This window comes from Lepidochelys olivacea (genome assembly GCF_965140295.1).
Source record: "Lepidochelys olivacea isolate rLepOli2 genome assembly, chromosome: 14".
Taxonomy (NCBI): Eukaryota; Metazoa; Chordata; order Testudines; family Cheloniidae; genus Lepidochelys; species Lepidochelys olivacea.
The window spans coordinates 3604211-3675546 of NC_140424.1; positions in this window are offsets into that span (position 1 = coordinate 3604211).

The following is a 71336-nucleotide window of genomic DNA, read 5'->3' on the forward strand; positions in this document are numbered from 1 at the left end:
TGACAGGACGGGCTCAGCTGTCTGCCCCGTCACTTCCTGTCATCAGAGCTTTGGGCACTGACTGGTGGCCCAAAATGGCACCAAGGAAGTGGAGCAGTTTAACAATGTGAGGGCTGGGAGCTGTCCTGGAGGAGGCAGGATCTCTGAGGTGACTCTTCCTCCTATCCCCTTTACCTTACTCTTGCCTGGGTCTAGCTCTAGCCAGCTGCTCTTCATCTACAGCCCTGGATTCTCTGCAGGGAGCCCTGAATTCTCTGTGGGGACCACCACCAAGCTGCCCGCGGCTGCGATTTATCAGTGGGCCTGTCTGCTGGGGATTGAACGAAGAGCAGTTTGCTTCAGCTGCCAAGAAGCACCTTGCTGCTGACGGAGGTTGGATCTGAACTGTTGAAGAAAGGGTTGAACCCCCATCATCAGTCCCCCAAGGTCTCCTGTCCATCTGCGGGAGCCCTACCCTGGGGTTGGTTCTGATGAAGGAATGGTTTGTTTCTTTGTTTGTTTTAAAGTACCATCTCTTGGACCATAAACCCCACCAGGGGAAACCGACTTCTCCCTCTTGCCCCTCCCCAACAGATAAATAATGCATGCTGTTAACTGTAATGACTTTAAAGGGAAAGCTGGTGAGGTGGCTGGCGGAAGGTGGAGAAAACGAAAAGATTGAAGGCAGCCGAACAATAACTGCAGCCAAAAGCCCTAATGAATCACCGTGACACAGATACATGGAGTGACGCGGCTGCCTCATTAGAAACCGGACTGCAACAAGGCAAGTAAATAACTTAATTTGGGCTGTATTGGCCGTGCTGATATGGGACCAGTTTCCTGGGCGAGTGTTTATAAAATCTTAATTAGGTTTCACATTTGGAAGGGAGACTGATATAAGCCTTTGCCTTAATGGACTCCTGTCCCCTGGGCTGTTGAGGCCCTGTGCACAGGATGGCACAGGGGTGGGGGGGAGAGCTCTGTTTCAGTCACAGATGGATGGCTGATAGCTTTCGGGCTGTCATTTATTTTTTTTTAATCTAAACCTCAAATTGGACTCAAAGCAGCTATTTAAAACCTGCCAGGAGAAGCTGGCATTTCACTATCAAATTTCTGTTGAATGAATTTCTAACATCCTTGTACTGTGGCAGGTAAGTAGGGGCAGAGAAAAGGGAGCTAGGTGGGAGTGGTAGCCAGGAGGGTCCCCAGGGACAAGATGGTGTGTGGCAGTCAGAGAGGGCTCTCCCCACCCACCAAGCGTTGCCAGTGATGCTGCTGGGTGAAATTTAAGGCTGCTTTTCCCCCCCAGAGACTCCTAAGGGAGCCGAGCACCCGAATCCCAATGAATCTGGTACCTAACTGGGTGCCTTTGGGAATCCCAGCCTTACATGTGCTCCCAGAGGAAAACCCATGAAGAAGGAACAATGGTTGAGCGTATCAGTAACTGACAAGCAAAACACAGTACGGCCCACTCCATACGTTCAAATGTCAGGAGGGCGTCTCCCCTTCCCCTGGAAATCATGAGATTGGGTTTTAAAATAGTGAGATTTTAAAATAATAAAAATAAATTCTGCTTCTTTCCATTTGTCTTCTGGTGTCTGAGCCGTTAGGGGGCCGCTGGGTCACGCTTTCGAGGCAGGCCGTGCTCAGTAAGTCACATCCCCCCTACTGGGTCCTCCAGAGCCTCTGGTCTGCTGACCTTGAAGGCCTGTTGCATGGCCTACTCCTTGCCCCAGCGGAAGGGAGTGGGTGGGTTTCTCTCTCCACCGTTTGCAAGGATTTGGCACAACTGTCATCTATGTAGGGGAATCACCTGGGTTTGTTGCCCCCAGTTGGTGAATTGGGAGCTCAGGGGCAGCTTTCTTGGTGGCCTTTCTGGGCAAAGCCCCTTTATTCTATGGGATGTCCTGCTCCAGGGCTGAGGTGGCTCTGGTGGCGGTGGCTGCAAAGCCCTGCTGGGGGCACCAGCACGCGACCTGAGAGTTTGGAGGCAAAACTCCTCAGAATGGCGAGTCTCAGGCCGAAAGCTGGAGGTGAGGCCAATTTGCCCTCGCCGTGGCTGAGGAGGAACAGTTAGCCCAGCGCCAGCCCTCCCCTGCGAGGGTCCCAGCTCAAAGCACCCCTTAACTCTTCAGCTGCCTTGCAGCATTCTGCCCTGAGATCCTACAGAGACGAGCTTCGCACCTCAGACAGTTCATCCCTGGCCCGGCGCTGCAGTGACTCCCAAGAGGCGCTAAGGGCTGTGTGGGGGGTGTGGCTCTAGCAAGTTCCCTGAGGATGGGTTTGAAGGCAGAGTTGTTAAGAAGTCAGGAGCCAGCCCATGAGCAGAGACCCTGGGGGAAGAGTGAGTCATTGCATTGTCTCCATGTGCTTCTCCCATCTGTGTGGTGTCTTTTGTTTCAGACTTTGTTCATAAGCTCTTTGGGTCAGGGAGCATCTTTCCATTATGTGTGTGGACTGCTCCCCACACAAAGGGTCCCTGGTCTATGACGTGGGCCCCGATCCTAACCCTTCCCAGGGTAGGCTCTATAGACCAGTAGCTCCCAGCAGTCTCCAGGTGGGAGCCAGAAGGGGCTGGGATTCTCTTCTGTCTGAAAAAGGAAATCAGCAGCAGATCGACGCCACCCATTTCCGACTCCGCTCCATTAGCCTTGTGTCTCCCCAGCAAAGTGAGGGGCAAAGCCAGCAGGACACATGAGTGCTGAAAGTGGCCTTCGATGGCCATGGAGGAGCATTCCCCTGCACGCATCTCTGATTGGTAGACCCCATTCCCACCAAATCTGGGGCACCGTCATTTGAACGAGCTTGCCTCAGCCACCAGCAGGTGAAAGGATCGCTCCTGCAGCCTTTAAGACAAACAAGCTGCTGGGTGAGTGGATTTCGGAGACCAAACTTAAACAGCAGCTGGCCTGAAATAGCCAAGCGCACAGCTGCCACGAGCTGGTACCTCCATCTCCCCAAGGGGGTTGGGCAGCTTGCACGCAGCTTCTGCCTGAATGGCCGACAAGACAAAATACCTCGCTCAATAAAGTATTAACTGCACCCTGGGAGCATCCCTTCCTCCTTACACCTCCACCAGAGGCAGTTTGCTCCTGTTCTGAAAGGCTAGCGGGGGGGTAACTGCGTGTAGGCTGGTTCTCCTCACAGGTTTGCTTCCCAAATCGTCCGGGCAGCTGGGAGAGCTGACGAGTTTTATCCCACGAGCAATGCAATGGGGAACCCAGCAAAGCCCCTTGGTGCCTGGAGTAAAGCATGGGGCCTGTCTGCTCCCTAAAGCCTCAACTTCCAGCTCCCCCCAGCTTTGCACAAACTGTTTATGAGTCCCGCTTAAAACGGAGCGATGGCAAAGGGTAGCCCCACCTAGGTTTGTAATCCGAATACAAGCTTGCGCGTTGGATAACTGAGAACTCAGCCCTAGGCTGCTCAGTGGCTGTACAGCGGAAGGACACTAGGCTGAGCAAAAGCCATGTTCAGCTAGAGTTAAGGTTGAGTGTCCATATCAGTAATTTAGCTCATACCATTACAGTGATGTTGCAATGATCCCCAAACCCAGCATTATAAACCTTGGAGAGTCAGAATTAACTGTAAGTTTAAAAGAAATCCAAATATGCTATGGTCTAGGAATGCCAGACAACCTTAACTCTTAAGGTTAAATCCCTTCTCAAGTGACCGAAGCTAAACTGGTGGGGGGCGGAAGGCCACCCTTACACTGGAACAAGAGTGGCCACCTGCGGCTTATACTGGTACAGCTAGATCGGTTTAAATTCACACCTTAGGTTATGTTGGAAAAACTTTCCCATGAAGCTAAGGCCTTTGATTTTCAGAGTCCCTATCCGTCCTCTTCACAAGTCATGAAAACACAGTCAGAGGATGGGTTGATGGCATCACCTTAGGTGTTCACCAAGTGTCTCTACAAATGTTCCTCCTAAATTCTAGGAGGTCCTCAGACAGTGCCTATGAAACTTATAGGTGGCAAAGGTGGGATGAGAGAGTTATTTTGGGGGCAGGATGGACAAACGAGATCTGATACAATAATGGTCCTGACCCTTCAGGGAAGTCATTGTTTGGTTTGTCCATGCCTGTGAGGTTCTCTCTGCTCTGCTCCCTTTCCTCTTGGTTCTACTTTGCGTGGGGTTCATGCCCACTGTGCTGTGACCTCACACTCAAAACAGCCACGTGCACTAAGTGCTGGGGGGTGTTGGAGCTGAGCCATGAGCCCGCCCCAGGAGCCTGGAGTGGGAGAAGAGTTTTTTGCAGGTTGGCTCAGTTTTGCTGGAAAGGAACCTGGGGTCAGTTCTGGTCTGTAAAGAGACTCAAACCCTTGTGAAATTCTTTATGGCTCTGAGCTTTGCATGGGAACAGTTTGCATAGCTCCAGTTCTGGCTCGTTAGCATTCCAGCCTGTTAACAGAAGCCACTGGCATTTTTCACCCCACCCCAGGCACTGCCTTCCAGTCTCACATCATGGATCTTTGATGAATTTTAAACTTTATTTTAATATTACACGAGCTGTTCGTTTCCCTGTTGCTGAGCTGCAGCAAGAAAGACCATGTGTGTGATGCTGTAATCTCAGTAAGAAAGTCTGAGCTCTTATTAGTGTGATTAACGTATTGGTATTATTTTAAGGGATCCCAGTTTCCTGCCCTGAGTTCTCCCACCTGTGACCTCAGCGAATGGTCTGTTGTGGCAAATGTTTTGTTTACAGCATCATTCCAGTTTGCATCCCTTATGGGGGCTGGATTCCAAAGAGCTTGGTGGTAGCTTAAACCAAATGATTCCCCTCCCTTCCCATAACCCATCACAACAATAATGAGTCTGACATAATCCTACATTAGCACTCGCCCTCTGAGAACTCTGTGCCCCAGGACCAGGAATGAATAAAACCATACAACCTTTCTATGGTTGTAAAATCCCAGGGTATTGACCCCATATTAAGGAACCTGAGGCCCAGAGAAGCTAACTGACTTGCTGTGGTCAAATTAGTTGCAGAGGTGGGGACAGAACCCAGGTGTCCTGACTCCCATTCCTGGGCTGAGCCACTAGACTGGTCTCCTCTGACCTAAATTGATGATGATGACGTTTGATGTCATGGTCTTAGAATTCTGCCTTAAATGCAGCATCAGAGAGACGTGAAGGAAATCTGGATTGAGAAGAAGCAAACTCTTCTTCTGCTGCACATGGTTATAATAACTGCACAACAATCGAGAGAGGGGAAGAGAGCGGGTGGCCAGCAAAATAAATTCCTTTTTTTTTTTTTTGTATAACGTGTGTGTGATTCTTTCACGCTGCCACAGTGATAAGGTCCCACCTGGATGAGCTTCATGCTTCATACAATTGAAGCTAATGGAAGGTCAACAAGGAGCAGGCACGGACAATAAAATGCCCCAAGAGAGAGGAGAGCAGCCGCTGGTTACCGAGTGCAGAGCTAGCAAGCTGATGCACGGTGCTTAGCTGCATGCCCCGTACCATGCACCGGCTGAGAACGAGGGGAGTTCAGTTCCTTGCAATGGCTGAGAATGGGCAGCAGGCAGTGGCCAGACATCAATGGGAAGCCAGTTGCTACTACTTGGGTGAGCAAGTGTGAGTAAGGCTGTACAACCACCTCCTCGCTGGGGGAATTGGCAGGTACTTGCTGTCTTTGGCTACCGAGGCCCTCTGCAACGAAAGAGCAAACACATGGTTATTTCTGCTTCCTTTAAACAGAATCCAGGTCCCAGGGCAATCACTGCCTGACCCATTATGTGTAATGATCATGTAATATGTGGGATTAGTATGTAACCACAGCAGGATTTGGCCTGGGGTATTTCAGTGCTCCCATGTGAGCAGAGAGAGCCTGGCTACACTGCATTAAGTAATATTCATGTAGCATTTGTGCCCTGGAGCCAGAGAGAAGTAGGAATAAAACACCCATTAAATGAATTTGTGGCTTTGAAACAGCCCCCCCAGGTTCCTCTTCAGCTCCCGTCCACCAGCTGCTCAGCGTTTCAGGAGGCTGGCCCCGCGGAGTGGGGAAAAGCCAGCCAAAAGCACAGACGCTGCGCGGCGCCCAGAAGCTCGTCAACACTGGGCCCTGACCCCTCGGAAACTCTGAATGCGGCGAGAGCTGTAGAAGTGTCCCGTCCAGCCCTGATGTGGAAAAATGATTTAGACACTTGCATTAAAATGCAAATTTCTGCCTTGCTTGCTAGTTTATCATCTGACTTGTTATACAATTTGCCAGTTATAGAAGAAAAATTACCATAATGGACCCCCAGGGAATGGTTGTAAAAAGGATACCAAACATAACTTATCATTCCATTCCACTACAATTATCTACCACTTTTGTGCTTTATTCCCCCTCTGAAAATTTAAACCATCCATAGGAGCTGTGCACCGAGATGGGATGACTGTAGCATTAGCAACAATCCAGGCATTTGTGTACCCCCCTCAATGAAGTAAATTCCTCCATCGCCTCAGCCCTTTATTTTGCTTGTTACATCATCACCCAAAATAAAGCATCTTAATTGTTTGGAAAAATGGAGGTTAAGGGCACTGGAGACCCCTCTGAAAAGTGCATCAGAGAAACACCTGTAAAGCTGTCATTAGAGCCAGGTGGAACAGAAGGAATGGGGGGGGGGGTGTGGTGGGGGGTTTAAGGAGCTGCATTTCTTCAGCAACAACACAAGAGCTATTTAACGTGTTGTGTAAAGGGAATTAAAGAACTCTCTTTCTTATTCCAAGGAAGCAATTTAGCTTTGGCCTCCATGAAGGCTTGGAAACTAATTGTTTCCGCTTGGTTCTGAGTGTTTTGGGGTCTGCATGGCACCTTTGAAAGGGAAGCACTATTAACACAGACAAGATTCAGGTGTAATGCAAGCAGGAACTGCGCTAGCTGCCCTCCTCTCATGAGCCCTGCCCCTTGATCTTGCCTGGCAGGGCCTCCCTTCTTCCCAGCATGGGACCCTGCACAAATCTGACCTGCGCACCTCAATCCCAACCCGGACCAGCTCCCTCCCCCTGTTCTTCCAGACTTTCTCAAGAGAGTGCCAGCCAGAGCTAAATAAGGGCTGGTTTGTGTGATGTGGATCTGTCCACTGAGGTTTGGGCTAAAACCAACCACCGTGTCTTCACTTTGGACCGAAACTGGATCTGAGCAAAGGACACTGAGCATGGGATGCTGGTGCAAGGAATCCACCACATCGGCGTCTAAAGCTCCCAGAAAGCGTCTTCCTTCCATTGCTAAAATAAACCAAAATCCCTAATTACCTTGAGCAGAGTCTGACACACGCCATGATCACGTGACAATCGAGCAATATGCAGTGCCAATAAATGCTGCGGTTAATTTCTGGTTCCCTATATGGAATGGCCAGATTGCTCCAATCTTATATAACGTCCCGGCCAGGTCTTACAGATGTTTCCCTATAAGAGTCCAATCCTGTTTTCTGTCACAGAATTCAGTGCTTTCAGTGGGTCTATCCACTGGGTAGGGTATAGTCAACTGGAATATGAGAATTACAGTCTGGCCCTTAGACTCTTCTCGGAGAACGGTACATGACGGAGCGAATGGCCAGCATCCCATTCTTTAAGTTGCCGGGCTCTGCAAGCAAATCAGAAAGACTCCCAAGGAATTTTCAGCATCCCAAATGTGGGCATGTTCCCTTTCTGTTGCATATTAAAAAAAATCTGTCTTTTTTCAGGACACTTTAATGAAAACTTTGCAGAAAGACCATTTCCCAGTGAAATTATTGATAAGAAATGTCCCTGTGGTGCATACAGACTCTGGGGCCAAATTGATGGGGCATTTTTTGGTTGGTGTATTTTGAAAACATGCTATTTTTGGGGGGTGCAAAACAGAATGGAAGAAAATGTGGGCAAGACCTGAGAAGAGGAGCCGGAAAAATGCAAAATCCTAGGGTTTGCTATCAGTCCAGTGGTCTGTGTCTTAACACCCACCCAGCATGGTGTCTCGAAATCTCCATATGAAATCTGGAAGAGATGCAGGACGTGTGATGGGAAATCATGGACCACCTTCCCGTTTGTCGGTTTAATAAATCCCCGGACCATACAGAAGGGAAGGTGAATTCTCCTCAAGAGATGCGTCTCCTCCCAAGCTCTGATGATACAATGAAGTGAGAAAAACCTTTTCCAGCTAACAATCACGGCCCGCTGGTGCTATACTCGAGCCTGAGCCCATTCCGTGCAACGGGTTAATAAATTAAACCCAAGCAATGCAGCTGGTTTCAACTGCCCGTTATCTGTGGCCATTTCTTTTCGGCTGTGTGGTGTGTGATATGATAGCCCAGAAGGGTCCTGCTATGGATGAATTGTTATTCATGCAGGAGGCAACTTGTATCATAATGTAAGAATGCCGAGACCCACACAAACATGTATCAGTCCTTACAAACACACCGGTGAGGCAGGTAACTCCATTTCACAGATGGGGAAAGTGAGAGTACTTGCCAGGAGTGACAGAAGCTGCCTAAAAGTGGGGGGCCGTGGCGTGGGAGTGGGGGCAGAGCATGGCCAGGGTTTCAGGGAGGCGGCTGAGCAGGGGAGGGCCTCGGGGCAAAGCGGGGGCAGGGCCACGGTCCGGGTGCTGGTGCCCCCCTGCCCACATCTAGAGAGCTTCCAGCACTCATGCCCAGCCTCCCCAAATATGGGAGTCCCCGCCGCCTATGAGTCCACTGCTGACGCACGCTGCATCCCCCCGCTTAGCGACAGCACCCCACTGAGCATTCATGGTCACAGACACCTGCTCTGACCCCAAAGTCTTTCTCAACGTTACCGTCTTCCAGAACACACACCCCTGCCTGGTGTGTGTGACCAACAGTCTTCATTCCAAGAGATTTGCATTTGGCTCTGTTAAAACACATGTTCTTCAAATGAGCCCACCAGTCTTGACCGGCCTGTGGAACAGACCTGTCCCCATCATTATTTACCACTCCACCAATTTTTGTGTCATCCACCGACTTTATCAGCAGTAATTTTATATTTTCTTCTAGGGCACTGAATAGCATCAGGCCAAGAACCGATCTCTGGGTTTGATCAGAACGTCATGCAGACCTAAGTCCTATGCCTGATGGAGTCTAAGAAGCCCTTGTGAACACCGTTCCCTTTCTCAATCAGACTTGTCATCTCATCCAAAACTATCAGCTTGGTCTGACAAGAACGATTTCCCACACAAGCATGTTGATTGGCGTTACCCGTGCTGCAACCTTTAAGCCTCTGCTGACCGTGTCCCATTTTGTGATGAATATGCTGAGTTTTGTTTGAGCCCTCCCTTTGGCCCCCTCATTGTCTGTATCCCCCACACACCTCCACCAAGGTCGGGCCCCTGTTGTGCTAGGCACTGCAGTGAGAGCCAGTCCCTGTCCCAGAGAGTTTGCAGTCTCAATGGACAAAGGGTGGGGAGAGAAACTGAGTCACAATGAGGGGAAGAGACTTGCTCAGGGTCACACAGCAGGTCCGTGGCAGGTCTCCTGAGTCCAGGTCAGGGCCCTATCCATTAGGCCTTTGATACTGCATTCCCTTGACATGTCTTCAGGACTGACTGCAGCAGCTCCCACTGCTCTGCAATGTTCCCTGCTGCACCCTCCCTGGATGAGCCTCTGCGCAGCACTCCCCTGACATCCAGCCAAGGAAGGGGTCTGCCAGCCAGGAGCCTTTGCCAATAGCCCGCCGTCAGCCAGAGGAATGTCTGCTGAAGGACACGCAGGAGGCCGTGCCCTCCCACTCAAGGGCTGCTTGCCCCGGCCACACTCCCCTGCCTCTGGGAAGTAAAGCCAGGTCTGCTGCGTTGCAGTGCATCCGTGCAGGCTGGCTCTGGCAGAACAAGGGAGAGTCTCCTGATCCTGTCTCAAAGGCAGGGGCTCAGAGCTCCTACAAGGGTCCGTCAGATCCTTTCTGGCCCACGCAGCAGATGGCCCCTCTTTCCAGAACCATAAAATAGCGATGGGCCTAATTGACAGTGAGTGCCAGCCAACAGTACAGGGTGACCTTCAAGGGCAGGCAGGAGAGAGAGCCGGTGACTCATAAAGCTCCTGCCAGATCCATAAAGCACAATATGACTCAGCCCCTCTGTGCCGGCTCCCTCCATCCCTCCTTCACTCCGGCAGTGAAGTCTCAGTTCCCTTCCTGCAGCGCCGTCCCTCGCTGAGAAGGGCTCCTAGGCATCTGGGACTGGGCGACAGATGCATGCAGGGAAACGGGCGTGAGGATAATCGCCCTGTGCCTGAGGTTTCTAATGCTCCAGTGATGGGACACGGCATTAAGCGCGGGGGGCACGGAGGAGGAGCCTATATGGAATGAGACAATGGAGAAGGGGAGGAGAGAGAGACCAAGGTTGTATTGTAGGCTGCTCCCATGCATCAGGGTGGTGTGCATGGGGGAAGGAAGGGGTCAGTAGAATGGCCGTGGGTGTGGCCAGTGTTTCAGGGGGCGTGGTGCATATAATTAAAGGAGTGGCGCCTGGCATCTGGGGACGGTACCTGGCAGCAGTGCTTGGGGCATGACGTTGGAGGAGCAGGGGCTGCTTCGCACCGGGAGGAAGTGGACTGTGTCCCACCCAGGTGTTGGGGACCTTCTCTATGCCCAGCACTGAGCTGCAGCTCCTCCCGGGGATGGATGCTGCAGACAGGTGGCTAGCTCTGTTCATAAATATGCCATTTCTTTGTTAGTGCCAGCCAAAAGCGAAGCCACCCTCTCGGAGACGCTGCTGTCTCCAGAAGGGAGCTGACCCACGGTTCCTTGCCTCTGAAGCATCAGACAGACAGAATGGGGGCAGCACGTGCCGTACTGGGCGCTATATGCCATCCCTGCGCTGCTAGACAGGGCTTTCGAAAGGGCTTTTAGGGCGAGGAAGAGGGGGGAGGCAGCCCAAACAGGGGTGAGACTAAGGCAGCAGCAGGTGACGGGGCAGGAGTGTCACAGGCGGTCCTTGGGCAAACCCCTCCTATTTGCCCTGGCCAAAGAGGGCCAGCAAGAGCTTGGACTTCAGAAGGGGGGAAGTCCTGTGGCTAGCAGATCACTGCCTCCACCGAATAAAAAGGGAAAATTGGACTGCAGCTGGCTATTCCTCCGCTGCTTTCAGAACACCTGGATTCTAAGCGGCTTTGCCACAAATATATTTGGACCAATAAGTAAAAACAAACCACCCTGAGCGTGATGAGCCCTGCGGCCCACGTTTTATAGGCTCATTATGTCTTTCTTCATTATGCTTCTAAGGAGCAGTTGGCAAACGGTCTCTCGGGAGGATGTGGCATCAAAATAACTGCACAGCCACAGCAAGGATCTGAAAGCACCCAGAGGGGTAAGCCCGGTCCAAGCCACCCTTCAGGTGAGTTGGGGAAGGACTGTCAGTGATGTTCTACAGAGGGAAACTGAGGCATGGCACGTGGGAGAGAATCTCCCAAAGTCTTGCAGTGAATTGGTTGAGGAGATGGGAGGGCAATCCAGAACTGACTCTCTGAGCCTCCTTAATCCAGGCCATCTGCAGTGTCCCACTCCCCTCTTTCCAGCCAGGACCTGGTGTCTCCTTGGAACCAAGCCCCCAGGCTAGCTCAGCTTGTGAGGGCAACACAGACCCAGATGGAAATTGCTGCAGGGCTCTCTTTCCCCGGCCAGTTTTCGCTAGCTTGCATGTGTCCACAGTTCTTTGCAAAGTCAGATCCATGTCTTGCAAGAACCTGACTTCAGCCTGCTTCTCAGTTCTATCACAAATAACCCGGTCTCCAATTAGTCTGTCTGCTGGCTGTTCAGATGCTTGTCACTTGGTGTCATTGCGTAAATCTGTCACTGAGTGGTCAATGGGCTCACCTGGCAGCTGCTTCCTTGTAAAGAAAATGTGTCTTTCTGAAGTTACATTCTTGTGTGAATCACGCTGGTTTCAACAATTCAGGATGACTGGCTGGCAGCTGAGCTTGCAGGCCCCTTCACCCTCCCACGGGAGCGTATTGTGGATTCCAAAGGCCTCTGCAACATGCAGCTGTGTAGAGAATCTTCATCCTCACCGATTTCTCTGCAAAACCACCTGCTTCTGGGAAAATCTAGAAATTTGCAACCCCCCCCCCCCTCCGTTTCTATGCCAGCTTCCTTTCCAGGCAGCTTCCTTTGCTTCCCTCTGGCCAAAGATTCCATCTTCTTCCAAAGCCATGTGATAAAGAGGAGACACCTAAGAATGCTGGAAAGGGGCTGGCTGTTGATTTCTTGGCCCCAGGGTTACAAAGTGTTAATAACAAGGCTTGGGGTCCAGTGGCTCCCAGTAGGGGATATAGCAGGAGGCTGGAGAAGTGCACGGAAGAAGTCCTAGTTGCTCCCCGTCCACCGGAGTCTCCAAAGCGGCAGTGTAACTGGCCACAGAACATTAGCTCCACATTACAAAGTTATGTACCATAAAACAATGCATTCCCTTGACGACAGTAGTTTACAAATGACATGCATGTCAGAGATTGGGGGAGGGGGGAGTTAGTGCCTTTGTGTCTAGTTGTAAGCAGCGTGGGGGGGGGGGGAAAGAGAAGCCTGGCGGTTCCAGCCCCTGTCCCCAAACAAGTGACACCTCCCTAGCAAGACACTTCCCCTCAGGGTGATTATCGCCTCTTCTCACTGGATGGGGTGCAGGAGGCTTGTTCCTCAGCCAGAGGTTTGCCCTTGTCTTAGCTCCTGAAATCCAAGGATCACAAAGCGCTTTATGGACGTTCATTAAGCCTCACAATCTCCCCCACAGCAAGGTGGACTAATTCATCACTAGCCACATGGCACTGTCCAGGGCACGTGGCATCTGGCAAACCAGTAAAAATGCGAGTAGTTCCAGCAAAGGTCTGAAGCCTCAGGAACTAGCTGGCACTAGATCTGACGAGGAAGGCTGGCCTTACGGTTAAGGTGTGGGTGGCTAGGAGGGGGAACTAGGTTCAGTTCCCAGTGCTACCAGAGCCCTGGGTGTCTTGGGCCAGTCACTGAATCTGTCTCTGTTCCCAATCTGCATTGCCAAGGTAATAGGAGTGCTTCATTAATGGTTGTGATGGGCTCAGATCCTAGCCAGGCGGCGAGCCATATTCCTAGGGCTCCTTGAGGAATGTACATGGTTATATACTCTGGGCCCGGTGGCACTTGGGGGATTTGGCCCTGAAGACAGAAAGATCAGGAGCAGGTGACAAAGTGGGGAATTGGGGGCGGGGGTGCTGGGAAGTCTGGTATTACACAGTCCTGCTTAGCTGAGAAAGGAGAAAGAGACCCCGTTTCATGCAGCATCCCCCCACCCCTACAGCTCTGCCAATGCCCCTCAACCCTGACCCACAGCCCCCCTGCTATTCCAGCCCTGGGCTCCCCCGACACAGCTCTGCTGGTACCCCTCAAACTGGGCCTTGGCCCCTCTGGCTGAGGACAGATGACCTGAGTACCCTGAGTACAGATGACCCATTATGCCAAATTGTGGTGTGGTTTTTGTGCCATCCACTGGGAACTGAAGCTGGGAGAGAACCAAAGTCATTCTCACTTGGGACCCAGTCCAGGTCTCTGGAGGGGAAAGGTGGAGTGCCACCCCCTTCCAGCTCTCCCCCTCCCGCAGACCATGTGCCAGCTCATTCACATTCCACTGCTCTCTCCACGGACGTCTGCAACGCATCTCCTCTTCTGTCTTGCCTCGGTTGCTGTGAGAAGGGGAAAAATGAGCTTGATTCCATGCATGTGTTTCTGACACTCAAAGCCGCTGCTAATGGCATTCCTGCAAACAGGCAACGACTGGCACGACGTGAAATATGCATGTCGCTGACAGCGGCGAGAGACGAGACAAAAGGCACCTTCCATGTCATTTGGGCTGACAGGTGACGGCTGTGCTCAAGCTGATGGGGAAATGTCAGCTGTACCGCCGGGAAAATGGCAAACAGCTTTGGGGTGCCATAAAAGTGGGGAGGGGCATGAAGTACAGGGGAGTGTTGGGCTGGCGGCAGGAGTTATTGAGTGAGGGTCTCTAGCCCGTGCTAGGCAGGAGGTCTGACTAGGTGATCACAATGGTCCCTTCTGGAACTGAACCCCATAAAAACCTTATAAAAAGACCTCAAGCTAAAGACGGGCCGTTCTCCACCTGAACACATGGGCCATTTCATCCCGGATTGTCCCCGGGATCCCTCTAACCTCACCCAGCACACAGTACTGAGCTGCAGTTGTGCAGGAAGAGCAGGGGCAGATCTTAGGCCAAAGGCATCCCTGGTCACTGAAACACCTCCCTGGGGTCTAGCCCATTGGTGCTCACGAAAGAAACAGGGTGTCACGACTGTCAAGCTGTCCTGCGGCAGCTCAAGAGCATGGGACTGGGTCCCAACGTCAGTGACATATCTTTGGGGGCAACCAAACACACAACAATCAGGGCTGACTGTTAGTAACAAGGGCGCACACCCCAAATTGGCGGTGGGTTCACCGACCAATCACCAAGTACAAACCCGTCAGGCACTATAGCAGCCGTAACATGTCAGTCACAGACAGTCCCCTGGGGTACGCGATCTGTCTCACCACCCAGGTGAGCCTGCCAAAAAGATGGTCCCTTACACCAAGGATCACAGCAGTATTCAGGTTCCTCCCAGTCCCAAAGGACCAGTCACTTACCGCAGGTCAGTTCCGCCTTAGATCTCACACCACAGTCATCGCTTGTAGCCAGAGCTATAATTAACTATCTAAAGATTTATAAAATAGGCAAAAGAAACCAGAGAATTATTTACAAGGTGAAAGCAGGTAAACACAGGTACACACACGAGCTCCAATCTTAAATTTCAAAAAGTAATAGATGCTTCTAGGATAAGCAAGCTCTCTCTGTCCTTTAGGGCTAACCCAGGCTAAGTACTGGGGATCTTTGTCGTCGTCCCCCCTCCAGTCCAAGCGGCATAAAGATACAGTTCCTCCTTGCTAGGGGTTTTGATTCCCTTCCCCACTTCTGCTTTGAGCTGCAAAATCAGCTGATGGGAGGAATTCACTTGCATGACTCATCTTCCGGAGAGGGGGGCAACAAAGTCTTTTGTCCTCTGTATTATTCCACTCTAGTCATCTGGTGTCCATGGGCCTTGGAGGGGGGGCCTTTGTTGGAGACCAGCATTTCACACCAGTTGTTACTGTCTCTCTCCTGCCTGGTGATTTACACAGTTAAAAAGGCTTACAACGCAACTGCTCAAATATTACCTTCCAATGTGGGATACGGACCCTATAAGTGAGATTAATGCTGGCAGCAGCTCACAAACATTCAATAAAATCGAAACGCTAAACACAGTCTTATCATTCCAACTCTACTAACACCCAGGTGAGCCGGACTGATTGCAGCTGCATGTTTGTCAGGATCCAATGGAGGCCCGGGGGGCCTTGGTATGAGCTGGCATCTGATCTGCCAGCGTCACAGATTGATTGTTTTATGGAGGTACCTGGAGGTCCTAGCTGAGATCCAGACCCCTTTGTTCTAGACACATAGAGTGAGACAGCCCCAGCCCCAAAGAGCTTCCAGTCTCACAAGATCAGACAGACAAAAGGCAGGAGGGGAAGCTGAGATAGAGAGAGTGGCGGTGACTTGCCCAAGGTCACAGAGCACATGAGTGGCAGAGCTGTGTCCCAGAGCAGTTCCCAGGCCTCTGGGCACCCTGGAGATCCCTGAAATAAAATATATAATTACCCCTCCTTGTTCTCGGTGCACTGTCCCCCACCCTCGCCACGCATGGGGGGACAGCTACATCGGGATCATCTCCTGACCAGGAATGATTTATAACGGCTCTCCCCTCTGAGGACCGTCAGCTGCTACAGATGCTCGCAGCTGGCGCTGTCGAGACAGGCACTACTATGGAGGAAGGGTCTGCCTGGGAGGAGTATTTTTAGCTTTCTCATTAACCGAATGCTTTCAAATTAGCCTTCTATTAACCTCAAAGTAAAATGAAAGCATTTGAAAGAAAGTGTTTTTCCTTCCAGGGCTTCAGCCTCCTGCAGAATATCAAGGTTTTTGTGATTAACGTCACATCTGCCTTGAGGCACTAATGAAGTGGAATTTTATAATAATCAACTTCTATGGAATAATTGGTCTGTATTAGATAGGTGCCAAGAAGGCAGCACACTGCCTACAGTGTTGCATGGCACGGGTCACTCTCGTTATTTCCCCCCTGCATTGCTGCTTATGTTGAACACTAGCTGTGTTTATTTGTAGGGTTGCTCGTGAGCTCTGGTCTGCTCCCGCTGGTTTGTTGTTATAGGGTAGCTCATATGCCCTGGGATCCTGGAATTCTGGTTAGATAAAAACAGCACTGAGAAATAATTAAAAGCAAGAGCAAACCACATAAGTTCTCAAGAATCTCAAAGGCTGCACGACAGAAAAGAATAAAGAAGATAGATGAGATCTGGGGGCTTCTGACCCGTGTCTCTGGAAGATGGTTTCTCCTGCCCTAGGCATTTCAGATCACATTGGGATGAAACGAGAGAGAGGAGCATCTGTTTTTGTTGGTCCTCCCTTCCTGTCCGAGGATCATACACCACTCTGAGCAATGGTACGTAATAATCCGTTATAGGACACTTCTCACAGAATAGTGCCCACTGCTGGGAAGCTGTTTATTTAATTAACGTGTTGCTAAAAAGATAAGCGGATGATTCTCTGCTCCTGCTGGATTATAGTATTACAGGGAATTATAGATGGGTGAAACCAGGGTTTCCACTTGCCCAATCCCCAAAGTTTGCAGGGACTCATAAGTGGTTTGGCCTATTCCTACAATGACTTTCTGCTGCTGAGATCACAGGGTCCCTGCCTTTGGCAGTGTAGCACATCCTCACTGTGACAGGTGAGATCAGTCCAAGACAGTCTGCACCCTGGCTGGGCATTGGGGGGGTGGGGGGAGTCACTTGCACATTCCCAGAGTACCAGACTTTCCGATACTCCCGGGAGTGCCATGGGCCTGCTCCTGCCAGCGTGACCTTGCTGGCGTGAGAAGTCACGCTAACTGAACGGAGCAGTGCGCTTTTCATCACGGCATCCCCTGTCCCAGGCGTGACGAAACCACGTCCAGTTTTGTCTCAGTACCGGACGGGGACAAACATTACAAAAGCGGGACTGTCCAGTTTACAGCTGGCTGCGTGGCCTGCTTGACACCATCCGGTGCATTGCCTTTTGGGATTTTTTGCAGTGCATTGCGGGATACCAGAGCTCTTCTCTGGAGTTTGAGATCGAGTTCCCACACTTCCCTCTGTTCCATCCCACAATTTGCCCTTCCTTATGTTGGTTTTCAATTGTCTCGCTGCCAGAAGCATGGAGGCTAAACAGATCAGCAGCGCTGTCTGGTCTGTTTTAGAGACAGGGCGACTGATTCTTCGGTGTTTGCGGAACCACAACTCCCCCAGTGGCTGGGCACGCAGCAGTGGGAACGAGAGAACTGAGGAGCCGACGCGTGGATGATGCAGACCGTGAATGAAAGTCACCAGCTGCTGCAGGCGTTCATTGACCAGCTGCACATCATAGACTGGCACTGTGTGAAACAAGCTCTGAGTGGTGGCATCAGATGATAATGCAGAGCTGGGATGCCCCGCAGTGACTGCGCAAATTTCACATGCAGGCAGCCACATTCCTGGATCTGCATGCCAAGTCACCGCAGCCCTCCAATGCAGACACCCTAGAAGGAGAGCTGCTTTGGCTGTGGAGAAATGGGTGGCGATCGTGCTCGGGAAGTTTGCCACCCCTGATGGCTGTTGGTTGGTGGGGGCTGTTGTCATCCAAGGCCATTCAATGTATCCCGCTGCACAGGAAATAAAAGCTGGATTGGATGCAACGGGCTTCCCTAACTGTGTGGAGAGATGGCTGGGACATACCCTGAGCCTGTCCCCCTTGCCTTCAAGGGCATAAGCAGAACGGGGGAACTTCTCCATGGTTATGCAGCCATTGGTGACTCATCCTGGACGTGACACTGATGTTGGACGGCTGGGGAAGGGGCACAATGCTCACATCTTTAGGAATCCAGGACTTTTGTGACAAGCTGCAAGCTGGGACATTCTTCCCAGCTGGGCACATTCACACTGGTGGGGTTGAAATGGTCCAGCCTCCCCTTTGTTTCCCTGGATCTTGAAGCCAGGGACAGCAGCAGGGAAAGAGTTAACGATCGCCTGAGTGGGTGGAGTGTCTTTGGTGGATTACAGGACCAATGGAGATGTCTCAGGACAAGGCTGGATCCAAGTGAGCCCAATGCTCCTTGCTGTCACTGCTGCACGTTGTGTTTTAGATAAGATCTGTGCAGCCAAGGGCGGGGAGCGGGGGCAGTTCTGCATCTGGAGGAGACTTGTGGAGGTGGGTTGGATATCCCCCTTCTCCTGGAAGCACATAGCCAGGGAGCTCCTAACTGTGAGTCCCTGCTGGGCTGGGGAGAGATAGGACTTGTCCTTCCCTTGCATGGCAGCTCTGGGGGAGGGAGGCAGGGAGGTCAGACCCACATCCGGGTACCTTTTGGGTTGGGTCCCCCATGGTTACAACACTCTGAAATTTCAGATGTAAACAGCTGAAAATGTGAAATTGATCAATTAAAAAACCCTCTGGCCATGAAATTGATCAAAATGGACCCTGAATTTGGCAGGGCCCTAAGCATAGGCCTTTGTGCCATAATACTTTGGGAGGGGGAGGGTCTAAATCCGTCTGAGGAGCTGGATGATGTCTTGAGGAACTTCTTGACGCACCTCTTGGTTCTTCTGCGTGTCCTCCACCAAGCATTTCCTGAGCTCATGGGCTCTAGACTCAGAATTGCAGAGTGGCTCAGAGGACATGTCCTACCTTGTGTGTTTCTTTTTCCTCCTTCTCCCTGTCAGGCTTTCAGCAGACATGGAAGAGGAGCGGGGGCATCCAGGGTACCCCAGCCTAGGTAACTGATAAACACCCACCCAACCAGCCATTGTTAGATTTAAGAGGATACCAGACAGCAAAAGATAAGGGACTAAAACGTTTCCCATATAGATCTGCATAAATATATGAATGGGGCACACTCACACCTGCTGGCTTCAGGGCCAGGTGACAGCACACGCAATGATGAGTATACAGGGGTGCATTTCAAACCCTCTAGACACAAGGAGTGGGGCCGGGGTGGGTGTTCTGGGTAAGTGCAGGGAGAGTGTGGTACACTGCTCAGCATTTTGCAGGCAGGGGGGATCCTGGCAGATATAGCTCTCAGGATGGTGCCAAAGGCCCACAGAAGGAAGCTACTTGAGATGGGTCATATGCTGCTGACCTCTTCACAGCAATGGGACCTGGCAGCGTGGCGTGGGGAGAGGTTGTATCACGGTGGGAGAAATGAGGCCACTCTGCCTAGAAATGTGCAGGCAAAGATCAAACGATATTTGCTTGAAAGTGTCAGTGGAATTGTGCCAGAGGACAAACTGGATGTCCGGACCAAGACAGACCAGAAACTCCATGAGCAGAGAAGAGTTTGTGATCACCAGCTAGTTCTGTGAGCCAGTCCAAGCCCAGCCCCTGGAGCCAGCAACAACTTCTACCTCGTTCCTGAATCTATGCAGACCAGGAAAGTAACTCACTTTAGACTTGGACGCTGGGACTTGAAAACCAAAATATTGTGTTTTGGACTAGAAATCTTGCAGCCAATCCGTTTACCGTAGTATTTCTGCAAAATCATGTCATCTGAATGCCCAGATACTGGATTGTTTGCAAGCATTCTTCTGTATTTCTGATGTATTTAATTTGACTGCTCAGTTATTGCTTTGTGTGTATTTTGTTTTCAATTTTGAATATATTGGATTATATTAGCATTGGTTTTATCTGAGTAGATTTTTTTTCTGCCTGCAAAAGTTGTTACTTTGAATGCATCAAAGGTTTCTGCTAACATATGGATTTGGGAATACTTTGGGGTTGTTTAAAGTATTCTTTCTGTTGGTTTTTTTTTGCCTATTACTGCCAGTGCAGGCTCTTAAAATAACCGAAGTACTTTAAAAGAGAATTACTTTGTTCCTTGCTTGCACATGGTCAGCCACCATTGTGGGGAAGGGGACACAGAGTGAAGAGGGTCAGCGTTGGGGACCACAAAGAAAGGTTTTTTAAAAAAAGTGTATGTTAGTGAGGGGAATAAATTACACCTACCTGAGTCCCCTTTCCCTTTTCTTGGTGGTGTAGTGTATTGAAAACTGTTACAGTTATAAGCCATCACTTTAAATGCTCTGCGGTTTTCCTGATCCTGCATACAGGCTAGGGGTCTCTGTAGGGAAGCATCAAGGATGTGATCTGAGTCTTCAGCAGTCCATCAGCAAAGAGCCAGCGTAGAGCAAGGTGGGGTGAGTTCTCTGCCTTGTTTTCTCTCTCTCTCTGTTTTTGGTTTCTTGTGTGTTAATGTGACGAAGTGGGACTGTTCTTAATGTTTCCTCTGAATAGTGTGGGGGTGCCTCAGTTTCCCCTAGGCAGTTCTTAAGTATCTAGGTGGTGGGATAAGGGTGTATGATCATTGCAGAGCCCTAGAGGGCAGGTGTGTGCAGGGGTCTGGACACAGAGAATGGCCGACACCCTGTTTTCTGGCAACTGATGGCCTGGGCCCTTCCCCCCTGCAAGGTGAGAGCTAAAGAGTTGGAGAACAAAGGAATCAGGTGACCTTCTGGCCCAGGAAAGGGACAAAGCCCAGAGGAGGAGGGGCTGGAGGGAGTTTCAGTTTGGGACTGGCTGAGACATGGAGTGGAGGGCAGACGTGGTTGTCTGGCTCACTGCCCCCCAAAATGGACCCGGCTGAGGGGTCTTGTTCTCTGCACCTGTAAGCTCTGTTTTAGACCATGTTCCTGTCGTCTAATAAACCTCTGTGTTACTGGCTGGCTGAGAGTCACGTCTGACTGCGGAGTTGGGGGGCAGGACCCTCTGGCTTCCCCAGGACCCCGCCTGGGCGGACTCGCTGTGGGAAGCACATGGAGGGGCAGAGGAGGCTGAGTGCTCTGGGGTCAGACCCAGGAAGGGGGAAGCCGGGGGAGCTGTGTGTCCTGCAGACAGGCTGCTCCCAGAGAGGAGACTTCCCCAGAGTCCTGCCTGGCTTCGTAGGGAGCAGTTCCAGAGCATCGCCCAGGGACTCCGTGACACTTAAGGTTCCAGATTTGAAGAAATAAAGTAGTGTTACACTGCAGCTTTCCAGAAAGGTAAAACACAAAATACAAACAGAGAACTTAGAATAAGCCTGAACACACCTAGTGGGTTCTCTTTTGGTTTGGCTGGGTCTTGAAGAGGTCCTGGCTGTCAGTGGCCTCTGCATCCTCCACCCTCCCCACCTTAATGAGAACTTCCTCACTGCCGTTCTGAGTCCCCTCCTCTGCATTGTCACTCGTGGGGTGGTGCTGGGGTCCCTGCTCAGTACAGCATCCAGCTCCATATAGTAGTAGCAGCAGCAGCTCAGTTGGGGTGGGGGGCGGGGGGGTCAGCACCGGATGTGACATCATTAGGCTCCTTTGCCTTCTGGTAGGACTGCCACAGCTTCTTCCTCTTCACCTGGCATTGCTGCTCATTCCAGTCGTCCCTCAGGGCCTACCTCCCCTTTGCAATGTCCAATTCACATCTTTACTCCTGGGGCAATTCACAGGGGGCTTGCACTGCCCCTTCCCACCACCTCCTGGGAGGAGGAAACCCAGGGCTTCATCCCTGGACCAGGCAGGAGCTCGAGGTGTCGCTGCAGCTTTGTGGGGAGCTATACGGGTGGGATTGCAAAGGTGGGATTGCAGGAAGAGGCTGGAGCTATTAAAGGGGGGGAGGGCAGGCAGGCTTCCAGTCACTGTGACAGCCGAGTTTAAAAATTCAACCAATGTAGCCCCTGATGTGGAGACAGAGGCATGGTGGGATTGATGCTGGAGGGCTCTTTCTACCGGGACAGGAAATGCAGCATGCCCGCAGGCACTGTACAGCTGGCAGAGGGCTCATGCCACTCTCAGAGGTGGTTTAACTTGACTGGCCGACGTCCAGGGTTTTCTCAGCAGGACTCCGAACGGAGCAAAGCTGTGCTGACCGAAGGCAAGCTTTACCCATACAACTTTCTATTGTAGAGCTGGCCTTTGTCCCAAGGCCTGGCTCTCAGAGCCTCTCTCTAGGGCCTTGATTCGGCACAGCACTTAAATACATGCTTACCATCCCATTAATGGCAACAGGTTCTGTGCGCTGCACTGCATTGAATCAGGATGGTTTGCGGAACTGAGGCCAATTGGAAGAAATAACAGACACGTCGCTCAGTAAATAACAATAACAATAATACCTGGGTTTTAGAAAGTGCTTTTCACCCCTGGATCTCAGTCCCCCAAGTCTATCTGAAGTTGCAAATAATAACGGTCTTCTTTCCAGGAGGCAATATACGCTTGGAGCTGTGTGTGACTGATCACGGCACATTCTGCAAAGCCTTTAAAAACTCCTCTTTACTGACGTGAGCTAGAAACTGTTTCCACTCCACTTGCTCAGTGCCTCCTTGTCTGTGTTGTGTTTTGTGGCTCTCACCTGATGCCAATTAGGGAGTGGAGCAAGAAAAGGGGGTTTGAAAACGTTGACACTCCTGCCTGCGTGTTTTGCTGCTTCTCACTGATGTTATAAACCTCTCTAAGTCCTTTGCACAGGAGGAATGAATCCTGTTGGAAGGGACTCGGACCAACCCAGGCAGCCACTGGGAATCTTCCACACTGTTGGACGAGGGGCCGGTTACTAGGGCTGGCTGGAAAACAAGAATTCTGTTTCACAAAAAGCGTTGAGGGCTCAGGTGAAAGCGACAAGCATCCGAAGGAGCAGCACAGAGCTCTGCTTCAGATCTGGAGTGTCAGACACTCTGCTTCCTGGCACCTCCTGGCCTGAGGTAGAGCTTTGTGAAGCTTCAAAGCTTGGTGCTTCCATCAACTGAAGTTGGTCCAGTAAAAGCCGTTACCTTCCCCACCTTGTCTCCCTCCTATCCTGGGACCAACAGGGCTGCAATAACAATGCAAGCGTAGTGTATAACCACATAGGGTCTCCTAAACCCTGGTCTGGATGTAGCACTTGTGGAAAGGGGCTGCTGACTGCACCGCAGCCTTGGTGTTTTTTTGCAATGGGCATTGCAAACTCAAACCTGGGATCCCACATCCTCAAAAGCTGGGCTGTGCAAAATCTGGACCTAGCTCTGTGGCATAGGGGGAGCAGTGCCAAGGGGAAGCAACATCTGAACTCCTTTGTTGGAATTGCATCCCTGGAGCAGCAGTCACCCTTCCAAGTGGGATACAGTAACACAAAGATTTTTATCTGTAAAAAAGTCACACACATTCCCACTCCCTCTCACAGCACGTAGTCCTCTCCAGCCTTCTCTTTTGGGTGCTGGGAATTGGAGGCAGGGCTGTCATTCCCAGTGATGGATGGTTGCAGATTTGTCCACAGGTTCTGTGTTTGCAGTAAATCAAACAGGCCTGTTGGAGTCCTTGTCAAATGGTCTTTTGAAAAGTCTGTTCCCCCCAGTGCAAGGGTGCAGGGTTACACCCATCTGACTCTTGTGTTTCTTATTCTCCAGCATCTCTCACTCTGAGCTCTCGCTCTAATCTCTCTAGCTAATCTATCTGTTTTGCAGTCCCACTGGAAAATGAAAACCATATCCATTGCTGCAGCAACCCACCTCTTTAGGAAGCAGCGAGAGCCCAGGAGACGCCTGGAGTGAGCTTTCCGTGCCCTCTGAATGAAAATGAACATTATATATTTATGGAGAGGCACGCACAGCTCTGTCACCAGCAGCCATAGCTCATAGCTGTATTACCACCAGGGGCAGCATTTTCAGGCCTGTGACATCCTAGTAGTGTGGTGGTGGGGAGGGGGACCTGAGGCCTCTTTCACAGCATCGTAACCAAGCAGATGGCAGTGTGCAAATGACTCAAATCAACCTTGCGATCCTCGGTGGAAGTTACTTCAGATATCATTAAGCCACTGGCCAACCAATGAACAGTTTCTGATGAAGTGGTTTGGAATCATAGGTTGTAATAATAACGTACATGTTTTTTCTCCTCATAATTATTATTACTGGTCCTGCCATGCAAAGGGAAAGTGAGTTGTCAGGAGGGTTGTGAGCATGGGGATATTCTGGGCATGATTTCCATATATTAATAATTGCTTCTTGTTATTATCATTATTCTTTGCATTCAGTAGCACCTAGAGGCTCTTGCTGGGACAATGATATTGCCTGGGACTTTTCATCATAGATCTATAAAGGAGGTTAGTATTGTTTCCCAATTTAACAGGTGGGGAAACTGAGGCATGGAACAGTGAAGTGACTTGGCCAGGATCACCCAGCAAAGCAGTGACAGAGCCCAGAGTAGAAACCAAGTCTCCTAAGTCTCAATCTAGTGCTCTATCCACTAGGCCATACTGGTGGGTCTGTCCACCGTTGTGCGAGGCATTGCCCAAAACCAGCCAGAGCTAGTCCCCATTCTGAAGAGTTCGCAATCGAAATAGACAAGATAGACAGAAGGTGTGAGGTCACACAGCCAATCGGTGGCACAGTCAGGACCAGCACAAAGATCTCCTGGCTCCCAGCCCAGTGCTCTAATCTCTGGGCCACTCCTCTCTCTGCTGTAATGCTTCAGACACGTAAATCCCAGCACAGGATAGCTCGGATTCCTGCTACAGGTACCTGTCTCAGGGTTCATAGAATATCAGGGTTGGAAGAGACCTCAGGAGGTCATCTAGTCCAACCCCCTGCTCAAAGCAGGAGCTGTCCCCAATTTTTGCCCCAGATCCCTAAATGGCCCCCTCAAGTATTGAACTCACAACCCTGGGTTTAGCAGGCCAATGCTCAGACCGCGGAGCTATCCCTTCCCCTGACAAGCTGCTCTTGGCTTTACTTCTGTGGTGACCACTTGAGGTTTGGGCTTATGCTATCAGTGCAGTTACTTGGGCAAGAATTCAGGATCCCCTCTCTGCGTCTTTGTTTCTATAATATAGACATGGCACGGAGCGGGAAAGGAGAAGGGAGCCGGGGCTTGCTGGTGAAATGGGGATTCTCTGTCTATATAACACAGGCCAGATCTGCAAAACCATTACTATTTGTTACAGTGTCACATTAGGGTCTGGAGTCCCCGTTCCCTGCCTGCCTGCTCGAGTTCAGCAGCCAATCCAGTCTGGTATCCACCTCTCGGCTGCACCAGGTCGGATTGTGGGCTCCTTTAGTCCATTAAACACCCTGGCTCCAGCCAGGGGGCAGAACCTGGAGGCAGTGGGGCTAGGTCCCCCCTCCCCTCAATGGAAATGTGATGGGGGCTGATTGATGGGGAGGGTGCAGCCAGGTTGGGCAGGGAAGTGGTGGCCAGCAAGCCATGTCCGTATGGGCATGGGGCTGGTTCCCCTCCAGGGCAGGAGTCACTGCCAATTGTGGAAAAGCAACAGCCGGGGCAGGGAGCTGGGCAGGGGAGTGGGGACACCACACCACCGCAGCCATCCTGACCACACCACTTCCTCAGCTGGCTGTGGGTCTCTGAGGCCCAGGTGAGTGCTCGCCCCACTGCCCACCCCCACCACGGCCAGAGTCCTGGGCACAACCAGAGCTCCGTCTGCACCCTGGGCTGCTTGGTGCACACCCCCAAACCAATTCAAGGCAAGCTGCCACCGCCTCTGTCTGACAGTGGTGCTCACTGCTGGAGGTTTCAGGGGAGGGCATAATACAGCTCTATAGTGGAGGGTGCAGTTCCTTCCTGACCCCCAGCTAGTGATCAGTTCATGTCCTGGAGCATAAAGCCGGAGAACCCTTGCCACTATTGGCTTTATGTTCCAGTATAAACACCTCCGTGCAGAAGTCTCCATCGAAAGCGATGCTCTTTCCGGGCTCAGAGCAAGACCAAGGAATTTAAAAGGCTCCTTGATGCCACTATCAATGGGGTTAACAGAACACATAGAAATTAGCCCTGATTGCGGGAGCACATCAATCTGAGGCATTTGCAGCCCTTTCCAGCGTCCAAATGGCCTCGAATCAAAGGACACAAAAAAACCCCAGGTTGATTTCAATTAAATGCAAAGCAGAAAATAACAAGACCAAAGTGAAGCTGGGGAAAAAAAGACACCTCCCCCCCAAAAAAAAGAGAAAGAAAGAACTGGGGAGAGGGGGACGGGAGGAGGGAAGCGATGATTGGAAAGGAAGGGAAAAGAAATGTACGCAGCAAACGACCCGTCTGCAAATTGGGCCGCCTTCTTGTTGGTGTCCACGGGCGACGTGCCAGATCAATTGATTACATCTGTGGGCAGAGATGCCTTTTTATTTCACACCAATTTTCACGGCCGGCGTTAGACAAAAATGGAAGCGATGCAGAGAATAGCACACGGGGGGACAAAAAAAAAACCCCGACTGAATGTTGATGTAAAAGGGGAATGGGGGAGGGAAGGGAAATGCCTGTCAAATGGCCACTGACAGAGAGATGGTTTTGAAGAGGTTTTGCTTTTTTCCCCCTCTGCTGCCCTGTGATCCGAGCACAGGGGGGCTGGAACAATGTTTATGGCGGGGCTGCTTAGAGCCAATCCAACCAAACTGTGAACCCTGGATATAATGGAACCACTTCAAGCCAGGGGGTGCTGCAGCACCCCTAGTTCTAGCACCTATACCCAAGCATGACGCACCCCGCCCCGTTGGCTCCGGGTGAAGGAATCCCTGCACCACACCCCTGGGGGTCCTTACCCCACCCTCCCATGACAGCCAAACATCAGTAGCACCCTGACAGGCAGTGTGGTCTAGTGGGTCGAGCCGTGGACTGGGCAGCATGAGGTTTGGGTTTTCGTCTTAGCTCTGCTGGGTGACCTGATCTCAAGCTTTGGGGAGTTTAGGGCTAGAGGTTCCATGGCGGAGCCCCACCAGCCCCTGGGCCCACAGTATTTGCCAGCGCAGCACAGTGTGGCATTTGTGTTGTGATGAATTTGCTCTGACACCATCTCAGGGAATCTCCCGTGGGACTCGGCCCCACGGGACATATCCATGGAGTCTGCTGCTCAGGGCATGAGACTCAACTGGTCGGCCACGCAAGGGAAGGGCAGGACTCCTTGAAGGATGGCGCTGTCCCTTTAACTGGCAGGTCAAGGAAATTCAGCGGGGTCCTCTTGAGTCCTGTCGCTGCAGGAGTTGAGGGGATCAGTATTATCTCCCACAGGGGATGATGCTGTGACCTCCCATGCCATATCTCCCTTCACCCCAGGGGGACATCCCAATTCCAGGAGGCTTCATGGGCTGGGAGTAAAGGGAAGGGGGGGCTGATGCCATGTTGGCTGTATAACGTCCTCCTCTGACAGGTTTAGAGCCAGCAGGAAGGGACCCCGTCTTCTTTCAAACCCCTTCCCCCAGCATGACTAGCAGGGATATGCTATGGTCCTATATGTATGGTGATGAATTCACCATCACTGCAATGCAGCCACTTCTGGGGTGGGATGTGGCAGCTGCTTAATGGTGCCCAGTACATCAGGATCAGAAGCGAAGAAGAACGTTGCATCTGCAGGGAGATTTTAGGGAGGCAGAGGTTAGAATTTTCAGCAGGACGTTGGTGACTTAGGCTCCGTCTACTCTTAAACCGCTCCAGTGTAGACACTCACGACAGCAACAAGGTTGCTCAGGGGGGTGGATTTTTCACACCCCGCACAATGTAGCTGAGTTGACGGAGATTTTTAGTGGAGAGCTGGCTTCAGGCAGTGTCTACACGCTGGAACCAATACTGACCTAGTGATGCAGCCCTCACCAAACAGAACAAATGTTTCTGTTGGGGCAGGAACACGAGCTCCATGAGCGACGTCAGCAAAGGCCAACTTCCCTTGGCAAAGCTGTGTCTACCCTGAGGGTTTCGCTGGTATTGCGGCAGCAATCTGGGGTGTGGTTTCACACCCCTGACCCATGTAGCTATGCTGAGATAGCCTTTCAGTGTAGACCAGCGGTTCTCAAACTGTGGGTTGGGACCCCAAAGTGTGTCATGACCCCATTTTAAAGGGGTTGCCAGGGCTGGCGTAGACTTGCTGGGGCCCGGGACTGAAACCAAAACCCGAGCCCCACCACCTAGGGCCAAAGCCAAAGCCTAAGGGCTTCAACCCTGGGTGGCAGGGCTCAGGTTACAAGCCCCCTGCCTGGGGCTGAAGCCCTTGAGGCTTTGGTCCTCCCACCTGGGGAGGTGGGGCTCGGGCTTTGACTTTGGCCCTGCCACCCAGAGCAGTGGGGCTCGGGTAGGCTCAGCCTTCAGTCCCCGCTCCTGGGGCCGTTCAGTAATTTTTGTTGTAAGAATGAGGTCACGGGGCAATGAAGTTTGAGAACCCTGGTCTCGACCAAGCCCAAGTCCTGTTGCAAGTCAAAGAGGATTTAGGGTCCAAAATCACTTAGATCCTTTTGAAAATTTTACCCAGAATGTCATTCTCTGAATTGGAATTTGGCCAGGACTCCAGGATTAGACTCTCCCTCTCTTTCAAGACCTTGTTTTTACATCTCAGCTGAGAAACGAGAAATCCCGAACTATAACACCTTTAAAGAAGGTCAAATTTAGTGTTTGTCCAGACAGCAGAGCGTCAGCCCCCCATGGGGTCCTGCAGAACCTCCAGCTTGCTGTCTGGCGTATCGTGAATTTTGGCATGGAAAAAATACATAGTGAAATCAAGGTTATGTAGTCCTGTGCTGACAAGATGGATTATCTCCTGCAATCCGTCATTTGCCAGGATCCTATTGATGTTTCTTTCATTCTTTCGTTCAAAGAAAACATTTTAAGACACCTTAATAACCGTAGAAGGATGCTGTAAAGCAAACAGAAATATCTATCATTGTTCTTTGGTTGTGCCTGGTAACAAGCAAGTTCAGGCGTTAAATCCAATGACCTTGGGAATAAAAAAAATAAAAAAAAATCCCACATGACTTCACATTAAAAACAGTCCCTCTTTCTGATGCTTAATGGCTCTGAAGGGGGCTCTCTCTCTGCTGGTAATTAACGTGGTCTCTTGCTCCTGCGGAAATGTCTGCCATCAGGCGGGGCTTGTTTCTAAGAAGTGGGGCATCCTCTCTCAAGGTGCGCAGAACCCCTTGTTACAGTTGCTCCTTTGGCCTGAGTGGTTTTCCTCTGCCCCTGGCCTTGCAGGGTTGTTTCTGTTAGGAGGAGAAATTAATGCTATGAGTCAGGGATGCTTTTGTTCATTTACAAAAATGCGCCCAAAGTCCTGTTCCCCGGAGTGCAGTGGAAACAAACAGCAGCTGGCAGCTTCCTAGCTCAGAAACCCCCACGTCCACTCCTCCAGCGAGCTCTGCGCCCAAGGAGCTCTGTCTCTGCTTCCTCCCAGGGTCACACTCAGAACTGCTTCTCTTGGCTTCATGTTCCAACAACACATCAGGCTGCAAAACCGATCTCCAGTCTAGCCCTTGCATTTGCAATCTGGGAAACCCTTGAGTCCGCACCTAGCTCAGACTTGCCATGTGCCCTGGGCAGTCCCTCCATTGTACATAAAGGGGCTTGGTTGCTCCTTCTGATGAGTCTGAATGAGCTGCCATTGACATTAACGAGGTCCACGATTGTCTTTGGATCAAAGATGCATTGGTTGACAGCCATTAGCACCATTCAGCATAACCTTACCCATGGGCCCATAACACAGAGAAGGATGGGGAATGATGCATAAACAGGGTACGACCGTGGGGTGTGGGTGTGGAGACAATGCCACCAAAATGCTTCCTCCAGTACTGGGGTTGGTCAGGAATTGAGCAAGCAAATTCTGGGCACATGTTAGAGCAGCCACGGAGTTGCTCTAACTTACACTGGCTGGAAGAGTCCCCTCGGGAGCATTCCAGAAGCCAGAGATCCCTGGAGTGCAGCACAGACCACGAAGCCCACCCCAGAAGGCGCCCTGTGTGCAGTGGGGGAAAGTGAGTGTTGTAGAACGAACTACTTGGGCTCAACCTCATCGGGGAATCCCTGTTGCTTTTTCAGGTCTCCTTTGCACCACACTGCAGTAGTCATGGGTTAACAAGCATCAGATTAGTCCTGGATGGCCTAGCTTCAGAAATGCAGAGCACTCACAAAGCACAGGGCAGTCCTGGGGCGCTGCAGGTGCTCAGCACCGTCTGGGAGCCAGACCATGGAGTTTGCCAGGTTTGTCTGCATGTTGCATGGTTTGTTGCTTTGGGGCTGGGTTTTGTGCCTGGTCCTGGTAACAGAATTCGTTCTTCCCACAGGGTCTGGACATTCTCCCACCCTCCTCCGCTCTGCGGAGATGGGTGGGTGAACAGTGGATCATTTCTCCAATAACTCAGCGGGTCTCTTGTGTTCATACAGTGCCCATCAGTTTAAACGGGCAGTTCCCTGGGGCACAATTAGCATCAACGAGGTTAAGTGTTTGTATGACTCCGACAGGTAACCTTAGCTTGGAGCCAGCAGTTTTGGGTTCAAACCCCTGCCATGGTTACAGCTCAGTTGCAGATAAGGAGCTGGAGTGCTGCTGTATGCACTCCCCGTGATGGGACTCTAAAACCATGTGCCCTTTGCGTCTGCCTGGGGGCTGCTCTCCAGTTAGAAGTTGAAGTTCCCACTGTGCTTGGTGGCAAGCTCTGTATTGAACAGGTGGGCCCTAGAGGTGGTATGGCCATCATGATTCTCCTGCAGGGATTGGGGAGACAATACAGGGGTAGCTGTAGTCACGACCCCCTTTCTCTAATGTTCTCACTATTGAAAGATTTCTGTTTTCCCAGGCGTGGGGACTTTGCTGGCTGCCTCCATGTGATTGGTATCCCAGCACAGCATACCCGCAAGTTCGTGTTCACACTTGGGGAGTTTCTCTGTCTCCTTTCCTTCTCAGCTACTTAATTGCTGTAGATTTCAGGGCAGAGGGTGCGGAGAGCATGCTCTGGGGACGCAGGGATGCCGGCGTCGTCACGGCGCCCAGATCAAATTGTTTTGACAGTTTTGCCAGATTACAAAGTAGAGGCCCCCGTTTTGTGATGGAAAAAAGCATTAACAGCACCGGGAAGTGAGAGCAAGTCATTTGCTGCTACATGCACTGGGAAGTGAATTTGCATCCACTTAGTAATGAAGCCAGCCGGCTGCTCTGGGCTCCAGCTGATTGAAGCAAAGGGAGTTACAAGCCCAAGGATTTTGTTGGTGATGGCTTTCTTTTAAAAACAGTTATTTCTTCTGTTGACAGAACTCACATTAAATAAGGACACTGGACTGCGAGAAGTACCAGGTTGTCTCCAGTTCCTTGTGGGTGCTGGGAAAGTAGCGGTGGTGGAGGCCTTTGCCAGGGATTGGAGGTGCCTTTCCATGTGCTCTGCGCAATTATAGAGTGATCCAGCCATGTTTAGATACGGCGGGCCAAAGAAGCAGTCCTGAGCTCGTGAGCAACCCTACAAAAATAAGCGAACATGTGCATGTCCCTGGTGCACACCACGCTACCCTACAGATGCAAAGCAGGGCCCACAGCCCAGCGTTCCCAAACAACCCTGCAATAACTAACCCACCTGTGCAACTCAACGGCAATGAGTGGCACAGCAACAACAAAGGAGTGGAATGTCGGAACATCCCCACCTCCCGAGAAAAGGCCAAAGAACCAGATTTCAAGCTCCTAAAGTGGGGTATGGCCATGAGTCCAAGTGAGAGCCTGATCCAATGCCTAGTCAAGGAGTGTCTTTCCGCTCACTTCGCTGGGCACCGGATCAAACCCTTGGCATCGAATCTCACTTGCTGCAGGATTTGCCTTTCTTGGTAACTCAAAAACAATACCAGCATGACCTAAGCTTCTAGGGTTTCCTTAGTTCCAGGACCTCCTCTATCCTAACTCCCCCTGCCAAAGAGACATTCCCTGCCCCAACCAGCAGGATGCGCCCTCTTGGGCGTTCATTGCAGCCCTTCTGAACAGGAGCTAAGGACAAATAGCTTAGCGTGCTGAGCCCATCAGGCCTATGTTATACTGCCAACATGCTGTTTGGATTATTGATCCAAGTGACTAAGCACCGGGCCCTCTCCCTATGCCTGGGAGTTTCCTCGTGAACATACCCGATCACAGGGGACTTGCAGATTCCTTTTGCAATGCACGTTTGAGGCGCACAATGGCCCTGGGGTGTGCCAGGCGTTGGGGAGGGAGGAGGGGGAGCAGTGGCATCAGTTATCCTATTCTTGTCCACTTCAGTCAAGCTTCATTCAAAATGTCCTACGGTGGCACCAGCAGCCTCTGTGTTCCAGGGCTCGGTGCAGCTCGTGGCTTGACCCGGAGGAATCAGGGCGTTAAATGACCCACCAGCAGGTGCAGCCTAGAAAGTGGCAATGGAAGCTCTGGGCCTAGGCTGAGCGATTCCCCAGAGCCTGTGGCCTGAGAGGGACTGCGTGGTTTCTTCTCATGGCTGTGGGAGCCATGGGCAAGAGGCCAGAAGGAGCGAGAGGCAAATGACTGCACAGCTCTCGGACGAAGACAGAACCCTAAGCTGCCCTGGAGGCCAGAGAGACGTGGCCCATTTTAAGCAGGAAGACGGCGGCTGCTAGACAGAGCTTGTTCCCCAGGTATCTCTCCGTCCCGCAGGATGAATGAGCCGGGCTGGGTTGGTGTGACCTTAGATCCCACACGCCCAAGGCCTAGCGCGAGGCGGAGGAGGCTCTTCGGCTCAGTCAGGCCCAGTCATCGATTCCAAAATGGCTGCTGGCTTTCCGCTCTCCCCTTGACAACTGACTTTTCCGGCCTGTCAGAGGGCTTGGCTGGCCGGGGCTGGGGTAAAGGCCATTTAAATGTTGTTTTCTTCACAAGCTGGAGATCTTATTACCACCCCTGGGCTGGGAGCAACAGGTCAAAATGAACCTTTTCTTTCCCACCTCTTGCATTGGTTTCCTGCTGAGCGATTTCTTCTAGTCAGCCTCTCTGACCTGCTGTCAGGAAGGAAGAAAGGTCACAGCGCCTTGATTGCTGGCTGTGATTAGCCGCTGGAGAAAACCCACAATCAGATGGGGAATTACCAGCAGAGACACACTCCGGGGATGTCTGGGTTATTGATAACTGAGCTTAATAAGGGGCGTCTCTGCAAAGGGCTGAAGTTAGCGGTGGTTTGGAGGCCATGAATGGCAGCCGTAAATATTGGCGGGCTCACACGGCCGACAACTTTATTGCTGTCAACTAAATTCCTATTAGGATAATTGTTCGCTACATGCCCTGGCCCCAGGTAATGCTCCCTTCCCTGCCTGCTTTATTATCCCCACCATGGCAGTGATGTTAATGCAACCAGGCATATATTACTCTGCTGGGGTCCCGGGTCTATGCCAGGCCATTTCATTAAGGCTGTTGATGAAACTGCAGCAGAGATGCATCACTTTGTTTGACCTGGATGTTGTGTCCTCAAGTCACCAGGAATCTTTAATTGAGACACTGAGACTCAGGCATTGAGACAAACTAGCGGCTTTATTGGACATATTTGTCCTAGCTGGAGGTCTCGGTGGAACTGGCTTAACCACACTCCGGAAGGGCTAGATTCTGATCCATCGCGCCGGGGTAAATTCAGAGTAACTCCACTGACATCGGTGGGGTGACGGCATTCCAGATTACCCTGGTCTGGTTTAGCAGGTAGTGGGTCTCCGAGTTTAACCCCCCAAGGCAGGGGGGGAAATCAGGGAGAAATCTCTCTGGTAAAAGAATTGGGGGAGCTTCTTAATCCAGGAGATGGACTGTGCTGATGTATGGGGGTGTCCTCTCTGCAGAGTTAGCCTGGGCGGTTGGCCCCAAGTTCTGAACAGCCCGATTGGCCTAGTGTGAGCAGCCGTGCTGCAACGGCCTACCCCAGTTATGTGTCCTCACTGGTGCTGCGCTCCCCCGTGGGTGTCACTAGGACTTTGGGGGGCACGTCCCATGGTGGTTAGCACTGCAGGAAGCTGAGCCCCTCTGATTCTTTCCCTGTGAAATGTGGGAGAACGTGCCTGTCCTTTTGGGCACCCGGGGGGAGTGTGGGATGGCACTGGAGGACTACCGACATTTGAGTACTTTAGCCTGCATCCTCCCTGCAAAGTGGGCGGGTACCAGCCTGAGTGAACTCAGGACTCAGGCTCCTGCCCTCCTGCCCCCTGCCAGGGGAGGGGCTTTTGTGTGGGGACAGGAGCAAAGCTGTGGGGGCAACACATGGGTCAGGTTAAGACTGCAGTGAAGACCTGTTCGTAGTCTCATCCATTCTCATATCACCCTGATCTTGGCTAGTTCTCCCTGCACAGCATGCCCACCAGCCGGTGCTGAGGGAGGGACCCAGACATTTGGAGAGAGAAGGCAGAGGCCCTAGCCGGCCAGAACAGTGCAGTCACTGAGGCTGCTCTGTGCCAGAGACGGGCCAGGTGTACCGGGATGTGGAACAACCACTGTAGCTGCCTCAGCAGCTAGGCTGTGTAGGGCAGGTCCCAATAGCCACTGAGCCCTGGCTAAGGGAAAGGCTTTCACTAGGGCAGGCAGGTAAGGGGAAGGCTGCAGAGCCCCTCGGGACAGTTACAGAGCACGGGGAGCAATCGCGGTTCTTGTTGGGTCCCCGGGGCGGTCAGGGCTCATCGGGCCTAGTGCCAGGGGTGCCCTCTCCAGTCCTGTCTCGATTCCAAGCAAATAGGTGCTTGCGGGTTTCCAGGCCGAGCCCAGTTAGCGTCTGTCATGGGGGCCCCTCTGTGCTGGCTGCCACATGAGCCAGGGGAGGTGGGTGAGCTGATCTCTTTTATTGGGCCAACTTCCATTGGTGGAAGAGACAGAGACAAGCTTTCGAACTCCGCAGAGCTGCATGTGCTGATGTGTTAGGAGGTGACACAGGTGCCTTCCTGCAGCCGGGAAAGGGTTAATGGGGACCAGTAGGAAGCTCAGCTGTAACTGGGCAGCAATGGTGTTGGACAGGGTCCAGGGGAGGGGATTTGTGGTGCGATTTAAGTGCTCAGACATCACAGCGATGGACACAGTATAACTATCTAGACGGCTAGATAGAGATCTGGATTGACAGCTGGATTTAGCACTGCGTAGTCAGGGCGTCTGGAGCCTTCTGCTGAGGAGTTGCATGCTCTGGGTCTCACTGCCCTCTCCACAAATCTCCCTTATGAACCCACCTGGTGAATATATCTGTATAAATCAATGGGCTGTAATATGACATACACACAGTTGTAGGGGAGATGGAGTGAGTCCACCTGGGACCTGTTGCCCCAAGAGCCATATGATGTCCCCCATCTCAGGAACTCAGGTGCCTAGAAGTGGTTCCAGGTGACCCAGGAGAATTTATTCCATGGCTGCACGTGTTCCCTTGACTCCTCTCCCAGGTAAAGTCCCTGTACAGGGGTGAGGCTCTGGGGACGCTGCTTCAGCATGCAGGACCAGTCCCCCCCAGCATGGGAACCAAACCCACCTATGTCTTTGCAACCACCTGTTGCTTGGAAACATTTCCAGGACACCCAGTCCTGCCAACTTCCCATGAGCTGCAAGTACCCTGGGCCCAGCCCACTGCTGATGGCTGGGATCCTGGGAGGGGGGGTCTAAGTAGCACATTTCCCTCTGAGCCAATATTCAGTGGAGGCCCAGGGGATGCTGTGTTGTTGGGATTGCCACGCTGCGAATGGGACAAAAAGTTGTGGTCACTGAAGATACCTCCGCGTGTGCGGCGTGTGAGCCTCGTTGTCCCGGCTGAATTCTGACCCCAATATCCCCTGCTGGACACAGCGTCCTCCTCCATCTCCGTTCCTAACCGGTAGGATTGTCATAGGCCCTAGGGCATCGGAAGCATCATTTCCCGTTAGACTTGGAGAAAGTGGCCCCTGGGTTGCAGACAGACAGGACCAAACCCTGCTCCCAGTTACGCTGAAGTCAATCTGGAGTAACCCTGCTGGTTTCAATGGGTATGGGGCGCTGTATTAAACCCTGGTGTGTGCATTCTGCCACCCATCAGTTCCTGGCAGCACAGCTGCCGTAGCCGGGCACCGCAACCCAACGGCCCAGCCAGCTGTATCTGATGCCAGCCCGCGGCGAGGCGTTTCACCAATTCGGCTCCCCTTCACGCCGGCTGCAAAGAGGCTCAGCAGAATGAGCATCAAGCGCTCGGGATAGCCCTGAAGAACTGAGCTGCCCTGGAATCAATTTTCCATTTGACAGACATGCTGGTGGAAGGGCCGGCTCTGGAGCGGACGCCCTTTGTGGAAACAAATGGACAGGCTCACTTTGAAAACCTGTCTTTCTTCCTTGCCTCCAACTCACCTTTGCCCATTCCCCCCAACCCCCACTGCCCCCCTTCATCCTCTCTCTTTTTCCCTGCCAGATTCAGATAAATTTTTTAAGGCAGGCTTCATTCAAGCTGCTAACCGTAGGTCGATATGCATGCCTCGGCTTACCTGGGGGCGAGCCTCAAAGAACTTAAGTTTCTCTGAGAACTCAGTGAGCGCCAGGCAGGCAGGTGCTGAAGACGAGATGTGAAACTTCAGCAAACCCAGTGCCGTGCAGGAAACCTCGCCTTACCCAGACAAACCTCCCCTGGCCCTCCGCGGAAGGAGGAAAGAGACAAAGGTGCTGTGCAGGATTCTTCTGCTCCAATAAATAGTTACACCTTGTGGCCAACCGGGGCATCCATGGTCTAGAGCCACGTCTGAGATTGCGCTGGGTGCTTCCCTGCTGAGCTGACGGTCTGAACAGACCAGACAAGCACACGGTGGGAGAAAGGAAGGTTGTTATCTCCATTTTACAGATGCAAGCTGTGCACCCTGTATCTCTCTACCCCACCACCTCCTTTGCCTCCTTAACATGACCCCCTTCTCCTCTGCCCTCTATGCTAGGCCAGCTGCAGCATAAACACCTTCCTGCTCCTCCAGACTGAGCCGTCACGTTAGGAAATGCAGCTGGCTGGAGGTGTATCGGGTAGCATTGTGTTGCTTTGGGGGGCAGGGGACTTGGGGGACCGAGTGGTGGGGAGGTGGGGTGCCTGTCCAAGTACCTAGGAACAAGGAGTTGCCAAGCCAGGAAGCTCGCAAGTGGATGGGGAAGGGCCGTGCTTCTGCACACCAGAGGAGCGGCTTAGTTCGTAGAATCATAGAACTGTAGGGCTGGAAGGGCCCTCGAGAAGTCATCAAGTCCAGCCCCCTGCACTGAGGCAGGACCAAGCCAACCTAGACCATCCCTGACCGGGGTTTGTCCAACCTGTTCTTACAAACCTCCAGTGACAGGGATTCCACAGCCTCCCTCGGGAGCCTGTGAGCTTAACAAACCTTATAGTTGGAAACCGTCTCCAAATAGCTAACCTAGCTTGCCTTTGGTGCAGATGAAGCCCATTACTACTTGTGCTACCTTCAGTGGACATGGAGAACAATTGATCATGGTCCTTTTTATTGCAGCCCTTGACATATCTGAAGACCGTAGGTCCCTCCTCAGTCTCCTTTTCTCAAGACGAAACATGCCCCATGCTTTTAACCTCTCCTCATAGGTCCGGTTTTCTAAACCTTTGATCATTTTTTGTTGCTCTCCTCTGAGCTCTCTCCAGTTTGTCCAAGCGTGGTGCCCAGCACGGGGTCCAGCACTCTAGCTGAGGTCAGCAGTGCCACACAGAGCAGGACAGTTCCCTCCCATCTCTGACCCCTGACCCTCCCAGAACGATATTAGCCCTTTTCACAACTGCATCACCTTGTTGGCTTCTATTCGATGTGTGAGCTGCTCTCACCCCCCGCTCCTTTCCCGCAGATATTCCCCATTCGGGGAGGCCGCCAGCAAAGAAGCCCAGCGCGTGAGGCGAGGACGTTGGCTTTTCTTCAGCTGGCTGTTTTCGGAGCCTGCAGGGGCCTTCTCAGCAGCAGTCATGTGTGCGCGACAGCCACCAAATGCTGTTTGGACAGGGCCGGTTTGCCGCCTCATTGCACGAGTACGGAAATAATGAGGCCAGTGGCTGGAGCCAAGCCTGGCAGCCAGAATAAATAACAGGGAAACAACCTCTCACTTTAATAAGGAACTAATTCTGTTTGCCCGAATCTTTCTGTCAGCAGCTTTTATGACCAGCAGCTATTCAGGACTCTGATGCCAAAGAGATTGGTCTGCTGCTCCCTACATTCCTCCTTCGTGCCCACTCTGCTCACTCAAGTTGTTTAAACCAATTAAAAGATGGGACTAAAAGGACAAAAACAAACCCCTGAAATGCAGGAAAGCAAAACAAACCACAGCGTGGCCCTGCATGGATGCTTTTCCTCCAGCATGCACAAACTCCTCTGTGCTTAGCACGGCAGAGCGTGGATTGCCTCGTACGGCTGCATGGATTAAAATACAGCTGCAGAGTTGCAGACAGGATAACAGCTGCGTAAGAGGGAGGAGCTAAGGGGGGACAGCAAGGCTCCCGTTGAGCCATGGGATGGGGGAGGCTCTGTGGGGTGGAGAGAGGCGGGAAGGTGCTCCTGGCCGCCGAGAAGGAGGCTCTTGCGCTGACAGGGGCAGAGGAGAGATGGAGTCCGTCGGAGCAAGTTTGCAAAAAATGCTCCTTTCTCAGCCAAAAAAATATTCTACACTAAACAAAAATGTCAAATTCTGATGTTTGGTGTTCGGGTTTTTTCTCCCTTTCCATTTGCGTTTGGCTTTGAGTCCTTTCATCCGGATATCAGAGCAATGGGTGGGGCTCTAGTCCTGCTGTCCACCGGTGGCTTTGCTGAATAATTTCAGCCTGAGTTACACCTCGGAAGGCCAGATCTCAGCAGGGGCTGCATTGCTGGCCTGGGCATTTCCGCCTGTAATTACGAGAGCTGTCAGTCAATTCACCCTGCTAATCTCAGCCAGCGAGCCTCGCAAACATATCACACGGGCCTTCCGTGAAATGGTGCCGGTGCTCAGGTGACATGAACTTTCACCCCAGGAAGGAGGGAGAATGCTGCCAAGACCCCCCCCCCCCATGAACATTCATGGGCTGTATTCATGGAAGGGGCCTGCCCATTTGCCGCCAAAGGGAGACTTGCCAGAATAGGCAGGGGTTGGTAAGGGCTTGGCACTGGCAATGCACCTTGGTCACAGCATTCGACAGGAGCTGCGCAAGGCATGGGGAGAGCAGTGTGGCCTGCGGGCATGATGAGACAGCTGGTCAACTCTTAGCTCAGACTTCTTCCTCTGCTGGCTGAGGGTCCGGTTGCTGGCAAAGACGCCTTCGGTGGGGTTCAGCCTGGGACTTTACAGAGGATGTCTGGGGGCCAGGAGAGCTGGCTTTTCCACTATGACCATGGGCAGTCATGTCCCTGCTGCCTTGGTTTCCCCACCCGTCTGAGGGGGGTGACTATTCCCTGGGCTGGGGAAGCAGAGGCGTTTGCTCTTTCAGTCATTATGTTAAGTAACGTGCTTGGAGATCTTTGGATTTAATGTCCAATGAATGGCAGCTGCTGTAAACAAGCAGAAGGCCCTTCATTGTACCCTGTCCGACCCATCAACCAGGGCCATGCTCCCTCCTCTGTACCCAGGACTGTCCAGCCGTGGGCAAAAGCCCTGCTCTTTGGAGGCAGGGGAGTCTGCACATGACCTGCCAGAATGGGAGTGTCTCCCTTTTGCAGCACGCACCAAGCATCTGATTAGAATCCAGCCTTGCCCCATGGTGCTGGGCTTCAGCAAGCTCAGGTCCGCCCCGGCAGCTTTGCTGCTGGCAGGGGTACCTGGCTAAGCCACACACGTTCCCCATAAACAATTGACAGCTTCTAATGAGTTGTCAGACAGTTTGTGGGTTGCAATTATAACTGAACCCTCCAGTTAGATGGTTCTCATGGCTCAGCTTCCTCCCACCCACATTGTTCTTCCCATCAGCCGAGGCTCCATTCTAGCATAACCCGGGTTCACCAAGTGTGGACAGGAGCACGTGAGCTTGTCCTCTGCTGGGACCTCAGCTTAATTAATCTTCTGTCGAGTGCAGAAGTGGAATGGTCCCGGCGGAAGCAGGCGAGCTGATTGTGCTGGAGTCAGACAAAAGAGAACAGTTAGACTGTGACAGCTGATGTTAAAATGACTTCAACTCACTTCATATCCAGTAAATGAAGTATATTCCTTATAAACAATAGGTTACTCTAGGTTAAGTGTCTGTTTCTGCATTCCAATGGTTGATATTTAATTAGCTCTAAAATGAAAGTCTGCTTTTATTGCCATGCTGTTAGAATGGCTTTATTTCGAACTGATTGAGATTAAAGTGTCTCCTGGCAATCTTGGCTTCCCTTTGTCGAGGGTGGGAAGGTGGAGAGAGGATTTAATGGCAGCATTAGAGGTTTCGAAGGGTGACACTTAAATTAAGGCAAGAGGGACTGTTTGATTATATTTTGCCACCAGTGCTCTGATGAGCCTGGAAAAGTTTCTGAACAGCAAAGAAGTCGGTGGTGGGGGAGAGGGATGCTGGTTATTCTGTGTTTGTATTTAAAAGTTTTGGCCAGGGGAAGCCATTCTCTGTTCATCGACAGGTCTCGCTAATCGGCCTGCGTGGCCTTTAGGGGAGACATTTTGTCCATCCACGCCAGCACCAGAGCACGAGGACCGCCTCTCACCTCAAAAGCCATGTTGGCACGACCTACCACCAACTGCTGGCCTGCCATTGGCCATTGTCAAAGGGACGTGGGCTGGCAGGGAACAAGGGTGCTGCTCAGAAAAGGCTCTTTTCTGCTACCCCCATTGTCACAGCCCCCATCCTGGCAAACACTTCTCACCCACTGCACTAGTTTAGTTCTGCATTCGTTTATCTGACCCACCGTTGGGGACCTCCTCATGGACTCAAGTGGACTTTGGAAATACATGCAGTCACCTGCTCCGCTCCGCCCTGGCCTGCCCCAGGATGGAATGGGACTCAGAAGGGGTGAGGTCCCAAGGTGCCAGGGTGCAGCTTGTTAGCCCAGGGCTCGTGGGACTCCATGGAACAGCCTGAGGTCCATTCCCAGAGGGATTGCCCCAGGAAGCAATTTACAAATGAAATGGGGTCAGCTGCAGAGAAAGGTCTGTAAACCTGACCCCCTAAAGGAGCAAATGCACAAGGCAACTAGGGTGATTTTTTGGACCCTCATTCCTGATTTTTGAATAACTAGAGTTGACGACGCTGCCAGCAGGAGCACTTGGGATTGGTTATTCGTTATTTGCTTCTGATCATTCATTTCCCGACGGAACCAATCCCATCTGCCCCTTTCCTCGCCGTTGTTCCTTTCTGAGCTCCTTCCGGTGTCATTGACTCTCTGCTGGTCCTGAGGGGCCCAGAGCTGATTGCACTCTCCAGGGGGGAGGGAGAGGAGCTGGCTGATGGTGCCCCCTGTGTGAAGGGGTGACCCTCTCTCTGATCCTCGATGGAAAGCGTCTGTATGATGCAGCTCCAGCACTGCATTGGCTCTTCCGTCACCACATCACATTTCAAGCTCGGATCCAATTTGCCGCTGGCTGCTGCTCCAGATACAAACCACTCCCCCCCACCCCCCCAAATCCTTACCCTGCGCAGGGTCAGGTGACTTTGCAAAGCCCAGCAACCTATGCATTTGCAGAGCCTCCTTAGCAAGTTCCATGGAGACAAAGGAAATAGGTGGGCTCAGGGGCTCACCGTCTCTGGTAGGAAGCAGGCAACATTAGTAAATTAACTAGAAACTAACTGTGGCTGCAAAAGTATCATGATCAACAGGTGAACGGCACAGCCAGCCGTTCTCCTCACTGGGGCAGGGAAGGGAGGAAGGACTGAGAACCGCCTCACCTCACATCACCTTTATTGAAAATCACTGGCTGTAAAGCTCCTATCACAGCCAGCGGAGGAGAGAAAACTGAGTGAGAGTCTTGGAAACACAGCAAATTGGAACATCAGGGAGAGTGGGGGGGTTCCAACCCTGAGCCTCCAGCAGCTTCTCGTACGCTGAACGGTGCCTGCCCCGGCAAATCAGCCACTCGCAACTTTATTAGCGCCTATACGAACAACGGTCCCTTCTCCAGGCTCGTAAATCCGAGCTGATTGTCATTCCTGGCACGAAGCGGGAATGCCACCGGCATAGGCCACCGGCTCCGCATTCCATGCAAAACCAACCCACCCTCTGAGAGCGTGTTCGGTTCTGAGTACAAAAGGGCTGGCGTGAGACTGAGAAGCCTGACAGCAGGCTGGAATTGCAGGGAAAGGTCAGCCCACGGACCAGCGCGGCTGAAAGTGCTAACCCACTGGTGGCCAACCTGAGCCTGAGAAGGAGCCGGAATTTACCAAGGTACATTGCCAAAGAGCCACAGTAACACATCAGCAGCCCCCCCGTCAGCTACCTCCCACTCCCAGCGCCTCCCGCCCACCGGCAGCCCCGCCAATCAGCACCTCCCCCATCTCCCGATCACCTGTTTCGTGGCGTGCAGGAGGCTCTGGGGGGAGAGATAAGGGAGGAGCGAGGGCACGTCAGGCTCAGAGGAGGGGGTGGGAAGGGGTGGGGTGGGGGCAGGGCCTGTGGCAGAGCCAGGGGTTGAGCAGTGGGCATCCCCTGGCACATTGGAAAGTTGGCCCCTGCAGCTCCAGCCCCAGGGTTGGTGCCTGTACAAGGAGCCGCATATTAACTTCTGAAGAGCCGCATGGGGCTCCGGAGCCCCAGGTTGGCCACCCTGGTGCTAACTGATTCCCTCTGGGATACATTCCCAGGAGTGCCAACCCGAGAGTCAGAAATCAGGGGATTGGCTTAAAATCATGAGATTTTTTTTAAAAAATCATAAATGTTTGTTTTAATTTGCCTCCTGGTTTTTGATCCTTCAGGGTGCACTTGGGTCTGGTTTTCTAGCTTTGCTCTCTGCAGCCACGAGGACCAGAAACGTACTCTTGTTTTAAAATAAAAGCAAGGATTCTCAAGTAATCACAGGACTCCAGGAGCTGGTGCTTTAAGAAAAAAACCCCACAGCTAAATAGTGTGAGGTTTGTAATAAAATTGCCAGAGTTGGGAAGGCTGGGTTCTCCCCATCCCTGACTCCAACATCTCAGAACTATCCCATGGAATATGTTACCATTGGTAGTCAGCCCAGGACTGGAATAGCAGGATCAGGGGCACCGGCAGAGCTTTTGGGCTGCAATAGATGGGGTGAGGGAGTGGGCTGGGATTGAGATGCATGAGAAGATTTGTGTTGGAGGAGCCCGGCCGTGGAAGAGTAGGGGGAAGGGGCCTGCCGGCCAGAGCAGTGTGTATGTGGAGAGCCCAGCACTGGGCAGTGGATCAGGAATGAGGGCCTTTTTCTATGCATTGCTCTGTATCCCACGTGCCAAGGCAGAGGAGTGAATTTCTATGTCTCACTAAAGGGGGAAATTATTACCCATCTGATCCACCTGAGACGAAATTTAACAGCCTGAGGTGGGCATCAGGCACTGATAAAAATCCATCTCACTGCGAACTTAAACTGCCGTTTAAAAAGCTAATGCATAATTTAAGCAGAGCAATTTATAGCTGGTTCGTTTGTGGTGCTGGCTGGGAAGAACAGGAGGAGCCCCGAGTGGCATGAACGGAGGCCGCTTTCTCTCTGCTGCACACTCCTCAGCCCAAACACGGGTGAGTCAGAGTGCTACCCCGGCAGATGGGTGACTGCATTTTCCGAGTCGTTAGCTATACACGCTGCCTGGCACTGTGACATGTGGAAGGGCACATGCTAACTGCTACTGGCGTGTAAATATTCTGGAGGGTGCCAGGCTGACAATCATCTAGTGTGCCTGACAGGTGCCAATCACTCAGAGCAGCTGGCCAATCAGCAAGCACATCCCGCGGGGACCCAGGAGGCTGGGCTCCGTGCCGGGATGCTAATTGGAACATTGAATTTAAGTGCATGATGCCAGACCAGGGGAGGTGCAGCCCACCTCCTACAGGCAGGCCCCTTTGGCAGACCTCCCCTGGCAGGGCTAGCCCTGATCCCTTCCCCCGTCACAGGGCAAGGTGGATTCTAACCCGTCAGCTTGGCTGGGTGAACCGGGGCTCCCCGTGAGGGGGGAGGTTCTGTCATTTCGCACGCTCGTTTTGGAGAGGTGGGTGTTTGCACAGTGGGTCAATGTGCCCAGCACAGTGATGCTCAAGCTGGGCTGTCCGCCTGCTCTCCCTACTACCAGCCCTTCCTGCCGGCCCTCGCAGGGAAGCCTCAGGCAGCAGTTCAACCTGAGAGCCCTAGATTAGAGCACAAATCTCTTGGGGGTTTCCAGAGACTTAGACCAAGTCAAGTCAGCCCTCCCGCTGCCCTGTCCCGGCCCCCTCTCTGCATCGGGCCCAGCTGCTGTGTGTCTCAACTGTGCTCGCCTCCCTGCTCCTGCAACCAGGCCGGGTAACTCAGGAAACTGGGGCTTTGTCAGGGCAGGGGAGAAAGCCTATCCTATTATAATGACTCTGCCTCCAACCCCTACCTTGGCCCCCATCTAGACAGCTGGGAGCTGTTAGCTCCCGAGTCCCTGCTGATCTCCAACTGGGGAGGCAAAGGACGCATGGGGAAGCAGACAGAGGCCCCTCCCTAGGCCAGGCACTCCTTGTGGTGATGGCAAAGTGCTATTCAAAGGGTCCTCGAGGGTTAGCTCCAGGCAGCAGCAGATGCCCTGGAAGCTTGTCATGCCTTCTGAGCCATGCTCTTGTCCAAAGCAAACTCGCCGCTGACTGAGCCAGGTCTGGTGTCCAGTGCTCGACAGCATCTGGCCAACACACCCATGATCAGCTGGTTTAATCCTGGTGAGAATCACCTGCGGCCGGAGATAGGCCATCCCACCAGCCCAGGAGCAGAGATTGTTTGTTCAGTGAATTCAGTAGGGGGACGGTTAGTCAATTGCTACTCTCCTTTCAGCTAGGATGGGCAGGGACGGTGTCCCTAGCCTCTGTCTGCCAGAAGCTGGGAATGGGTGACTGGGGATGGATCACTTGATGATTCATTGTTCTGTTCATTCCCTCTGGGGCACCTGGCACTGGCCACTGTCGGAAGACAGGATACTGAGCTGGATGGACCTTTGGTCTGACCCAGTCTGACCGTTCCTGTGTTCTTATCAGCCGCAGCACGTGCCTAGCCAGGGATGGCAAACAGGCCTGCTGGCCCGCAACGCAGAGGGCTCTGTTCAGTGGGATTGCAGCTCACCAGGGATTCCCCACCATATGCACACAAAGGGAATAAAGAAAGCCACAAGGCCTGGGAGAAGCCGGCATGTTTCTCATCTCTGCCAGTGGAGACCAGGGATGGGGACAGGCAGGGAGGGACACTCTATGTCAGCAGTTCTCAACCAGGGGTCTGGGGCCCCCTAGGGGGCCTCGAGCAGGTTTGAGGGGGGGCTCCAAACAGGGCCAGCATTAGACTCGCTAGGGCCCAGGGCAGAAAGCCGAAGCCTCACCATATGGGACTGAAGCCCAGATCTCTGAGCCCCGCCATCTGTGGCTGAAGCTGAAGCCTGAGCAATGTAGCATGGTGGGGGCCCCTGTGGCGTGGGGCCCCAGACAATGGCCCTACTTGCTACCCCCTAACGCCACCCCTGGCTTTTATATGCAGAAAACCAGTTATTGTGGCACAGGTGGGCCATGGAGTTTTTATAGCATGTGGGGAGGGGGGGCTTAGAAAGAAAAAGTTTGAGAACCGCTGCTCCAAGTGACAGAGCAGACACCCCTAAGCACATCCGTGATCACAAAAGCAGGTCGAGTTTATTGGCAGAGCCATATTCCTCACCCAAGGTGAAAGCGATGTATGGATTGCAACAGTGAAAGATTTACTGCACTTGTCATCAGCAATACAGGGGCCTGCTGGAATGACTGCAGCTAGGAAGAATTGTGTGCAAGGAGCTGCCCCAGGTATTAATTTGTGGAGGGTTTATCCTGTCAAGACCATGTAATAAGGATGGTGTCAGGAACTGATGCTTTAAAAGGTCGAATGCCAACCAGAATGGAGCTCGGAGCTGGAGTTTTCAAGAGGCCCCGTCCCCTCCGAAAGGATTTTCGATAAGTTGCGGATTAAAAGTGTGACACTGACACCTGATATCGTCTCTGGAGAAGCTGAACCCCGGCCCGGGCTCGTCCGTTCAACTTCGCCATGAATCACTCGGCTTGTTCACAAGCACCCACTGCAATGCGTCTCTTCTGGGGCCTCTCAACCTCCATCATGTTGCGCTCAGCCTCTCACAGCGGCAGCCCTTCCTGGGAGCTGGCACACAGGAGCAAGGGAGCTGCCGCGGGGGCGGGTTTGCATTCCTGGTCCCTCAAACATGCTGGCTAAGGGCTTATCTACACTTGGGATCATCTGCCCCCATGCAGCCAGCAGCGAGCGGCAGACCCCAAATGCGGACAGGGAAAGGCTCCATTTCTACCGCTTGGCTTTCCTTGTGCACCCTGAGGATTTTAAAAAGCTGAGCTAGACCGTGGGTGGCTGGATCCCAGAGCCAAGGGGGTGCATGCATGCTCTCCCTTGGTGCTGTCTGACCTGCTCACTTGTATGTGACTAATGGCCGGGAATGAGTCCCTTAAACAGCAATGGCCAATAGCACCCGTGGTTGGGTCCTGCATGTCAGAGCAGCTGGCCCTGTGTTCTCTCCCTGCTGCCAGCTGTAAACTTCTGGGCCCCGGGGAATCATCCCTCCGACTCTGCTGTGAAAGTGTCCCACCGTTACTGTGTTTCAGCCAGACTTGATCCAGGCCCTTCAGAATCCGTCCCAGGTCGGGTGAGGCTCGGTGCAGACACTCAGCCAGCGCAGACCTGTTCAGTGAGACCCCCATGATCCACAGTCAGAGTGTCTGAGCTCCAGGGAATTCCACCTGCCCAGCCCGACGCCCTCACTCTGGGGCTGGCTCCGTGCTTGAGCTGCCCCCGGGACAGGGTTTCTTCCCCTCCCCTGCCTGACAGCCGCCCCAGTTCTGAATGTGGCTGGAGCTGCAGCTTGTGAGCAGTGGGGGCTCAAGTGGCATCTAGACAGCTCCCTGCAGCTGTGAATGGTGCCAACGGGTGGATGCAGACGGGGCAGAGGGGTCAGGGTGGTGGGTACTCCAGCTCAGCTAATGGCACTATGGCCCTTGCTAACACACCAGCCCCTCAGCAAAACAGCAGAACCCTGCAAACCCGAGACTAGTGCAAACCTCCGCCACTAGGTCCTGGCTGCTCTACAGAGAGATTCACGAGCCCCTGACCCTTTCCCTTAGCATAGGAACTTCCCCCGGGGTCCTTGTGCGGCCGAGTTGTCTAGGCAGTGCCCCCTTGTGGCCCATCAGGACACAACTTTGGTCCTTGACAGTCCCTTATTGTCCCTCACAAAGCCAGGGCCGCGGTGCCGTAGCACTCTGGGTAAGGCACATGGAGTCCTACCTCTTCTGGAGCATTAGGGTCCAAAACAAAAAGGAAAACAGTGAACTATAACCCAGGGTCATGTGAGGCATAGTCATCCAGAGCCTCCCTTCTGCTCCGGGCTTGTCTCCGTGCAGCTGGTCCCTTCTTGTCTGTCCTCCTGGGTCCAGTCATCCCATTCACCAAAGGGCTCGTCTAGCAGGGCAGGCTTCACTCAAGTAGGAGAGCTCAGCTTCCTGGTCAGCGCTCAGCTGGGCGAGGTCTCCTCCTCTGCACGGCTGCAGGTGTAGTGGCCTGGGGTCAACTGGCTCCAGAGGCTCTCCTTAACCCTTTCTTGCTGGTGTGAGGCCCAGCTGCCCTCTCACACCTTGGGGAAAGGGTCACCTTCACATTACTGTCCTGCAGCGCGTGGGGCTGCTGACCTCCACCCCAGAAGCAGCTGCATCCCAGTGGGTGTTGTATGGATGGAGCGGACAAATCATTGTGGGATGCTTTGAGAGGAAAGGCACTGCACACATCTCATCACAAAAGCCAGCAGCAGCCTAAGGCCAGCAAAGAAATGGTTAATGTTTTGCGGCTCTGCACTAGCTAGACGTAACCGGGACTGCGTTCATAAAGGTCTCCTCGCATGGTGCAAACTCCTCCAGCCCCTGAGCCGAGACATGGAGAGACTGCCTTAAAAACACAGACACAAATGAGTTTGTCTCATTCCTAATGAGGACATCAAATGCCCCATTCAACCCCACAAGACAGCTGTAGCGCACGGCAGTGCCAGGCAGGGTGTCCACGCGCTGCTTCCAGGCTGGCTGGGGATGGCACTGCCGGGAGGCAACGCGCCCTGCTCTGCAGAGACGCCGCCAGGTGAATTGTGGACCAGCCCATGTGCGGCACTGTGCCACTGAGCTCCAGCATGTCGCCAGGCCGATGCACCACACGACCCAGACAGCAAGACAGAGACCAGGTGTGATGAAGCGGGACTGTTCTTAATGTTTCCTCTGAATAATGTGGGGGTGCCTCAGTTTCCCCTAGGTGGTTCTTAAGTATCTAGGTGGGGGGATAAGGGTGTTTGATCATTGCAGAGCCCTAGAGGGCAGGTGTGTGCAGGGGTCTGGACACAGAGAATGGCTGACACCCTGTTTCCTGGCAACTGATGGCCTGGGCCCTTCCCCCCTGCAAGGTGAGAGCTAAAGGGTTGGAGAACAAAGGAATCAGTTGACCTCCTGGCCCAGGAAAGGGAAAAAGCCCAGAGGAGGAGGGGCTGGAGGGAGTTTCAGTTTGGGGCTGGCTGGACACATTGAGTGAAGGGCAGACATGGTTGTCTGGCTCACTGCCCCCCAAAATGGACCCAGCTGAGGGGTCCGGTTCTCTGCACCTACAAGCTCTATTTTAGACCATGTCCCTGTCGTCTAATAAACCTTCTGTTTTACTGGTTGGCTGAGAGTCACATCTGACTGCGGAATTGGGGGGCAGAACCCTCTGGCTTCCCCAGGAGCCCCGCCTGAGCGGACTCGCTGTGGGAAGCGCACGGAGGGGCAGAGGATGCTGAATGCTCCGAGGTCAGACCCAGGAAGGTGGAAGCCGGGTGAGCTGTGTGTCCTGCAGACAGGCTGCTCACAGAGAGGAGACTTCCCCAGAGTCCTGCCTGGCTTCATGGGGAGCAGTTCCAGAGCATCGCCCAGGGACTCCGTGACACCAGGGCAGAGTAAACGAAATGTGAAAATCTGGACAAGAATTCTTCCACTCCCTTGAGCCAGTGAGGTCTTCTGCTTCCTCTCACAAACCTCCCTCCCACGGGGACCCCCTCTGCAGGCTCTCCCTGGATTTAGCTCCCTTTCCACAGCCCACCCCGGGGATCAATCTTGTGTCTGCCACCTCCCTCAGTTTGCCTACCCCAGGCCCTTCCCAGAGAGAGGGAACTCCCTGCCCAGGCTGCCTCCTCTCTCCTGGGTCATCTCCCTTCACCTGGGCTCCTTCAGCTCCTTAAAAGGCCCAGATGCCTCATGGGGCTTTAGCTAGCTCCATCCGCTCTGGCAAGGGCCCAACTAGTTAATCAGCTCACAGGTGCAGAGCAGGACTCTAACTGGTTTCCCCCCCTTTTATAGCAGGGGGTGGGGGTTCACCCCATTGCAGAGTCCCCAAAAACAGCCCCTCCAGATCTCGGCTGGATGTGGGGGTGTGTGTGTGTGTGTGGGGGTGCCCTATGGACGGAAGGGTGGGGCATGGGGACCAGTAATAGAACTTCAGAGGCTGTCGTGCTGTTGGACTGATTTCAAGGTAGCCCAGGTGGGTCGTGGCCAAATATCCTTATCGATTTGGGCCCAAACTTGAGCTCCTAAAGTTACGCTCCGAAACTTATATTTAGGGTCCGACATCTTTAGCGGTACCGAGTCCCTGCAACTCCCATTGAAGCCAGGATCCTTTTATTTGGACGCCTGACTTTGCTGCATTCACGCTGTCACAAGTTTTAGAATGGAAAAGGCACTACAGGAGGATTCCCGCACATTCGCCAGATGGGGCCAGAGGGTTTGGGCAAGAGACTCTTCCCACGGGAGCTGGCAAAGGGGTGTCTGGAGGGTTGTAGGATCATCTGGTTTTGCTACACTACACACACCACATCCCAGAAGACCCCTGCAGATTTCTTGAAGAGGCACCATCCGTACCCAGTTGCCAGGAAGGGGGGCAGAACCTGAACAGGGGCACGTGGGCACCTAAGGTTGGTGGAGTAAGCCACCTGCCCCCCGGTAAGGTCAGGCCGAGTGACTGCCCAGGGCTCCCATTTTGAATGTGAGAGGTGCTGGGTTGGAGCTCAAGGAGTCTCCTTAGCCAGGGAGAGCACTTTGCCCACGTTCCTGGCCTGGGAAGGGGAGCGGAGCGTGATGGCCGCAGACCATGCGGAGCGCAGGGACACGTACCTGCATTCAAATTGGCGCTCTGCCTCCCCAGTGTTGCTCCCGCCATGAGGTGTGTCCTCCTGTGTCAGGAAAGGAAGAGCAGAACGGATGGCTGAGTCTCTGTTTAAAGTGGTGTGTCCATTAGAAGAGGCTGTCGGAGGTGGCGGGGGGGATATCGGGCGTAATCAAGGCAAATCAGCGTCATTGTAGCAAATAAACGCCCAGGAAGATGGTTTTTCAGGAGAGCTAATGGTGTCTTGGTTACCAGCTACCAGGGGGCCAGCATTGTGCTCCAGGATGGGGATCAGCTGTCACTGGGACCTCCTGCATACCAGGGGGTGAGAGAACACCAGTGGGATCATCCATTGGGGGCCACCACTGCATTGGGAGACATGGCATCTGCAGGCAGACACCCTGTGGAGGGGCAGCTGTTCCTAGGGGGCACGATATGTCCGATTCCCAGCTGGTATCACCATGCGTGGCTGTCATGGACAGGATGTAGGAGTCCCAGTGGGCAGAACAGTGGTGGTCAGAGTAGGAGTCGGAAACCACGGTTCTTAGCTGGGGCCAGAGCCAGCGCCGACCAAGGCCTGCCTGGTCACCTACAGACCTGGGTCCAATACCCGTGATTCCTTACAATGCTCCTCTGGAAGTCAAAGCATTGTGCCTATTTACCCCACCTCAGCATCAGGCCCCATACCTGCAGCACTGTTGGGGGAACCTGCTGGATGGCTAGCTTCTGGCAGCAGGCGCAATGCGTTCTGCAAACCCAGCCTTTCCCCGAAGAGCTCATTGGTCCCTTTGCTACAGCCTGCACAGTTTCCCCTCCACTGGTCAAAGCAGCCTGACTGCGACAACCTCGCTTGTCCCCCCCTCAACACAGACCCTTTCACCCAGAGAAGCTGGTCGGTGCACAGCTTTCTCCAGGCACAAGGTGATGGGAGCAGTGTAGCTAGAGAAGGTCTATTCGATTAAATAGGTAGATTATGTCCATGCTTAAAAATGTGCCCATCTCAGCAAAAAAGAATCGCATAGAAGTTGGAGGGGGCAGAAACCCCCCCCCCCAGTTAAAAGAATAAGATCTGTGTATCAAATGGTGAAATATAAAAACTACCTGACCTGCTAAATGAATTAACTTGTTAAATGAATCTATTTGCATAAATCTGAATACATGAATATGCTATGCCCAAGCCAGGCACTTGGCAAACCCCCCATCCAGGGAAATACGAGGGAGGAATAGACGTGATGAAGGTTTAGATTTCGACTGCATCTGAATGGTTTGCCTTTTCTTGCTCTTTGCTGTCTACATTATATTTATAGGTCACGGGGACACTGTTACCGCAGGGAGTTCATGCTGAACATTTTAACAGATATTAGTAGAAATGAGGTAATGATTGTTTTAAAAAGTAATTTACAGGAAAAGAGGGGTTTTTAGCTTGGATTTAGGATTTGGGAGCATGCGGGAAGTAGGAGCCCAATCTCAGTAAATTCAGTGGGATTTTGGTACTCAATTCCCTTGGGTTCCTTATCTGAGCCTTCACCCTTTGTCCTCTTGACATTGCACTACTGAGCAAGTGCAGGAGACCCCAAATGGAAACTGACTAGAAATAGAAGGGAAACTGACTAGGCTAGTTTTTATTGTCCCAGGTGAGTCAAATTCCAAGGGTAAACAAACAGCATAAATAGAGGGAAGCAAAAAGTCATTCAGTTCTAATAACTCCGGTCACACAGGACTGAGGATTTTGTTTTGTGATGTCGTTTAACCCAGCAGTGTCCCTTAAAACACACTCACACTCACACCTATGCATTTAACAAAAATTTCTCTGAAGGCTGAGGACTTGAAGGAGCAGTAAAAGCCATCTCATTGTATAACAACAGCGAGCAATGGGCATGACATTTAAGTAAATGCTACAGCCATTTGTAAGTGTTCATTTTCATGGGTACCCGTCTATTACATGACAGCTATTTGCGTAGCATCCCAGTGTGAATTCACTTGGTTCACAGATAAGCTGCTTAGCAGGGCAGGTATCAGGCTGTAAAACGCTATAATATGGACAATTTGTTACCACTGTACCGTCCCTGCTGTCATTATGGATCTACATATGGTGGTTTCCTAAATTTTGAGCTAATGGGGGAGAAGTTGGAGGGCAGGGGGAGATGTGCTGCTTGGAATAGAGAACAGTGTCTCAGTAGTGGTGCAGTACAGATTGCCCAGGCTAAGGTAGAACCAGGGCTGACTGGAGTCCACCAGGGCACTGCACTATCCATCCGTCAGCCCTGGAAGAGCTGTTTCAGACATTACAAGACAGAGCAGAGGAAATGAGAAGATTATGGGAGAAGGGAGGAAATGAGCGCCAAGGGCTGGATACAAAACTGGAGTAACTCCATCATCATAGCTGATGGAGAAGCTCCAGATTCACACTGCTTGGCCTTGGTGGAGTCAATCCCCCCTTTCAAAAGAGAAGGACTGTGTTCTTTTTGACCTGGTGATGTGGTTTAGACTCGCTGCCGTCCCACAGAGAGATCAGTTCTTGGAATCCTCCAGCCTTGGCCAGCTGCTCCAACTCAGCTATTGCCTCGGTGAGGAGAAATTCAGAGAATCCAGGACTCATAATTCATAACTAACTTTGACAGCCTAGGTACTTCCAGAGGAGAAATTAATAGCCTGTGCAGGGAACTTGGAACTTCTTGGGATAGCGAGAGCAATGCCAAGAGACAGACCGCCTTCTGCCTTTTTAATGACAACCAAATTTGTTTGTTTTTTTTTACAAATTTTCCTATTTTGTTTTTAATTTATATGTATTGTGGGAGAAAAGAAAGGGAAACTGAAATCAAAAATAATATTTTTTTCCAAAAAAATCTTTTCAGTGCTTTTTAAAAACAAAAACCATTGCTTCTGTAAACTTGTGGGATGAAAATGATTTTGAACATTTTTGTAATAAGTGATGGAGATTTTTTGTGTGGCCCTAATCATTCCGGGAGAGATGGGGTCCCAGACACTTGAGGCAGAGCTGGGATGCTAGATAAAATCCCAGATCATTTATTGTCAGGCATCATCCCTCCCTGGCCCCATACAGGTGGAGAGAGGAGACCACACGCTGGTCATTGCTTTAATAGAGTCCAGCTGCAAATCCAGCAGTGTCTTGTGGATTTTGCAACAGTTTTGCACACTTTCACAGTTAAAGGGTGGTTCTAGCTGGGGAGATGACAAGGCGTCCACTGTGCTGGGCAAACACTGGCCATGTAGTGCAGGGATCGGACTAGATGACCTATCATGGTCCCTTCCAGTCCTACATTTCTATGGTTCTATGTTGGAATCCACATTGAGGGCAATTTAAACAGGAAGGAGAAAACCCAGTGGCTTTGCATTTAGAGCAATAAGCTTTGCCATCTTCAAGCTATTAAGGCTACATCTAAACAGGGATAAAAAACCAGCCGCTGGCCCGGGTCAGCTGACTCAGCCTCGCGGGGCTGAAACATAGCTGTGTAGACATTTGGGCTCAGGCTGGAGCTTGAGATCTGGGACCCTACAAGAATGGAGTCTGTCTGAGCCCAAGCATCTACACAATGATTTTTAGCCCTGCAGCCTGAGTCCCACGAGCCCGAGTCAGCTGACCTGGGTCCGCTATGGCCGCGCCACTGGTCCTTTATCCCTGTGTAGACATGCCCTTAGGGTATGCCAACGCCGCAGTCAGAGGTGTGGTCGCAGCCCATGTAGACGTACCTGCGCTAACCCTGGCAGGAACAAGCTCACCCAGCCAGCCCCTGGGCACGGACTGAGTGGCTAGCCCACCCTGAAGCCCATGCGGCTGCATCTTCACTGCTCTTGGCACCCGCGCTAGCTAGATGTCTCCTAGATGTGCTGCAGTCATGCTTCCAACTGCAGTGCAGACAGACCCTCGGGGCCAGACTCACTGCGGCTCAGAAAAGCACTTACGCACTAATTTAAGTGCTTTCCTGACTGGGGTCCTTGGCCCTGAGGCCCACAAAAATCTTAGCAGTGGTTAGTCAGCTGATGCGCTGACTGTCAACCTGACCAGTATTGCCTCCTTGTTTCCTTGTGCTCCCCTGTCTGTCCGCCTGCATCCAGCTGTTGTCTCTTGTCTTAGATTGTCAGTGCCTTGCAGCAGGCCTCATCTTGTCTGGGTTGGTACAGTGCCGAGCGCACTGGGGACTTGGTCCAGGCCTAGGGCTCCTAGGTGCTCCTGCAATACAAATGTACAGTAGTAGTAATAAGAAGAATTGTGGGTCATCCTCTCTTTCGAATTTCACTGGATATTCAGGGCCTGATTCGGGTGATTCTGATGTAAGCCAAGAGCCACTCCACTGAAGTCAATAGAGTTAGACGGGCAGAAAACCAGGTGTAAGTGAAGGGGAAGGATCAGACCCGAAACATGCTGAGGGAGCAGCTCTGTTGAATAAGAAATTGCCATTTTCCCCAGTCACTTTTCAGTGCAGAGCCACCTTTAAATGTATCCACAAGGTTTTTAGAAAGCAAAGTTCACAGTGGGTGCTCTCCAGAAAGATTTTAAAATGTTTTAGTAAAATAAAATAACAATGACAGTAAATATGACCTAGGTGTCATATGCAGTACCTACCTTAATCAAACAATGTAATCTGCAAGGAAATGTATAGCGTTTATGTATCAGAACACTGCTCAGCCCTCTCTGGGTTAGAATTTCTAATGGGTTGCTCATTGATGCAGCGCTCGGGAAGTTTATGTGTATCTAAACTCCTGATGCAAAGTGTAACGGCACTGGAATGTTTAGGGGTATCTTCCTAAAATGTAATAATTGAAACCAGTCTCTTTAAGATCTTAAGCTTAATATGTGTGTTTTGTTTTATTTGCTTAGTAATCTGCCTTGTTCTGTTTGCTATCCCTTATAATCACTTAAAAGCTTCCTTTTATAGTTAATAAACTTGTTTTGTTTATTATTAAACCCAGTTTGTGCAATTTCTGACTGTGGGAGCAAGAAGTTGTGCATATCTTCCTCCACATTGAGGGAGGGGGCGAATTTATGAGCTTTATAGATTTCTCTGCAGTGCAAGACAATATTATTTTGGGTGTACTTTCCAGAGGGGAGCTGCACTTGAATGCTGGGCAATTTCCTAGTGATTTCTTCTCATAGAGAGCTGTTTGCAGACTCTGTGTGATTCTACAGCTGGTGCGTCCCTACCTGTGTGTGTGCTGCCAGAGGCTGGAGAGCCTGATTCAGCAAAACAGGGAGAGGGAGCCCAGGCTAGTGCAGCAGGCAGGCTCAGTGAAATCCTAGTACATCAGGTGGCATCCCGGATGGGGGGATCTGACCCCCCCATCACACTCCCCTCTTTAATTGTGATTGGCTTTTCGTGTGTTCCAGGAAGCAATGGGCTAAAATAGTGTTGTCAACTCTTGCACTAGTTGGGGTATTTCTTAAAGCTTCAGCTCCTGGAGTCATGTGACTACTTAAAAATCTCAGCTTCCATTTAAAAACTCGAGTTGATTTGAAGTCCTCATGTTTGCAGGAAAAGCTTGAAAACATGATCCGAGTGCATGCTGAAGGTTCAGAAACCAGAAGGTAAATGAAAAGAACACAGAATTTACTTTTGGTAAAAATCTCATTATTTTTAAGCCAAACTCATGATGTTGGGGGCCTGCCCCAGGAAGTTTGATTGCTTGGGGGTGGCAACGCTGCTAATAGCATAAAAGCTGGTTTTGTGGTTAAGCACAGAGGCACAGGACTCCTGGATTCCATTCCTGGCTCTGTAATTGACTTGGTGTTTGATCTTGGGTGAGTTACTTAACCTCTCTCTCTACCTCAGTTTGCCCATCTGTAAAATAGGGATAACACTTTCCTGCCACTCAGGGATGTTGTGAACCTGAACTAACATTTATAATGTGCTTTGAAATTTTCCATTGCCTACAAAAGGACAAAAATGTTATTATTGGGAAGCCAAAACCAGCTAGGTGCAAGTGGGAGCTGGGCAAGAATTTTCCTATTCATAGCTCTGCCAAAGAAGCACCTCTATCCCAACCCACAGCTCCCCACTTTTGCTCTCTCCCCCCCCCAGCCTGGTGCCCCTTAATCTTGAGTTTGCAATACCTCCTCCTCTTCTATCACTGTCTCCCCATCTTCTCCTCTAGCTCTGCTGATGCACCCCATTCCTGACCAGCAGCACCCCATGCTATGTTCCCGTCCACAGTCCTGTCCTGAGAAACAGCTGTTCCTGTACCAGATGGTGGGCTGGGTTTATGATTTACAGCCACGTTCAGCCGGAGCTGAGTTTTCAGACTCCTCAAACTCATTTCATTTGTGAGTTGCCCAGAGTCCAGTGCATTTCTCCAGAAAGCGAATGCGAATGCACCAGTATGCCGCTCCGTACAAAATCCTGCACCCTAATTAAATCTCCTCTGCCAAGCACTTCCCTGCACCCCATGTGCATACACTGCTGCTCAGAATATATAGAGCTCTGCAAAAGGCGAGTAATTCTGCAAAATCTGCACACACAAAAAGGGCAGAATTTATGTCCCCACCGAAGGAGAAATGCTCCCTAGTGGAAATAGAAAATGCAGAGCTCCTCTGCCCTTCTATTACCGCTGGGTGTCACAGGCAGTGACTGATGGCAAAAACCGAGATTGCGAGCCAAATCACTTTCACTTTGCACAAAACCAGCTCCACTCAAGGGTGGAAGAGCTCGGCAAATCTGCAGCTCACAGAGCAAGGCCATGGAGGGGCCGTAAACTTCAGCCATGCTCTGCCAGGTGCCTCTGGAGCCATCTTTCCTCTGCTGCCCCACACTAAGGATGGCATCACTGGAGCCCAGGTGAACACAGCCAGAGCTAGCTTGTTGATCTCAGTTTTCAGAGCCCCAAAGCCAATGGTTTTTTAGGTTCCACGTCCCTTGCTAGAGGCTGGTCTGCAGAGGATAGCAGCCCACTACTCCTTTTGGCTTATGGTGCTACTCCTTCGAGTGGCAGAGGTCTATTCTGCCCTGCTGGCTTCAAAACCCACTGATGACCCCAGAGGTCATTACACATCTGGTTGCTTTCAATATCAAATGATTTTTGTTTAAAGGCCAGAGGAGATGAAATTTCTATGGAAAGAGCATGGTGTGGACATCTGCTTTGCAACAATCTGTGGCAGCTCTGACAACAAAATGGCCCCTGTCCTGGAGACATTTAAAGGTGCAGGACACAGAAAGCCAAAGGCTCCATACAGCATGGTTTTAATTAAGTGCAATTAGCTTTTACCCCTGCCCCCCTCTTTCCTTTTTTCCCTCTGCAGTGATCCCATGGGCAGGTTATTGTTGCACATTATGGTTGGGACAGGAGAAGCCCTTTCTCTCCTTCCCAGCCTCCCTTAGTTTACAAGCACATGGTGGGGGGGGCAGGTCAAGATGAGATAAGTCTGCGGGAGGAGTGGGGGGGCAGGTCTGTCTGTCTGACACAGTCCAACTGTAATAGATGGAGGAGAACATTAATGCTAAACTTTACGGAGTCTCTTTCATTCCAGAGCATCACAAATACACTTAAGAGAGTTGATAATAGAATCGCAGAGACTTAGAGAATAAAAATGGACAAGGGTAATAGAAATAATCAATAATATGTTTACAGTGTCACGGGCTACAGCTACGTACAGTCCGTAACACAGGTCTGGAGGAGCAGGAGAAGAAAGGAATTAGGGTGGGAGAGTTATTTTCTTCCAGATGACATTTGTAGAACGCGAGAGAGTGATGGAACTGAACAAGGAAGGGAAGATGCTCCAGAAGAGGCGAAGCAGAAGGCTCTTGTGCCCAATTGCGGACAGACACAGAGCTGGATTTCGGAGCCTAACAGGTGCAGATCCTAGGATTGACAGCACAGCTCGCCATTTCCATCTGCTCTGCTTTTCATCTCCAGAAGGCGGGAGAATTTCAGGCAGATTTCCTTGAGCGCTCCATCCTCTCTCTCCTGTTGTTAAAGAGGCACAAGTCAAGGTTGGCGAGACCAAAAAAAAAAAAAAAAAATGGCTTCTGTTTTAACAGCAGTTCCCTTGGGGCTCTCCCTGCTGGGTTGATTTTTTCAAAGCCAATCCTTTCTGTGGGGATGAAAGTCCATATTAGAGACTCCAGCCGGGGAAGGAGACCCTGAGAAATGGAACATCAATTTAGCTGGAAAGACTAGCATCACAGCGACACATTGAATGCCCGGAGACGGTGAATTAACGGTGTTGAATGGGGCTTGCTGGCATAAAGCTTCCTGCTGAGCAGCGTTTTCATGCTCCCTGGCTTCTAAACAACTCAATCTCACTTGACTATAATCCTAAAATGTTTTAATGCAGTTTATTTTCAAAGCAATGCCTGGCATGGAAGTGCCTGACTCACATCGCTCTGGATTCCTGGGTCCTCACATCACTCTGGTAGGGGCTGGGCAGTGGGGAAGAGTTGTCTGCCTGTGAAGAATGGGGTGGTGGTGGTGGTGGGGGGGGGGTTATACTGCATCAGGGGCTGCACATGCACCCAGGAAGTTGGGATTCAGCTCCGAAGAGCCCAAGGTCTAATCTGAGCCAGGGATGCACTGAGTCAGGAGAGCTGAGAGGGCGGAGAAAGGTGGTTGCCCCTCTAAGAAGAGCCCCTTACCAACTACTGGGGATTCTCTCGCAGCTCCCTTCCCAGGGGCCCATGGTGGAGGAGCTGAGTCCCAGGGAACCCTGCTGCCAAGCCCAGTAAGAGCCACACAGCCCCATGTGCCTGGAGTCCTCACAGTCAGACCTGGGTTGAAGCCTTGGGCACAGCTTTTCCTATCACAATTTCACATTTCAGAGCGAACAAGGCGGAGATGCTGTCACAAAATCCCCCCACACTCACCCGGCAGGGTATTTTCAGATAGGGAACAGTTGTTGGTCTTAGAAACAAACGGCCAGGCTGCAACTCTTAAGGGAGCACCCGCCAGGGGAGAGCCCTGCTCATCGGGAAGAAGCCTGGCTCAGTGGTTAGAGCACCCGCTGTGGGCTTAGAAAACCTGGCTTCAATTCCCTGCTCTGCTGCAAGCTGCCTGCATGACCTCGGGGCCCAATCTGAGTGCCTCCATGCATTCGAGAGTGAGGTGCTTCCCTACTCTGGTAATTGGGGCCATATAAATCCCATAGCTAGAGGGTAAATCATTGTTCAACGCACTAACCTGCCCAGGAATGGAACCAAGGCAGCAGCTCGGAGTTAACCAGTGGCTGGTTCTGGAGTTCAGCCTTTATTGGTTATCAATCCACCTTTCACAGAGGCCTCAGCTCCAGGCATTGCCCCAGTAACACAAAGACACGCAAAGCAACTTTAAAATTCAGGTTAAAATTCAAGAGCTGTCAGCCCCTCACTCTGCCTCCTGCTGCAGAGTTCTGTTGTTTCCAGGTATCTTCTTGCCATGTGTTTGCAGGCTCAATGTGAATTTCATGCTCTTTATTATTGGCCACAGACAAGAGAATTTCATCTGATCTCAACCTATTAAAAATCACTGATGCCCAGAGCAGCGTGCAGCCTGGTAGCACCTCCTGCGAGCGTATCTGATCTCACAGTCAGGAGATCCTGTGACAAGCAGGGACGGACCCAGTGGCAAAGGCTGCCCGAGGCCATAACTATTGTCCCTATGCTACCATCTGCCACTGGGACAGATTTTCAAAAGAGCTCAGCAGGTTGGATGTATGGTGGGTGCTGGGCCTTGAAAATCTGTCCCTGCATCGTCACTGTTTCAGGGCTCAAGTTAATGCACGATGGGCAATTCGAAACCAGGGGAATCTCGAGGAGAAGCAGAGAGGTTATTCTACCTCTGTATTTGGCACTGATGTGACCGCTGCTGGAATCCTGTTTGTCCAGTTCTGGTGCCCACAATTCAGAAAGGATGTTGATAAATTGGAGCGGGGTCAGAGAAGATCCATGGGAATGATTAAAGGATTAGGAAACCTGCCTTATTGGGATAGTCTCAAAGAGATCAATCTACTTAGGTTAGCAAAGAGAAGATTAAGGGGTGACTTCATTACAGTCTATAAGTACCTACTAGGGGAACAAAGATTTAATAAAGGGCTCTTCAGTCTAGCAGAGAGATGTCTCACATGAGCCAGTGGCTGGAAATTTAAGCTGGAGAAATTCAGACTGGAAATATGGAGTATATTTTTGTCAGTGAGAGTAACTAACCATTGGAACAATTCCCCAGGGGTCATTGTGGATTCTCCATCACCGACAGTTTTGAAATCAGGATTGGATGTTTTTCAAAAAAGCTCTGCTCTGGGAATGATTTTGGGGACAGTTCTCTGACCCTGTGTTATGCAGGAGGTCAAATGAGAGGATTACAGTGGCCTTGGAATCTATTCATTTAACTAAACTTTTAAAACTGGAGCCTGCACCCGGCTTGTGCTCCTGGCGCATGTAGAAGGAAGATCTTCCTCCCCTCTGCTGTTCTTGTTATTCTTATTATTTCTCTTGCAGTTGCTCATAGGAGCCCAGCCCTGGCCAAGGACTCCACTGCGCTAGGTGCTGTACAAAGACAGAACAAAAAGCCAGTTCCTGCCCCAGAGAGCTGCTGATCTAAAGGCACTGCATTCCAGGATACTCCTTGGTCCTGAGTGGAGTTCAGGGCCTGTTGAAAGGGAAGCCCTGAGTGGAGAAAGTTGGATGGAGCAGGAGCAGGTATAGACCACAGGGGAGGGAGGGGAAGAGAGCGCCCCTCTGTGACTGGCATAGCAGGGGTATGATGAATGATGGATCCCGGGCAGCGACAATCTCACCGAAGCACTGCATGCCTGGCCTTCCTCATCTCTCTTAGTGGGAACCAGGTGGAGACAGTGTGGACAGCGAGGGGTTAAACGGATCAATGGCCAACAGGCTCCCCTGTGGGGAAGGAAGGTCAGCAACGTGCTGGCCCTCCTCGACTCCGGGCTCCTCAGGTTCACGCGCCCTTTCCTGTCCACGGGAAATGGATGTGCAGTAGCAAGGCGTGTGCCGGGGCGAGGGCAGGCAGGGTCTCTCCGGAGGTGGTTGTGTGGGAGAGCAGGAGTGTTGATAGCTGTCTAAGAAGCTGGGAAGAGGGGGTGGAGGAGAGGATGTTATCACAGAAACCTGATTTCTCCGCACGCTCCATCAGCTCCCCATCTGTTCCTTGATTGAATGGAGGGGCTGCGTGCGCCCGCCGCACACCGACTGCCAGCCCCTTGTCTCCAGCGCCTTGATTGCATCTACGGAGGGAGAGGCAAACTGCACAGATGAGCAACCTTATCGATCACGCTTCTCAGCCCAGACAGGCGCTGTGGAATTGCCATTTATTTCTGAGAGGTGGGAAGGGGGGCTGGCCATGGGGGGGGGAGGAGTGGGAACTGTGGGGTGTGGGTGTGATAGGCAGACACCCCTCCCCTGCTGCCAGCAGGAGGTTTATTTAGAGATCCACTAGGTGAGCACGAATTGACCCGGCATATGGTCTCTCCCCCGCACTGATGCAGAGGAATCGTGTATTTTCCATAATAGTCTGAGCCACCTGGGCTGAATGGTCGGGATTCGACCCCAAGGGCACTGGCTGTGTGGCCTGTAGAAACGGCATCCTGCAGATCTGGCCGTGCAAGTGCCGGCCAGCGCCCGGAGCTTTGTGGATGGAAGTGAGGGAGTTGGTGTAACATGCTAGGTGTGTGCTGGGGCTATGGAGGTCAAACCCCCCTGGGCTCAAACCCTCCTCCTGGGGCTATGGAGGTCAAACCCCCCTGGGCTCAAACCCTCCTCCTGGGGTTATGGAGGTCAAACCCCCCTGGGCTCAAACCCTCCTCCTGGGGCTATGGAGGTCAAACCGCCCTGGGCTCAAACCCTCCTCCTGGGGCTATGGAGGTCAAACCCCCCTGGGCTCAAACTCTCCTCCTGGGGCTGTGGAGGTCAACCCCCCTGGGCTCAAACCCTCCTCCTGGGGCTGTGGAGGTCAACCCCCCTGGGCTCAAACCCTCCTCCTGGGGCTATGGAGGTCAAACCCCCCTGGGCTCAAACCCTCCTCCTGGGGCTATGGAGGTCAAACCCCCCTGGGCTCAAACCCTCCTCCTGGGGTTATGGAGGTCAAACCCCCCTGGGCTCAAACCCTCCTCCTGGGGCTATGGAGGTCAAACCCCCCTGGGCTCAAACCCTCCTCCTGGGGCTATGGAGGTCAAACCCCCCTGGGCTCAAACTCTCCTCCTGGGGCTGTGGAGGTCAACCCCCCTGGGCTCAAACCCTCCTCCTGGGGCTATGGAGGTCAAACCCCCCTGGGCTCAAACCCTCCTCCTGGGGCTGTGGAGGTCAACCCCCCTGGGCTCAAACCCTCCTCCTGGGGCTATGGAGGTCAAACCCCCCTGGGCTCAAACCCTCCTCCTGGGGCTATGGAGGTCAAACCCCCCTGGGCTCAAACCCTCCTCCTGGGGCTATGGAGGTCAACCCCCCTGGGCTCAAACCCTCCTCCTGGGGCTATGGAGGTCAAACCCCCCTGGGCTCAAACCCTCCTCCTGGGGCTGTGGAGGTCAACCCCGCCTGGGCTCAAACCCACCTCCTGGGGCTATGGAGGTCAAACGCCCCTGGGCTCAAACCCTCCTCCTGACTCCTTGAAGGACTGGGACTCCTGTGAGCATTGGGTACCTGGGATAGGCACCTAGGAGAGCGTGTTACACACTTAGAAAGTGGGTGGTCTCCCACCCCCCGGGGCCGGTCTCCAGACGATAATAGCATACTACTACTGCCAGCTAATGGAGTTACCCCTTTAGCCCAGTGGGTCCTTCCTGGTCCGAGGTGCTACGATAATGTGAATAGTAAACAAGTGGCAGAGGTCTGTGTTTCAGTGCTGCATTCAAATCATGCTGTGATAGGTGTACCCCACCCCACCCCACCCCATGTGGTCCCTGAGAGGGCTAAGGTGGGCCAGAAGGAGCCAATTCACCATAGATACTGCACCTGGAGGGGAACCAGGGCTTGACAGGGCCAAAGGACAGATGGGGAGAAGCTGGGCTGAGCCTATCAAGCCAGGAAGTTGAGAGCAGAAGGGGGCTGCAAGGGGGGGCTGCTGTCGCTCTCGGGGAGCCGAGCGGTGGTGAGAAGGAAACGCGGGGGGCAGAATAAGCCCTAAGACGACCGATGGACGGGGTGCCTGATGGAGAGAAAGCTAATTCTCAGACGTAGGCACCAGTAGCGAGTGGCCCCGTTCACCCCGGCACACCATCCCTGGTGGGAGTTCACGCAAGCACTCTACCAGTTTACTGGGATGTGAGGAGCTGGCGTCTGGCCTGTAAAGCATGAAACTGGCTAGCTTGGCTATCTGGGGGGACATATGGGGTCTAGTGACCAATGCTGGAGTCCTTATACAGTGGGCCTGCCCCATGACCCCATTGCTGCTTAGCTCAGTGCCACTGAAGTGAATGGGACACGCTGGGCTGCTCATCTCCCGGCTGCAGGGGCCGATGGGACTCTTTCTGTTGGTGCTCAGGGACAGAACCAGCCCTGTAGCAAGCCCGAGGGACAGTGCAGGCCCTGGGAATGCTCCTCCGGGCGAGGCATCTGATTCCTAGCCCCGCAGGCAGGAGGAGCGTTCCAGTGGTGCCTGCCTCAGACGGGGCAGATCTGGGCCCCCCCCAGATCTGGAGAGTAAAGCCAGATCTCGGTGCAGGCCTGGGCCCAGTCAGGACAGGGTGCGTGGCCAGATGTGAGGCAGCTACAAAGGTGGGGTGGGGGGGGGGCAGTTTATGGTTGGGGCTGGTGGGAGCTAAGAGACTTGACATGACTTTTATGACTTAACACACTGCCAGGCACACGGCTCTGCAGACAGATTTATTGCTCGTTCTGTGATTTGACCTTAACATCAAAGCCTGGATGAAAGCCAAAGAGGGACGGATTGTTTGGGCATGAGTGCTAGCAGCCTGGCAAGCCTGAGTCCTAATCCGGGCTCAGACTCTGTGATCTCAGGCAAACCACAGACCCCCAAGATTTCCAGACCACAGTACCTAAAAGTTAGGCATCTAAATCCATACAGGGGTGCTGGACTAGGCATGGCCTGATTTCTAGGGTGCAATGTGTTGCCGGCTCTTGCAGTTTTATCCCGAGCCTCATGTTATTTGGTGGTTTTTCTTCAAGCCCCAGCTCCTGGAGTCCTGTGATGCCATGAGCATCCCGGCTTGCGTTGAAAATAAAAGTCATTCTGGCTCTTGTGACTGTGGAGAAAAGTTCGAAAAGGAGCCCCCCTCGTGGTTCAGCCCCCCGGAGAAGAATAAACAGACTCCACCGTTACAGTCTCTAAAATCTCATGATTTTTAAGCTGCTCTGGTGGTTGTCGAATGCTCAAGGTTGCAGCACTGCAGGGGCTGGGCATACCTAGCTCCTATCGAAGCAAAGCGGAAATTCGAGTGTGCAGCAGCTCTGAATATTGAGACATGAGTTAGGCCCCTTGGATCTATATGTGGGCACCTAACTTCAGGCACCCAAGCTGCGAAATATTGGCCCTCCCCTCTCTGTGCCTCGGTTTCCCCATCTGTCCAATGGGAATGATGCTGCTTACCTGCTTTGGGCCTGGGGGCGGCGCTGATGTCATGTTTGTGCAGCTGTCTGGGGGCGGAAAAGTGCTGAGCACCAAGACCGAGTGCTGCTGCTCTGTTGTTGCAGCTAAACGAGCTGGTGGGTGAAAGTGGGTTTTGGTGACGCTGGCTCCAGGGAGTCCGGGCTCCCTCAGACTGTGGCTGGGAATAGCAACGCCCAGGACTTCACTCTTCCTCCTGGGATGCTACATGGCAGGGCAGAGGAGAGGGCTGGTGGTCCGGGGGGGGTTGCGGGGGACTTGTTAAAGGTCACCCAGAGCCAGGATTAGAACTCAGGCGTTCCAGGATCCCACGCCTAGGCTCAGGCCAGGAGATGCCACTCGTGCACCTACACAAGGCCTGTGCACCTGCATAGGCCCCGAGCCTAGAACCTGGGCGGGCCAGGCACCCAGCATCCTGCCCTCTGGCCTGGGAGAGCCAAACCTCACTCCAAACCAACGCTTCGTTTCTCAGGTCCCAGCCCTCTCCCCTCTGCCGCCAGGCAGGTGCTTCCTGGAAGAACCATCCTGCAGCCCTGCTGAACCTGCCACGGGACCTGGCAGGTGTCCCTTCCCTATCTGCAGGGCACGTCTTGCTTGGCACCAGCCAGGACAGGAGGAAGCTCGCGGATGGATGTTGCGGACACTCAGCACCTGCTTTCCCTGGCGGGGCAGGACGTCCCCTTCCGTCTCTTCTCCTTGGGAAGCTGCCTTGGCTGTTGACTTGAATTCCTTACGTTATGTGAGCCCTTTCCGCTGTATCATTAATCTATCTGTCACGGGGCAAGTCCCAGGCAAGCTCACATTGATACAGCCATTAGCGGGCATGGAGACCGAGCGGGGCTGCCGTCTGAGGCAGCCCCCCGCTCCCCTCCATTCAGGAATCCCCACGCACTCGGAGCAGGCTGCGAAGGGACGTGCTGTTGAATGAAGGTCGATAATCACAGAGCCGATGGAGGCTGCGGCCTCGGGTTAGTGGCTGCAGGCGTCGAGCCGGTGTTCATCTGGCAACAGGAAACGTGCCTGACGATGGCTGCCAGGGGTGCCCGTCATAGGCGCTGACCTTTACTTCTCCCCAGGGGTGCCCCACCCCTGCTCTGCCCCGAGGCCCCGCCCCTACTCCGCCCCTTTCCCCAAGGCCCCGCCCACCCGCCGTTCTCTGCTCTCCGCCCTCTTCCAAGCCCCTCCCTGAGCAGCCAGCCAGCTATTTCCCCCACCCCGGGTACCCCAGCCCTGGAGCACCCACGGAGTCGGGACCTCCAGTGCCTGCGCCTTGCTGGGGTTGTCCTAGCCCCCCGGCTCCAGCATGGCTCTGCTGTGACCCCTGTGTTCCGCCCCATGCTTTCGAATGCCTTACAATGCTCCTGGGCCAGAATGGGGGCGTTTTATACCCACCGTGCACTGGTGCTACGGACAACAGCATAGGGCAGCCGGGGACTGGCACGGAGCAGAGCCACCCGACTTAGCAGAGAAAACTCCAGCTTGCCACCCTGATAAGAATCAGAAAATCTCGCTCTTCAGGGGTTTTTTTGATCTCCAAGCACTTTACAAACAAGGTGAGCAGCATGAGCTCCATTTTATGATGGGGGAGACTGGGGCACAGAAAGGGCACTGACTTGATGAGTCCCCCATCACACAAACCCATAGCACATCTGGGAATAGAACCCCCACTGCCTCTCCTTCATGAGTTCGCCTTCTCCTCTTGGAAAATCACCGACCCCCTCGGCGTACTTGCATCCCCATTCCAGTGAAATACGCCTTTCCTTCCAGACCGGCGCTGTACTGCTTCCCCCGTGCTTGTCATTTACCAGCCTCAGGATTAATTGCATGTCAACGTGACCTTTACAGAAGCTGCTCTCTTCATCCCAATGCTGCGTTGCATCCCAAACTCAAGTGCCAAGAGAGGTGTGGAAATCCTGGGGCGGTGTTGCTTTTTCGGCATCTCGGGGAGGCTCAGAAGCTGCCAACACTGCCACTGCACCTGCTCCCCCCGCCCCCCGCCCCTGACAGCACATCACCCCCCCCCCCCACCGGTGGCCTCGCCAATTACAATCCATCCAAAGAACTTTCTGATAGTTCGGAGCCGGAGGAAAATAACATCTCAAACTGTCGGCAGTACCAGCTTCGCCTGGCAAAGGGGGGGAGCTGCAGGGGGGCAGAGGAGCCCTTAAAATAACATACAAGTGGTTAAGGATGTAAGATCCATATTAAATATCAGGGGAAAGGAGCAATTATGCCGTCAGCAAGGGTGATACAATGTTGGAGAGTCAGTTCCACAGCTGTGATTTCCCCCCTCCCCACCCCATCACTTCTTCCCTGGGGGGATTTAGTGGCCAATCATCTGTCAGGGTGCTGGAGGGTGCTGTTTTAAGGAGCGGATGCAGCAGGCCTAGCGGGAGAGGTGTAGCCCTCCCCAGGCTAAAGGCTAGGTTAGCTGCAGGCGTCCGAGGTTTCGCTGGCAACCTCGGCTGGCAGGGGCTGTGGTGTTTGGTGGCTGGCTTTGCTGCCCCATGCTCTTTATTTGTTCAAACGCTACCAAACCAGGACGGGAACGCCTCGCACCCTAAAACCAACACCAGTGCAGGGGGGAGTGGAAAACCAGAGCTACTGTCTGCGGTGGAGCAGAACCACCAAGCTCTGTGCCATTCATGCACTTCCCCCGGCTGGTTTCTAGCCCCATTGGCCAGACACCCACCTCTGAAGCTGGACAGGAGGAGAAAGCGGGGATGGCGCTGGGTAGCTTTAGTGCCCTCCTGTTTATTTGTAAAGAAGGGAAAAAATCCTGTTTCCCTGACCCCAGCGGGAACCAAACAATGGGAGGTAGTGTCTTCGCTCAGGACTCCAAGCCTCTTTCGACCAGCACTCTGCCCAAGAACTCTCTCTCTCTCGGCTTTCTGTGGGGCCACACTCCCAGAGCTTGCTCAGGCTTGCTGCTCCTGGGGGGTTTCTCTCTCTCACACACTTCTTCTAAAAACAATCTCCCCTCAGTCCTTCTCCCACATAGCTCAGATTCCTGAGCAGTCCCGTGGGGGCCTGTGTTTGGAGTTGAGGTCGCTATTGTTTCATAAAGGAGCTGACTTCTCTCTCCCAGCTGTCCTAAAAGCACAGCAGTTCCACGCATCAGCGGGTGGACAAGTGACAAAGTTGTGCTGAAGGCAGAGAGAAATGTCCTAATGGTGAAATCCACTGGGGAGAGACGTAATTACCCAAGGGAAGCACTGGGAGCCTCAGTGCTTGGACTAGTGCTGACATGCTGAACACAGTCTAGAGAAGCACGTGTGGACTGCCCGACCCAGACGGGCCATTGCCCTGGGTAAATTTCCTCATTTCTCGGCTGGAGCAGCAAAGTTTTCTCCTGAGTGCCAGGGCTGGCAGTGAAGCAGGCAGATAACTGGTCTGGCAGCAGGGCCAGGCTAGCCACAGAAACCAACCAAGATATAGGCTCCCAAATGGCAGCTGAGATTAACAGCCCCGTTTTCCAAGTGTGTTTGTTCCCCAGTTGATCCCTGGCGAGGATTGTGCCCCCCTGGCCCAGGTTCTGTCAGGCGGGCACATGCCGCACTGCCCGAGAGAGCGGGTCTCGGTGCAGTACAATATATTAAGCTGCCCCACTCGCTGGTAGCATATATAGATTTTATGCAAACGCTGATACGGTGGCTCGCCTTTGCCAGCCACGCCCCTTGATGCAAGTTGGCATGGCGCGGGCCCGATGCCACCATGCCAGTGGGATCTGGGCACATGCAGAAGAGAGGGGGTGCCAGAGACACCCTCTAAATTCTAATGCTCTCTGCTGGCAAACAGCCCAATCAGCCGGCAGCACAGCCCACCCTGTACCCGGTCTCTGGCTAGATGGGGGGCGAGAAAGAGCTGTGTGTGCCCCCTGGTGCCAGCAGAGCTTGGCACCGAAGTTCAGCAGCGGGACTGGGGAAGGACGACGTAGCAGAGTGCCAGGCTGCTGGACACGCCAAGCAGCGACCAAAAAAAACATTGACCAAAGCCAAAACCCATCCCCCTCGCTCTCTTGGCCTGAGCACTCACTGCCCTCGTTAAAAACCAGATAATGGTTATTCTGACTCATTAGCAATTATAAATCTCCAGCTCTGGTAGTTCATTTTTTTTTTTTAAATGACAAGTTAGCACTTAATTATGGTCCCCAGCAGCCCACATCGCAGAAAGCATTAACCTGCCCAACCTCAGCCACCCGGCCGGGCAGCTTTCATTAGCTTGCCAGAGCCAGCCAGCGGCAGGCATTAAAGGGGATGTGTCTCTCTGAAAGCGCAGGCCTCAGATCCAGCCCCAGGCGTCCCTCGTTGGAGGGGCTCAGAGCAGCTCGGCTCGAGGAAGGAGGCTGGGCCCCGAAAGCTGGCTAATCCCTCAGGTCAAAAGGGGTAACACTCTTCCTTCTCCTCCTCCTGCACTGAGAGCACACTGCGCGGGGCTCGCCGCGTACCGGGCGCCCCTCGGTCGAGAGTTTCCGGCCCCTGCTCCCTTTGGCTTCCCTCTGGTAATTGCTCCGGGCCCCTTGCAGCGTAGACACTTTGGAACAAGGGACTGTAAGCAGCGGCAGTATCTGAAAAAACGAGGTGAGACCCTCTGTCAACCCCTCCCCGCCAGCAACTTCGCTGCAGCCAGAGAGGCCCCTGCCACTCCCCTGCTCCTGCTCGCTAGCGAGAAACTGGAGGAAGAGGCTCAGGGTTCTGAAAGGGGCCGAATCCAGTGGGTCACCTGGCACTCAGAGATGCAGGCTGCTCCTGGTCAACCCCAGTCCTCTGCATGTAACACCGGCCTTGTGGCACGCTCGGTGAAGATTTTGCTCCTTCAACCCGGCCTGCTGCATCGCTAATTCCCACGGGTCAGCAACCGCACAAAATCCCCCATTTCAACTTCCATTGCCCCAGCCTCTCTCAAACCTAGGGCTGCCAACCCTCCGGGAGTGCCCCAGAATCTCCAGGAACTAAAGATTAATCTTTAATTAAAGCTTGCCATGTGACGAAACCTCCAGGAATAGGGCCAAACAAAACTGGCCACCCTTCGCAGACCACATCCACCTGCTCATGGAGGTGGGGAATGTTGGCTACAGTGTATTTCATTTAGACCTTGTAGGCTGAGTTCTGATCTCAGCACACCGGGGTAGCATCATGGACTTCAATAGAGTCACTCCAGACCCACATCAGACACCCAGCCCTTTTGGTCTCCTTCGCTGGGTGCCGAATCGGAGCTGTGGAAGATTGTTCCCTTTGGGTTTCCGAGCCACCATGCTACCGGGGGGTGGGATTGCCACGGCAAAAATGAGTCTTGGAAATCATCTGGTCCATCCCGCCCTTGTCAATAAACCCCCCTGATTGATTGTAGCAGATTTATGGTTAGGACTGGAAGATACAACCCCTCTGCACCAGGGCCACTGCATGGTCTGAGTAACCCAGGTTTGCTAGGGTAGTGCAGCGATCCCCAAGCACCGACTCCAAACAGCCTCCCCCATGCTGAGCTGAGTCTGTTCTGTTTCTGAGTTGTGTGTGTCTTGTGTGCATGGCTGGGCCAGTGTGAAGCAGTTGTCCCTCTGCAGCATGGACATCCCCCTTCCCAAGCAGGGCCTGTGTGCTGGCATCTCAATACCCTGCATTCCCCAAACAGCCAGGGACGGCTGTAGGGTGAGCGTTCCCCCTGAACCACAGAGTGTGCCTGTGTGTGTTCGGATCACCTGTCCCGGGAGCTGGGACTTCCTTGGCCTTGGCGATGCTAAGCCATTGCTTTGCAAGAGCAGGCGGCAAGCTGTCACGCCAGACAGGGAGGGCTACATGCATTCAAAATGAGAAATCATAGAGGGAAACAGGCCACTCTGGCCTTTGCTGCTCCTCTGGCTCCTCTCTGTAATTGTATCGTTTAACTCTGCAAAGGGCTTGGAGGATGCAATTTGTATGAACGGTGCTGCACAGGAGAAAGGTGCATGGTGTTATTTCATATCGCCTTGGCCAAGTGGGATGCCTGGTGCAATCGGTCTTGTTCAGCGGTGATTATTAGTCTTATTAGTGATTAGCTTGGTGTGGCACCTTCTTCATTAGAGAATTGGTCTGAAATCAACCAGAAGAAATTCAATAAAGAGAAGTGCAAAATCCTCCTTTTAGGAAGGAAAAATGAAATGCACAGCTACAAATGGGGGACTAACTGGCTAGGCAGTAGTGCAGCCAGAAAGGAGCAGGGGTTCTAGTGAATCACAAATTGCATATGAGTTGTCAGCGTGATGCAGTGGCGAAAAAGGCTAATTCTGGGGGGTATTAAGAGGAGGGTTGTATGAAAGTCATGGGAGGTAATTGTCTTGCTCTACTCGACACTGGTGAGGCCTCGGCTGGAGTACGGAGTCCAGTTCTGGGTGTCGCACATTAGGACAGATGTGCACAAACTGGAGAGAGTCCAGAGGAGAGCAACGGAAATGATCAATGGGTTAGAAAACCTGCCCTCTGAGGGAAGGATAAGGTTGAGACTGGTGCCCCCTTGCACTGGGCGCATCACACACACCCACAGCATGAGCTATCGGGCCTCCCCGGGAGAGACGGCAACCAACATAGAGAAGACAAAGGGAAACTGAGGCATGGAAAGTTAACTGACTTGCCCAAGGTCTCCCAGGAAGCCTGTGGCCTAAGTGTCATCAATCCCAGGCATGCATGTGTCACCACTCCAGCCCGACAGCAGCCCCTTTTGATGTCCCCTGCGGCAGCTTTATTCCCATGCTAGTCTGGAGGTAAGTCAGTGTCAGCAGAGTTTGCAGACAGGGGCTGGCGTGAATTTGTCCTTACATTTGCCATGGGCACATCACTGCAGCCGTTCACCCGCTATGGCCAGCTAAAGGCTGCGCCTGGCCCCATCCCACCTCCACGCAACTAACA